This window comes from Bubalus kerabau, chromosome 20, assembly GCF_029407905.1.
Source record: "Bubalus kerabau isolate K-KA32 ecotype Philippines breed swamp buffalo chromosome 20, PCC_UOA_SB_1v2, whole genome shotgun sequence".
Lineage (NCBI taxonomy): Eukaryota > Metazoa > Chordata > Mammalia > Artiodactyla > Bovidae > Bubalus > Bubalus kerabau.
Window position 1 is genome coordinate 1,485,806 of NC_073643.1, and position 72,089 is coordinate 1,557,894.

Genomic DNA, 72,089 nt, shown 5'->3' on the forward strand with positions numbered 1-72,089 from the left:
CACAGGCTGCTCTCGCCTGCACCCTCCACCTGCCTATCTCTCTCTCTATGTATCTTTAAATTGGAGGATAATTGCCTTACAATGGTGTGGTGCTCTCTGCCGTACATCAATATTAATCAGCCATAATGATATATATGTATATATCCCCTTACCCTCTTGAGCCTCCCTCGCCCCGCATTCCACCTCTCTAGGTCATCACAGAGCTCCAGGATGGGCTCCCTGTGCTCTATAGCAGCCTCCCACATGTTACGAGCATACATGGGGCTTCCTTGGTGGTTCAAATGGTGAAGAATCTGCCTGCAATGAAGGAGACTCAGGTTTGATCCCTGGATTGGGAAGATCTCCTGGAGATGGGAATGGCAACCCACTCCAGTATTTTTGCCTGGGAAATCCCATGGACAGAGGAGCCTGGCGGGCTGTAGTCCATGGGGTCTCAAAGAGTCAGACACATCTGAGTGACTCTGAGAGTGAGTAAGTGTGTATACATCAATGCTACCTTCTCAATTTGTCCTAGCCTCTCCTTCCCCCGCCGTGTCCACAAGTCCATTCCCTACATCTGCATCTCCATTTCTTCTCTGTAAATAGGTTCATCAGTACTGTTTTCCTAGATTCTGTATATATGTGTGGTGCATGCATCCTGAGTCACTTTGGTCGTGACTTTGGTCATATAGACCCCATAGACTGTAGCCTGCCATAATGCATATCATACATGCATTAATATACAATATTTGTTTTGCTCTTTCTGACTTACTCACCTGCTCTCTTTACTCCTTCTCTACATCTATCCATGGAGGCCCACCTTCTCCAAGAAGCTTGAGTGTTTCAACCCTCAGGGATTTTTGTCTCAGCTGCATTCCTGAAGCCATTATCATACAGACCCCCAAACTCAGCACTGAACATATGCTCTTCAGGACTAGTTCTCTGATGAGATGTCAGCCCCTGGAGAATCAAGCTGGAATCCCACATCCTACTGAATCTATGCTCCTGCTAGTAGATCCATGCATGTTAGCTGTGACTTTTCTGGGAAAGAGTAGGCAAAACTAGGGTTAAACACAGCCAGTCATTGGAATCCAAGAGGAAAGGGGAAAGGAGTGGGAATTAATTGTCTTCCCGTGTTGGAAGTTTTCGCTGTTGTTTCAAGATCCGTGTACAGTCAGCATATTCATGTTGCTCTAGGATTAGCACAAGGTAAAAGAACAAACAGAAGCCTTCCTTTGTGCTATTTTAGGAACAAGGAAAATAAAATAATACCTTCGAAACGGAGGAACAGCCTAGCTTTCTGTCACACAAGAATGGGCTCATAACACCTCGGCTGCAACCGTTTCAAATGGAATCCTATTACGGTGCAGAGTATATTTATCAGTGTATTTGAGGAACCCTTTCTCCTAAGTCCCCCCGGGGGAGATCCACAGGCCCAGGCAGGCTCCTCTCAAACTCTCCTATTCCACCCTGGCAGGTCCCAGGGACTCCCCCGCCCCACCACCTCTGCTCTTGGTAATTGTCACCACCACCCCAAGCTGTCAAGTGTCTCACCCCTTCCTGAGGGGCTCTGGAACCTGGTCTCTTTATGCCCACCTGTTGGACTGCACCTCACAGGCCTACAAAGCCTGCATTTGCCCAGCTTCAAGACTGACGAAAGCCTGGATTGGGCAACAGAGGGCTTCCCCGGTGGCTCAGCGGTGAAGAATCCACTAGCAATGCAGGAGACACAGGAGATGGGGGTTCGATCCCTGCACCAGGAAGATCCCCTGGAGAAGGGAATGGCAAACCCACTCCAGTGTTCTTGACCAGAGAATCCCATGAACAGAGGGACCTGCCGGGCTACAGCCCATAAAGTTGCAAAGAGTCAGGCCTGACTGAAGTGCCTTAGCATGCACACATGGATCAGGCAACAGAGACTTCAGTGGTTTGACAGATGGGGAGCTTCTGTGTCTGAAGCGAAGTCCTGGAGCGACCTCCCACGCTGTGCAGCACACACCTTCAGGACGTGGCAGCAGTCTTTGCTCCTGGTGGAGGGGGAGATTGCCAGTTACAGGGGAGTTGATGTCAGATGGGCTCATCGATTACCAGGGAAACCAACAGAAGGGCACACACCTCACCGCCCCTTTGATAAGAACAACCACTAGCTGGCGCCCAAGGCAAGTATGTAGGAAGGCCAGAGTAAGTGTAAATGAAGCAGGCACTGGTCGGGCAAGGGACGGACAGAGAGCAAGGGAACAGCCATCTTGAGTGGGCTAGTCAGCCACCACCCTTCCTGGTTGTCCCTGAAAAAAAGCTCGTAGACCCTCATTTTAAGACTTTAATGCCCATTATCACAGGAGGAAAGACAAAATATGGGAAATTACATGCGTGTGTGTGTGCGTCCAGTGGCTAAGCTGTGTCTGACTCTTTGCAACCCCGTGGATTGTAGCCTGCCAGGCTCCTCTGTCCATGGAACTTTCCAGACAATAATACTGGAGTGGGTTGTCATTTCCTCCTCCAGGGGATCTTTCTGACCCAGGGATCAAACCTGTATCTCCTGCATTGGTAGGTAGATTTTTTTTACCACTTGAGTCACCTGGGAAGCCTGAGGAAATATACAGACTACAAATCTAACAGTCTTGAGTTTGGTCCACAGCATCTGATGATCTGGTTGAAATAACTGGAAATTTCCTTTATGTCAACATTGGGTGTTGTAAGCAGACAGGGGAGGGGGTCCCTGGAGAAAGATAATCAAGCTTGACCTCATTTTGGTCCAAGACATTTTGTGATCTAAACTTGGCCACAATGCTTGCCCTTAAACAGGTCTCAGTAATTAATGATCTTAAGGGGAGAAAGGACTACAGGCACGAAGGGAAAGCAGTCAAGAAACAATGGGTCTAGGGACTCCCTTGGTGGTCCAGTGGCTAAGACTCCGAGCTCCCAATGCAAAGGGGCTGGGGTTCCATCCCTGGTCAGGGAACTAGATCCTGCATGCCACAACTAAGAGTTTGCACGCCCCAACTAAAGATCCTGCATGCTGTATGATGTGGCCATTGAAAAAGATTGGTCCACATTAAAAAATATATACCTTAAAAAATGTTTTTAATAGAGAAATAGAGGTGAGCAAGAAATAATCAACACAGCAACAGGCCTGTTTTTGTTCTTCATTTGTCTTTAGCTCTGGGGTAAAACCATCAGTTGTGGGGGAAAGGCTAAGCAGAAAATTCTAGCCAGGGCTTTGGAATTTAAGTCCAAGATTATATGATATATATATATATATATATATATATATATATATATATATATAATATACCATTCAGCCTCCCAAATAGGTGGCATAAAGTCGGGTTGTGCCGCCACATGTGCACAGAACATAGAATTCCTATGGTTCTTTGTTAGTAGGGACTATGAATTTACATTTCAAAGCATCCATGTCTGAACAAATTGGCTTCTAATGTAGTTTGCTGTAAAAAGCCAAACTATTTAGTACAAAGGGTTATACTCATGCACATACATATAGACTACATATGCACACGTATATATTTTTTAAGAATTTTTTTGATGTGGACCATTTTTAAAGTTGTTTATTGAATTTGTTACAATATTGCTTCTGTTTTTCGTTTTGGTTTTTGAGCAGTGAGGCATGTGGGATCTTGGTCCCCCCGTCGGGGGTTGAACCTGCAGCCCCTGCATTGGAAGGCACAGTCTTAACCACAGCACCACCAGGGAAGTCCCTTTTGTTTAACTCTTAAGTAAAAACAAGAAGCCATTTGGCCACAGTCTAAATATTCGGGGAAAGAAGTAAGTAGAATTACTCCTGTTGGAAATGCCACATTAATTTATTATGCATAGCATGATCAAACAAGAGGCCCCAAGACAGAACAAGCAGACTATGCTCTTTCCGAGGTAAAAGAGAAATGCAAAGATGCTAAGTCGTGGTCCTTCCTGAGAATTAATTTTGCCCCCAGGATTCTTAGCAATTAGGTCTTTTCATCTTGGAGGTATCCGAGGCAAAGGAGGACGCACAGCACCAAATCCATGGCACAGAGTTCAACACACAGTATTCTACCTGGGGATGTGGAATCAAAAACCCAGCACTGAGAAGGAGTCATGCACAGACACAAGATTTATGGAGGCCATGCAGGGAAAGAAAATATATGGGTTACATATCATACCACTCTGGATGCAACCATTTTTCACACAGCAGAAACTGAAAGAGAAGATAAAGGAGAAAGACAAAGAAAAGTGGGAAGGGGCTTTCCCTGGTGGTCCAGTGGTCAAAAATCTGCCTTCCAATGCAGGGGACGAGGGTTTGATCCCTGGTGGGGGAACTAAGATGCCACAAGCCACAGGGCAATTAAGTTTGCAAGTCACAACTACTGAGCCCGGGAGCCACATCTAGAGAGAAGCCCGCACCCCACAATGAAAGATCCCACATGCTGCAATTGAGACCCACCAAGGCGATGGAAAGCTGGAATCAAGATTGCCGGGAGAAATATCAATAACCTCAGATATGCAGATGACACCACCCTTATGGCAGAAAGTGAAGAGGAACTAAAAAGCCTCTTGATGAAAGTGAAAGAGGAGAGTGAAAAAGTTGGCTTAAAGCTCAACATTCAGAAAACTAAGATCATCGCATCTGGTCCCATCACTTCATGGGAAATAGATGGGGAAACAGTGAAAACAGTGTCAGACTTTATTTTGGGGGGGCTCCAGAATCACTTCAGAAGGTGACTGCAGCCATGAATTTAAAAGACTCTTATTCCTTGGAAGAAAAGTTATGACGAACCTAGATAGCATATTGAAAAGCAGAGACATTACTTTGCCAACAAAGGTCTGTCTAGTCAAGGCTATGGTTTTTCCAGTGGTCATGTATGGATGTGAGAGTTGGACTGTGAAGAAAGCTGAGCGCCAAAGAATTGGTGCTTTTGAACTGTGCTGTTGGAGAAGACTCCTGAGAGTCCCTTGGACTGCAAGGAGATGCAACCAATCCATTCTAAAGGAGATCAGTCCTGGGTGTTCTTTGGAAGGAATGATGCTAAAGCTGAAACTCCAGTACTTTGGCCACCTCATGTGAAGAGTTGACTCATTGGGAAAGACTCTGATGCTGGGAGGGATTAGGGGCAGGAGGAAGGGGACAACAGAATGAGATGGCTGGATGGCATCACTGACTCAATGGATGTGAGTTTGAGTGAACTCCGGGAGTTGGTGATGCACAGGGAGGCCTGGCGTGCTGCGATTCATGGGGCCGCGAAGAGTCGGACACAACTGAGCGACTGAACTGAAGTGAACTGAACTGAACTGAAAGGCGATGGCACCCCACTCCAGTACTCTTGCCTGGAAAATCCCATGGGTGGAGGAGCCTGGTGGGCTGCAGTCCATGGGGTCGCAAAGAGTCAGACACGTCTGAGCGACTTCACTTTCACTTTTCACTTTCATGCATTGGAGAAGGAAATGGCAACCCACCCCAGTGTTCTTGCCTGGAGAATCCCAGGGACGAGGGGACCTGGTGGGCTGCCGTCTATGGGGTCGCACAGAGTCGGACATGACTGAAGCGACTTAGCAGCAGCAGCAGCAGCATAGCCATAAAATAATTTAAAATATTTAAAAAAAGAAAAGTGGGGCAAGTAAAGGTAAAATCAAGAAAGAGAAGGATGGAGCCTCCTCCTGGCCACCTGGCTGACCCCTCATCAGCAACTCAGCAGCCACTCAGCATCAGCACTCTCTCAGTATCCCTGCTGTCTCCATGGTGATTTAATGTGATTCTGATGGATGTGACTAGTTCATGAACGCTTCCTGGAGCTGGGCACTGTTGGTGCTAACTCCATTTTCCAGATGAGAAAACAGTGCTTCCGAGATTGTTAACAACTTATCCCAAATCACCGAGTTGCTAAAATTGTGGGATCAGGCCATTGAACCTAGGCTGTTTCAGGCCCAAACGTGTGCTCTTGGTGAGCAAAGTAAAAAATAAGATGGTGTTTAATGGAGGAGAACATGAACATGTATTGAGTACTTAATATATACCTGGCATGTGATCCTCACAACAGTCCTGCAAGGGAGGTATCATTCCCATTTCATAGATGAAGAAATTGAGGCTCAGTGCTCACTTTGGCAGCACATATACTTAAATTGGAATGATACAAAGAAGATTAGCATGGCCCCTGTTCAAGGATGACATGCAAATTGGTGAAGCATTTCATGTTTTTATGGCAGAAACCATCACAACATTGTAAAGCGATTTTCCTGCAATTAAAAAATAAAGTTAAAAATGTATGAATGAAACAGGGAAATTTCTTTAGAAGTTGAGGCTCAGAGAGGTTAAGTAACTTATCTAAAGTTGCACTGCAAAGTCCCGGTCTGGGGCACTTCACCTCCTCTGTGTCTATGCTGAGAGTTTTGTACTTTCTCTCTGAAATAAATCCTGTTTGCTTGCTACCATGAAAAAGAAAAAGGCCAGGTCTCTCAGACTGCAAAGCCCATATTCTATTTGTTAAAAAATATATATTGTTGTTTTGCTCCTAAATTTTATTTATTTATCATTATTTATTTGGCTTCTTCAGGTCTTCACTCTGGCATGTGGAATCTAGTTTCCTGACCAGGAATCAAACCCAGGCTCCCTACAGTGGGACTAGTGTCTTAGCCACTGGACCACCAGTGAAGTCCCTCATATTCTTTCTTATTCTTTCTTCCAGATAGAATTCACAGGAATTTCATGGATTGAACTAAGTAATTAAAAATCTCTCCTTTAGATATTTTTAGTCCTGCATATCCAAGCCAAACACCTAGTGTATTTGTCAGAATTTGAAAGAAGTCTATTAAAGACTGCTTGCAAGAAAACCACTGTATAAACTATGTTTTATAAGTTCTTCTGTTTTAATTATTTAGGTTTTCTAAAGTTTGAAGGAAAAAAAAGGAAACAGAAACCAGTTTTTAATGATTTGGAATTAGGATTCATGAATACACTGGATTCTTTCTTGGTACTGGGGGAAAGCAGAGAGTAAATGTGGTGGGAAACTATGAGGGTCCAGAGATTCAGACTTTAGCCTGGAAGAGACATTAAAGAGGTATTTCAGGGACTTCCCTGGTGGTCCAGTGGCTAAGACTCTGTGCTCCCAATGCAGTGGGTGTGGGTTCGATCCCTGGTCAGGGAACTAGATCCCACATGCCACAAGGAAGATTGATCTTATGTGCTGCAACTAAGACCCAGTGCAGTGAAATAAATACTCAATAAATTAAATATTTAAAAGAAACCTCAGTTATTTAAAAAAATGCAATTCTAATTTATTTTAGAAATGGCTTGAGTGTCTGCTGGTCAACAGTAGAGCTAAGGCCAGAACCTGGGGTTTCCCAATTCTTAAACCATTGTTTTTTCTTAGACATGAACCATGAATTCCTTTAGAGAATACTCCTTTCTCCTCCTCTCTTAATCCAGATAGGGGGGGAAAAAGTGAGAAAGCTTAAAGACTATTAAAAAACAATCGATGCACGATACTGGATGCTTGGGGCTGGTGCACTGGGACGACCCAGAGGGATGGAATGGGGAGGGAGGAGGGAGGAGGGTTCAGGATGGGGAACACATGTATACCTGTGGCGGATTCATTTTGATATTTGGCAAAACTAATACAGTTATGTAAAGTTTAAAAATAAAATTAAAAAAAATTTTTATAATTATAAAACTACCTTTTAAAAATAAAGAAACAATTAAAATATCAAAAAAAAAAAAAAAAAAAACAATCAGGACATTAAGAATCAAGTTATCCTGGAAGGAGGTCAAGACGGTAACCACAGAGGCTGGAGTTAAGGGGAGGAGAACCAGGCAAGATAAGGTCTTAATCTAAAGCAATTAGAGTAAGCAGGTAAGCTTTTGTTACTTGTATTTAGCTGAACGCTGTGAACAGAAAGCTTTTTGAAATCCTTGGCTAAATCAAAACCTGGAAAGTGAGGACTTCTAACCTTCAAGAAAAAAAAGCTGAGCGTGAGACAAAAAGGTATTTGTTTTTATACTTAACTTGGTAGGGAAAAGGAAAGAAAAAACAAGATGTCAGTTCAGCTGGGTCCCAATTCCAGCCCTGGGAAGCCCAAAGCCCGCCCCTCTTGGTTTTATTTTTAAGGATAGCATTTTTTCCCTCCCTTGGCCACGTTCAGTGTGTAGGATCTTAGTTCCCTTACCAAGGATCAAACCTTCACCCCCTGGAAGCGTGAAGTCTTAACTACTGGACTGCCAGGGAAGTCCCACCCTCCCCACCTTGGTTTTTGTAAATAGTCCTGAAGGGCTTTCTTGGTTTCTAGACTACTGAGATCTTGCTTCCATGTGTAAATTGAGTCCAATTTCCTAAAGAGATGGAAGTCAGGCTTTACATCCCAGTAATAGGGAACAAATTTGATTGGGAATGGCTGGGTTACCATCTAATACTGACATGTCATTTTCCCCTGCCCGGGCTCAGCTTCCATCCATCCGGCTGGCTTTTCTTTCATGGTCTTATTTCTTTCCTTTCTGCCCTCTGCCCCTACTCTCCTCTCCTTGCAGGAGCAGAAACAAGAAACTCTTCCTCTAATCTCCAGCCTGGCAGGTTTTCCCTCCCCTGGAGTCCAGGTGCCTGTAGCATTTGCTCCTCAGTGGCTTTCCCCCAAGGAGACAGCTCCCTCCTTCCTCTTCCCAAAAAGGAATCATGGGGCCAGCTGTTAAGATTTCAAACAATTATTTTTTTCACGTCTTTACTCAACATGGGAAAATCTCTGAAGTTTAAGGTGGCACTTGGCTGTCCTGTAGTGCTTGTATTTTTTTCAAGGCTTTGTTCTGTCTGGAATTTTATTATAATAACTAATGATGGGATTTCTTTAATGGTCCGGTGGTTAAGATTCTGAGCTTCCAATGCAGGGGGTCACAGGTTCAATCCCTGGTCAGGGAATTAAGATCTCACATGCCACATGGTGTGGCCAAGAAGCAAAACAAACAAACAACCACTACCACAAAAAACTAATGGGAATGAACATACCTTGATGTTTACATAATTTTAATAAATCATCTTCAAAATGATAAAACATTAGTAATCAAATAGAGATTCACTCAGTCATATCCAACTCTTTGGGACCCCACAGACTGTAGCCCGCGAGGCTCTTCTGTCCATAGGATTTTCCCAGGCAAGAATATTGGAATGGGTTGTCATTTCCTCTCCCAGGGGAATCTTCGCGGCCCAGGGATCAAACCCGTATCTCCAGTATTGGCAGGTGGATTCTTTACCACTGAGCCACATGGGAAGGCTAGCTTCTATCAATGATTCACACCAAAAGGTGGTTCAACGAAGCAGCTATGAGGAGGCAGTGCTAGAATTCAAAGGGGAATCAGGTACCCTTGAAACTCAAACCTAATAATAGTAGAAAACATCACCCACTCACAGCAATATACACAGATTTGAAACTGTTTCTTTGAGAATGTTTCTGTTTGGGGGGATAATTCTCTTATTTGAAGGCTCTAAGTAATGACAGGCAAACAGAGAAAATGCCTCAGTGACCTGATAGCCATGCCCTGGAGAGAGAGCTGAGAGAGGGGTCCCCAACCTCCGGGATCTAATACCTGATGATCTGAGGTGGAGCTGATGTAATAATAATAGAAATAAAGTACACAATAAATGTAATGCACTTGAATCATCCTGAAACCATCCCCACTTCACCAATTCATGGGGAAAATCCCCTTTCATAAAACTGGTCCCTGGTGCCAAAAAGTTTGGACATATTCAAAGGAATGTTCTTTGTCCTTCACACCCACACTGTTTGTCTTCTAACTGCCCCATCTCACAAAGCTTTAACCTCCCCTAGCGTCACATGCCTCTTCCCACTTTGAGGGGCAGGGTGCACACCAGTGTTCAGGCCTCAGGTCCTCCCTGGGCGCTGGTGATCTGTCCTTCTCATCCTGGCTCTGTAAGGCGCTCCCCTAAGTTTTTCCTGCTCCCCTGTTTCTCTAGTTCCTCCTGAATCTTCCTAGATAAACCTGTCTAAATGATGCAAGAACTTTCTATCTAATGAATCTGTGGTTTTCTCCACTCTAATCACACCTGGGCCGTGTCTACCACACTCTCTCCACAGCTGCACTTGTCATTTCTGTTTCGTTTTCAGCTTTCTGTTTTACACTGGAGCACAGCCGATTCACAATGTTGTGATGGCTTCAGGTGGACAGCAAAGGGACTCGGACATACGTATTCATGTGTCCATTCTCCCCCAAACCCCTCTCCCATCCAGGCTGCCACATAACATTAAGCAGAGTTCCCTGTGCTGTACAGTAGGTCCTTCATTATCCATTTTATTGTCAGATTTTATTTACTCCTTACTTTCTTTATGTCCCCTAAATGAATTTCCTCAAAACCCAGTTCCTCTCCTCTCAGGCCCCATAGCTAGTATTTCATTTTCACAATCACCTTGCCTCATGTAGGAGTGTGGTGGGCGGGGGGGCAAACTGGCGCAGTGGAGGGAGGGGGCCTTAGCCACCTGCAGTCTGCGGCCTGAACAGCCACAAGGCTCCCCCAGTGGCAGAGTGGTAGACTCTGCCTGCCAAGGCAGGAGATGCAGTAGACTCGGGTTCGATCCCTGGGTCTGAAAGATCACCTGGAGTAGGACATGGCAACCCACTGCAGTATTCATGCCTGGAAAATTCCATGGAAAGGAGGAGCCTGGCAGGCTACAGTCCATGGGGTTGCAAAGAGTCAGACAAGACTGAGCATGCACGCATATCATAGACACCAATGTTGAGTCAAACATCCCAGCTCACTTTTGGAGGGTTTAATTATGCCTTAATGCTCCTTATCATAATTAAGCAGAAATAGTGATTCTAATTAGCATATTTACAGAAACCACACAAGTATGCTTCCCTGGTGGCTCAGATGGTAAAGAACCCACCTGCAATGCAGGAGACCCAGGTTCGACCCCTGGGTCAGAAGATCCCCTGGAGGAGGAAATGGCAACCCACTCCAGTATTCTTGCCTGGAGAATTCCATGGACAGAGAAGCCTGGCAGGCTACAGTCCACAGGGTCGCAAAGAGTCAGACATGACTGAGCAAATAACACACACAAGTAGGTCCATATAATCACACACTTCACCTACTCGTAGCTTAATGGTGTTCCATCCGTGTTTACTTTGCCCAGGTTTCCCTTTCAGCTTGAATGAGCACAACTTTTGAAGTCTTTAATTTATGACTGTTTTAACTTAAGCAAGCCCTGCTAGAGGGTGACAGATGGTAAATGTCAAAAACCCAGAGAGAGGGTTTCTGTTTAGCCTTTGATTTTTGTTTTGTTTTTTAAGCCAGAGAAATGTCCGATTGTGCTCCTAGTTTGTCAGAGAAGGCAATGGCAACCCACTGCAGTGTTCTTGCCTGGAGAATCCCAGGGACAGGGGAGCCTGGTGGGCTGCTGTCTATGGGGTCGCACAGAGTCAGACACGACTGAAGAGACTTAGCAGCAGCAGCAGCAGAAGGAGAAAATTATTTCTGTTCTCAAAACACTATAATAATAACAAAAGTAAAACAAAGAACATGGACTTCCCTGGTGGTCTAGTGATTAAGAATGTGCCTGCCAATGCAGGGGACACTGGGTCAATCCCTGGTCCAGGAAGATTCCGTATGCCCGTGTGCCACAACCGCTGAGCCAGAGCTCTGGAGTCTGTGCTCTGCAACAAGAGAAGCCATCGCAATAAGAATCCTGAGCACGGAAGGTCAAGAGTAGCCCCTGTTCACTGCAACTACAGAATGCCCAAGGGCAGTAACGAAGACCCTTTGTAACCAAAAATGAATAAATAAATAAATCCTTTAAAAGAATCATTATCATCATCACCATGATGGCACTGATAAAGGTGGCAGTGATTATAGCAGCCACCAACCCAGAGGTACTTGTATGTGCCAGGCACTGTCTCAGGAAGTACTCCTACCTTATTATTTTTTGAGGGGGGTTATACAGTGAGGCATGTGGGATCTTAGTTCCCCCTACCAGGGATCAAACCTGCACCGCTTACATTGGAAGCACAGAGTCTTAACCACTGGACCACCAGGAAAGTCCCGTTCCTACATTACTTTATTCAACCTTCATAATAACTTTAAAAGGTAATTGTAACTGCTTCCATTTTACAGAAGAGAAAACTGAAGGTAGGATAAACTGATAAATTTTTCCACCACTACTGTGAAGACATAAGCAGTAAGACCCAGGGTCAGAATTTGAATCCGGGACTCTCCAGCTTCAGGCCACACAGTGAGCTTCTCTATCCTGTGTCGCCACCTCTCCTACCATATCATTATACAGCTATTCCACAACTGCAGTTAGTTTGTTCATAACAATATACGTTCTTAAAAACAGTACCCTGTTCTACCTATCTAAAACACAGAAACAATTTCCATTATGTAGGGGTAAACTATAGATTTTATCAATTATCAAAACTTCAGCCATTCCTAAAGAATTGGGAAATGAAAATCTTTTTTTTTTTTTTTTGGAAAGTCTATTTTTTAATTGCCCAAAATGAAAGTCTTGTTCTTTTGTATATAAAATTCGTAAGGGTTTTTATGCGGTTGTAGCCTAAGGGAAGAGATACTGCTACGTTGAGAAGCCATTAAAGGTTTAATTTTTTTTTTTTCTTTAAGAGATTAGGGAAGCTTTGCTCAGTAAATTGATTTGCTTAAATTGTTTGTGAAAATTTAAAAATTCCCCAAGTTCCTCCAAGCAGAATCAGTTAGTTTCTTATCCTTGTTTCAACTGCTCTTTCTTTGTGCATATTTCTCTTACAGGATAGTACTTCGTATTCAGTGTGGTAACTAGCTGTTTGTGTCCTGGGCCATAGACTAGGCTCCCAGAAAGTGGGGTTAAGACCATTGTACCCTTAGCAGCTAGCACATAACAGTATTTAATACATATTTACTGATTTAGTGGGTGATTGTAAGTAGTAGAGTAAGAAGACATTTTACTTTTATATAATCGATGGCTCATTACAAGATTAGTGTTCAGTGTTTTGTGTGAATCCTGACAACCCACTCCAGTACTCTTGCCTGGAGAATCCCCATGGACAGAGGAGCCTGGTGAGCTACAGGCCATGGGGCTGAAAAGAGTTGGACACGACTGAGCAACTAAGCACAGCACAGTGCGGATCTCACTTAAAATGGACATTCAAGGAATTCCCTGGTGGTCCAGTGGTGAGGACTCCACACTTTCACTGCCGAGAGCAGGAGTTCAATCCCTGGTCAGGGAACTAAGAGCCCAAGTCACACGGAGTGGCCAAAAAAATAAAATAAATAAAATAAGATGGGCATTCATTTCATTTTTCTGAGTTTATATTGAATGAAATCTATTTTTGCTGGAAGAGGTCTTGTTTAACACCACTGGTAATAAAGAATACATGATAATAAAAAAGCATTTTCAGGGGAGAAAATTTAGGCATGAATGCTTTTAACTATATACATAAACATTAATTCTGAAAAGTACAAAATATTTGACCCATTAACAGAATAGATAATAATGAAAACTGATGACTTTTCTGTTAAGTAAACAAAAACTTTGTTCCCTTTACCCAAAGCCATTTGAGACTTTTTTAAATGGCAAATGATGAAAAAATTTTAAATGCTTTTGTTTGCATATATTGAAATAACCAGACATCTTTTCTCTTTTATTCTGTGAATTACATGGACTGATTTTTTTTAATATTATGCCAACCTTACTCTCCCTGGATACATCCCACTTGGTCATCATGTATTATTCCTTTTTTATATCTTACCAGGTTTAATTTGCCAAATTTTTCTTTAATAGAAAAACTGAAATTTACTATAACAAACTACTCCCTAAAGAAATGAAATACTAAGCAACAATGTGGCAATTTTCTTGTATCAGAACTATTCATCGTCTTAAAATATGTGTGTGTTAGTTGCTCAGTCAGGTCCGACTCTTTATGATCCTGCAGACTGTAGCCCACCAACCTCCTCCAACCATGGGGATTCTCCAGGCAAGAATACTGGAGTGGGTGGCCTTTCTCTTCTCCAGGGGATCCTCCCAACCCAGGGATCAAACCTGCATCTCCTGCATTGCAGGTGGATTCCTTACCATCTGAGCCACCAGGGAAGTCCATAAATGGTTTCTGGAAAAAGAGTTATTGTTGAAGACCAAGTATTAAAATCAGTATTACATACAATACTCAAAACCTTTTTTCATTCTACAACCTGGTGGATCACTTTTCTCTCCTCTGTCCCAGAACAGCCCACGCGTCAGCTATTGAAGCCTTTCCCTGGCTATGAGTGACGTTGAAGGAGAGTTAAGGGAAACCTTGTGATGAAAGGAGTCATAGCTATTGTAATTTTTAAAATAACTCTTCCACCACTGCACTTTACATTTTTCTTTTTAAAATAAATTCGCACGAAGAACAGCCATCATTGAAATCAGAAAGACTGCTTTTATCATTGTAATTATAACAATATTAATTATGCACTTTATTACTATATTAAATGTAGAGGGTTTCTACTTCAAGTAAACACAATAAAATGAAACGTAAATCAGCATGTTAAGAGCCAACTATTCATATTTCAAAAGGATTCTCCAATTCAAAAAGGACTCACTGCAGCTTTTCTATAAAAAAAAATCCCTGTGGTTTTAAAAATAATTTTAAAATTGTAATTTACACATAATTTTCAGGAACTCTTCTATTATACAAAACGATGCACAACTCTGCATGTATATAGATCATGCCATAAAGAAAAAGCTCATACAAATTTCCCATAAGTTATCTAATTAACTCTGACTATAAGAATGAACATAAACATTGGTTGCAATGCATAGAAAACCACTAGAAAAAATTTATGCTCATACTGTTTACTGTTTACAATTCTATGTAAGGACTTTACATTGCTAGTTTCTAAAGTGAAAAGAACTTTAATATGCCCATTATGCCATTTCCTAGTTACTAATGTTTTGCAAACTTTTCTTTATTAATGATAGAAACATAAACTTCAATTTGCCTGGGAGAATCACAGAAAATTTGAATTAGTTAAGTAAAATTTGATGACCCATAGGTAATAAATACTGCACATTACCCACAGAATCCCAGTGTCAGAATTGTGTACTGTAGGCATCAGAGACACAGAAATCCAGGAATCTGGAGAGAATGAGGAGCTCCAAGTCATAACCTGGTGGAACTGTGGTTTGTGAGTGTCAGATTACTTTCAACTAACATGGATATCTTGAAAAGAGCTGTTAAGTTCTTAGAACAAGGGAATTTTGAAGTCATGGTATATTTCTTTTGAAACAATGGCCTTCTCCAACTTAGTTCTAGAATTCTTAAGTAGCTGATGTTAGTAATTCTTCTTTTCCCAAATTTACCTTGGGCTTGGTAACATGGAGTTCTTTCACCATTTGAATATAATGCTTCTTCCATACACCCTGCTCATAGGGAGTTGGGGAGACATTGATATACCAGTTAAACCGTAAACATTTTAGCATCCAGAGCTGATCCAGTTCAGTTAAATTCTTCCAATGCCAGCTCACCTGGAGAAACAATGTTAAAAAACTATTCAGCTTACATGTCCACTTTGTCTAGGTTTTGAGCCGTCACCCTGGCACTGAGAGAACTTCTTTATTTTTTTTCTGGAGTGGGTTGCCATGCCCTCCTCCAAGGGATCTTCCTGACCCAGGGATCGAATCCACTTCTCTGCACTGCAGGCAGGTTCTTTACCACTGAGCCACTGGGGAAGTGGATTCATGGATTCGTTCATGAATGAATCAGAGCAAACATAATTTTAACTTGATAAACCAGGCCTGGAATTCACAAGTAGTTTCTTTTTGGTCCTTTTTTCCAAATCACAACCAAGTTACCTCTTACCTGAAGTGCTTCCTAACAAGGCAGGAAGTTTTTTTTTTTTTTAAATTGGAGGATAATTACAACATTATGATGGTTTTGCCATACATTGGCCATAGGTATACATGTGTCGCCTCCAACCTGAACACCACTTCCACCTCCCTCCCCATCCCATCCCTCCAGGTTCTCACAGAGCACTGGCTTTGGGTACCCCTTTTTCTTTTCTTTTCTTTAATGTTAATTCAGACAGAATCCAAGTCAACTAATATTTATCGAGCACCTATTAACCAGCCTCGTCACAACCTGAAGGGTAGTATAATTAATATTCTTCCCTTGCAAATGGGGAAACTAAGCTTCAGATAAGACTTTGGAACTTCCTAAAGATCTCTGGCTATGCCAAAGCCTTTGACTGTGTGGATCACAACAAACTGTGGAAAATTCTGAAAGAGATGGGAATACCAGACCACCTGACCTGCCTCTTGAGAAACCTGTATGCAGGTCAGGAAGCAACAGTTAGAACTGGACATGGAAAAACAGACTGGTTCCAAATAGGAAAAGGAGTACATCAAGGCTGTATATTGTCACCCAGCTTATTAACGTATATGCAGAGTACATCATGAGAAATGCTGGGCTGGAGAAAGCACAAGCTGGAATCAAGATTGCTGGGAGAAATATCAATAACCTCAGATATGCAGGTGACACCACCCTTATGGCAGAAAGTCAAGAAGAACTAAAGAGCCTCTTGATGAAAGAGGAGAGTGAAAAAGTTGGCTTAAAGCTCAACATTCAGAAAACTAAGATCATGGCATCCGGTCCCATCACTTCATGGCAAAATAGATGGAGAAACAGTGGCTGACTATTTTTCTGGGCTCCAAAATCACTGCGGATGATGATTGAAGCCATGAAATTAAAAGGTGCTTACTCCTTCGAAGGAAAGTTATGACCAACTTAGACAGCATATTAAAAAGAAGAGACGTTACTTTGCCAACAAAGGTCCGTCTAGCCAAGGCTATGGTTTTTCCAGTAGTCATGTATGGATGTGAGAGTTGGACTATAAAGAAAGCTGAGCGCCAAAGAATTGATGCTTTTGAACTGTGGTGTTCGAGAAGACTCTTAAAAGTGCCTTGGACAGCAAGGAGATGCAACCAGTCCATCCTAAAGGAGATCAGTCCTGGGTGTTTATTGGAGGGACAGATGTTGAAGCTGAAACTCCATTACTTTGGCCACCTGATGCAAAGAGCTGGCTCATTTGAAAAGACCCTGATGTTGGGAAAGAATGAAGGCAGGAGGAGAAGGGGACAACAGAGGATGAGATGGTTGGATGGCATCACCAACTCAATGGACGCGAGTTTGGGTAAATTCCGGGAGTTGGTGATGGACAGGGAGGCCTGGTGTGCTGCGATTCATGGGGTCACAAAGAGTCAGACACTACTGAGTGACTGAACTGAATTGAACTGAAGGATCTCTGGGAGTCTGCATATGAACGTTGTATGAAGGCTACAGAAACTCCAGTTGGCACATTGCTTATTTTTTTCATGATATGCTTCTGTTTTCCCTCCATGCTTATGATTTAACTCAATATATAAAGGGAACACAATGACTAATACTATATTGATGTGTCCTAAATAGCCTTTAAGATTCAATGAAGCATTAAGTATTTGTCCTGGGGACTTCCCTGGTGGTCTAGTGGCTAAGATTCTATGCTTTCAGTGCAGGGGGCCAGGGTTTGATCCCTAGTTAGGGAACTGGATTCCACGTGCTGCAACTGACACCTGGTGCAGCCAAATTAATACATTTTTTAAAAAGTATTCTGTACATTCCATTTTCATAGCATTATGGTCAATCCTACATATCCAGCAAATGGTGGAGGTGACCCTATTATGTGTAGTAGTTTTTAAAATAATTTATTCCAGGTTTTAAATAAGTCTTAGTAGAAACTAGAATCAAGTCCATAGATAAAGTTCAGACTAGGCATTCCATATCTCTTAACATGAATTGCAGAGATGGTAGCTAGTCTTCACATTCATTCCATTTTTGGAAAACTGGCCTCTTTTTCAAGGTTAACTCAATAATAAATAATGTTTGAGTGCCCCCAAAAGGAGCAGAACACTCTGTAATGGAACTCACTACCCATCCATCTGTTTATCTATCTGTCTGTCTTCCTCCCTCCTTCCATCCATTGTGTACGGAGTTTCAAAGTTACCCAAACTCACATCCATTGAGTTGGTGATGCCATCCAACCATCTCATCCTCTGTTGTCCCCTTCTCCTCTTGCCTTCAATCTTTCCCAACATCAGGGTCTTTTCAGATGAGTCAGCTCTTTGCATCAGGTGGCCCGTGTGTTATGTCCAGGATTATTTTATGGGCTGAAGATAAGACATGTAGGGGAGAGGGAAGCAGAAGTGGGGCACAAATAGGAGAAACAGTAGGTTCAGGATCTAGATGGAGGAAAAGGCTTAGAGGATCTTATACAACACTGCAGGCAGAAACAGAGATCACAACCACTTTGGGCAACCCAGAATGAAACTGCACTGCCCTTAAACCTCATATGGTTAGTTAATTCAATCAAGATGTGGGGTTTGGGAGGGAGGGGATGGGGAGAAAGTTTTTCTCAACTCTCATCCTTTTCCTCTTTTGACTTAGATCGGGTTTAGACCTGGGTAGTTAAGTTGGGGTTCCCACCGCCCCCGCACTGGGGATAGATAAAATTTTGCTTTGTTTTTGATTTTTGCTGCTTTTTGTTTGTTTAAAACTAAACAGGAATGAGGAAAGTTGAGGGTGGGGAAGCTCTTTCAAAACTGTAAGACAACCGCCACCACATTTTTAAACAGCTCAAAGCTCATCTTGGTGCAATGACTTTATTGTTTACTTTAAATCTAGCTAAAGAACAATTGCCTCACAGTCAGTTCTGGGAAATAAAATAAAATGTTGAAATCTACCAAGATTGACATATGGTACACATAGATGATAAGATTATCTATTTCGTATCACATCTCCCTGGAATGATAACATTCTCATTGTGAAAAACATGGAAAATTCTGAGAAACCTGAAGAAAAACAATACCCAGAACCCTGTCAATCAGAGATGACCAAACATTATCAACAAGCTGGTAGAGTTATTTTCCTTTCTGTTTTTCAGGTATATATGAAAGCAAAATTGGGAAACTGCATGCAATTTAAAATCATGCTTTCTTCATTTTACACATAATAAGCATCTCTGTTCTTGCAAAACATGTTTTCTAATGACTGCCTAATAATTCTTTATATGGCAGAATGATACTCTATAACTGGGCATTTAAAACACTATGTTTTTTTAAAAAACAAATTGTTTCAGTTTTAGAATAATATGTGTACATCAATACTAAAATCACAGATACCAAGGGGCACACTGTAAAAAAAGTAAAAAAAAAAAAAAAAAAAAGCCTCTCTCATCCTTGTCATGTAGCCACTCATTTCCCTCTGTGAATGTAACCATTGTTACTGGCTTCTTGTGTGCCATTCCAGAAGAGCAAGAAATATGGATGCATTCTTTTATTCTTCCAAAGTGGTAGGATAATTCTGCACCTTTGTTGTTTTATTGATGATATATTGAGGAGATAGTTGCAGCCAGTCTGCTATTAGCAGACATTTCCATTGTTTCCAACCTTTTGCTACCACAAACAATGATGCAATATTCTTATATAGACATACATTTTGCATGTGTTGAAGTATACCCATCAGACAAATTCCAAGAAGTGGAACTACTGGCCAAAGGTAATCTTGTTTTTTTTTTTTTAATTAAAAAGATTTTTAAAGTTTTTAGCCATGTCTCATGGCTTGCAGGATCTCAGTTCCCTGACCAGGGATCAAACTCACACCCTTGGTAGTGAAAGCCACTGGATCCCCAGGGAATGTCCAGGAATCTTTATTTAAAAATTGGGTACTACCAAATTGCTCTCCTTGGTGTTTGCATCAATTTATCTATGAAGGTGCAACATATGAAGGTGCTTGTTTCCCCACACCCCTAACAATATAAAATGTTATCATTAAAAAAAAAAAGAAAAAAAGAAACTCAATCCATCTGAGTCACAAACGATGGCATGAAAATGAGGCTAAGCATTTTATCTATTTTAGAAACATCTGCTTTTCTTTCTGTGAACTATTTGTTCGCCTCCTTTGCTCATTTTTCTGCTAGGCTTTGCTCTTTTTTTTTTCTTCTTAATGTAGATTTATAGTCGTTCTTTAAAAAATAAGAAAATTACCCCTTTGCTGGCAATATGTTTTCCCCCAGTTTATTTTAATTTTGGGGGGCCACACTGCAGCAGCTTGTGGGTTCATAGTCTCCCGGCCAGGGGCTGAACCTGAGCCCTCATCAGTGAAAGCACTGAGTCCTAACCACTCCCAGGGAGCTCCCTCCTGTTTACTGTCTGTATTTATTTACAGTTTTCTTCTCGATGGAGAAAATTTTAACTTTTATAATCACAACTTAAAATCTTGCTTTCTTTATTTATAAAGCATATATAATATATATACAAAATATATAAAATAAAGAAAGAAAGATTTTAAGTTATACATTTTCTTTTGAGGCTCTGAATATTATAGATTACTCACAAAGTCTTCCTTCCCTAGATTTCCTTTAATTACATTTTTTCCCCCTTTAGTCATGCCTGGTGGCTTACAGGATCTTAGTTCCCCAAACAGGGATTGAACTTCTGCCCTCAGCAGTGAAAGAGCAGAGACTTAACCACTGGACCAGGGAATTCCCTCCTTTGAGTAGGGAATGGTTTTCCATAATTTCATATCAATCTTTTATCCTTCTAGAATTTTTTTCCAGATACTGCCCAATTGTCCCAGCACCAATTATTAAATACGTCATCTATCTTACTGCATTCATTTTCTTAATTTTTTTTTCATTTTCTTAATTTTAAAAACTAAAGTTACCCTGTGAATGCACAGTAACAGGGAATTTCTGGTCTTTCTAGACTATGAAAAGAAATCAACAAAATGACTATCAATTTTATGTCTTAAAAAATATACTTGAATACACCGTGAAATTATTTGTAAGAAAATAATGGTCAGATGCTTTTCCAACCTGTGAGCACATTTGCCCACTCTGAACTCCTTTAGTCTCACATGCTTCTGTATTTATCACATTAGCACCTTATTTCATGCTTTTCTATTTATGAATGGCCTGCACTCTACACTCTTAAGTTTTACTATGGTCCTCTGCTGTGCAATATAAGGCTATTCTGATGATGAACCATTATATACATGTGTATATATTTCCCCAACTGGCTAATACTATTTTATGGACACTTAGCGATGGCTTACTTTTTCTCCCCTTTGAGCACTAAGTGCACAGCCAGACACAAAGAGCTGGGGCCAATCCAAACCGTGCCAACGAAACGCGGTGAGCGTCTTGTCGGTGCTCGGTTTTGTATGCGTGCTTTCCTTTTTCCCTCAAGGTTCAGTGTTTTCTAGGCTGTCTTTACAAAACACTGAACCCTGCTTCTTTATCTGTGCCTGTGCACAGAGACAAAGGCTTTGGGGGTCCAGGAAAGAAAAGATGTATAAAGATAACACCTTTGGGAGCTTGGTCGTAAAATCCAGAGCTTCTGCTGGAATTTTCTCCAGAAGCTTTCAACAGCAGAACTTTTGCTGTGACAGGGAGCAGCGTTCTAACAGGACTGTCAGGATTCTTCTCCTCTGAGTGTCCATCCATTTGTCAAACTGGAGAAAAAAAAAAGCAAAGCAAAAAAAAAAAAAAGTTCCAGGTTTAGTCTGACACCAGAGACGCATTATGAAAGAGATAAAGAACTGCATAGAAAGTGAGTTTAGTAACTTATTCTTAACGAATTGCATGCATTTCTTTCCCTAACAAGTACACCCCATGTTTTGCCACCTACCTGTTCTTTCTCACATGTGTGTGTGTGAGCCCAAGCAAGCCCAGTGTTGACATAGACATGCACTTGACCTCAAAACTTGGAGTTACAGAAAAATTTGGGAGCTGGTCATAGTCGTAAACTGAGAATATATACAGACTTGTAAAATGTAGATCTTTAACTTCTGATGGGGCTATATCCCAATTAATCCATCCTAAGTTGAAAGTATCATAAATTAAAAATGCACATAATACACTTAACGTACCAAACATCCTAGCTTAGCCCAGTCTACCTTAACGTGCTCAGAACGCTTGCATGAACCCTGATGCTCCTTGCTGTTGTTTAGTCGCTCAGTCATGTCCAGCTGTTTTGCGACCCCATAGACTGTAGCTCAGCAGGCTCCTGTGTCCATGGGATTCTCCAGGCAAGAATACTGGAGTGGGTTGCCGTGCCCTCCTCCATGGGATCTTCCTGACCCAGGAATCAAACCTGAGTCTCCTGCATTGACAGAAGTATTCTTTATCACTGAGCCACCAGGGAAGCCCTCACATGAGCCTATAGTTGGACAAAATCATCTACCACAAAGCCTATTTTAGAAGAAAGCGTTGACTAGTTCATGTAATTTATTGACTACTACACCTGGAGAAGGGAATGGCAACCCACTCCAGTATTCTTGCCTGGAGAGTTCCATAGACAGAGGAGCCTGGGGGGCTACAGGCCATGGGGTTGCACAGAGTTGGACATGACTGACACAACTTAGCATATATACAAGCACACTGAATGTGAAACCAGAATGGCTGTCTGGGTACTGATGGTTTTAAGTGTATTTGGCCTGTACTCTTGTGACTGAGTGGCTGACTGGGAGCTGTGGCTCACTGGCTGCCCAGAACCATAAATAAGTATCCTACTGCACATGGCTAGCCACCCCTCCCAAAAAAACCCAAATACAAAATTTTAACTATGGTGTCCACTGAATGTCTATCACTTTTGCATCACTGTAAAGCCAAAAAGTTGCTAAGCCAAAGCATCTTAAGCCACAGACTGTCTGTACAACCTTAAGAGAAGACACCCGGGCAGTCAGTCTTCCCCCATAGTTTACATCAGCTCATTAGTGATTAAAACTCCAGGACCAGAAACAAACCTTTGCATTCACAATTAGAGATAAGGCAATACAAGCAAATATCTCTGAGAAGGGGGAGTATATAGGGTTAAAGTCCTGTGTGTGTGTGTGTGTTCTCAGTCACTCACTCTTGTCTGACTCTTTGCTGAGCCCACTAGGCTCCTCTGTCCATGGAATTTTCCAGGCAAGAATACTGGGATGAGGTGCCATTTCCTATTCCAAGGGCTCTTCCCGACCCAGGGATCGAACTTGTGTCTTTTGGGTCTCCTGCATTGGCAGGTGGATTCTTTACCACTAGCACCACCTGGGAAGCTCCAGTTAAAGTCCTGCTGCTGCTGCTGCTGCTAAGTCGCTTCAGTCGTGTCCGACTCTGTGCGACCCCATAGACGGCTGCCCACCAGGCTCCCCCGTCTCTTGGATTCTCCAGGCAAGAACACTGGAGTGGGTTGTCATTTCCTTCTCCAATGCATGAAGGTGAAAAAAGAAAGTGAAGTCGCTCAGTTGTGTCTGACTCTTAGCGACCCCATGCACTGCAGCTTACCAGGCTCCTCAGCCCATGGGATTTTCCAGGCAAGAGTACTGGAGTGGGGTGCCATTGCCTTCTCCGAGTTAAAGTCCTACTAATATGTAAATGATTGATATGATTGGAAAGGAAAAGTTGATCGGAGGACCTGGAAAAAAAAAGAGTGCCAGAGACAGGAAGTACATGCCAAAGCAATCTGGGGCATACCAAACAAATGCTTGGGTTACTTCACAATTTTCCCCAGTGATGACCCCAAACCAGTCCCAAGATTAGTGACTAATCAAAGATGAGAGTGTGAGAGCTGGCCAAAATCAAAAGAAAGGTTCTTATGGGAACAGCTAGCAGCGGAAGGAGCTGTTATCAGAGTCTAAACCTCTGTTTTTCTTCTTTAGTCCATTAGAGGAGAGAAAACAGGAAAGTTTGGGGCTACTTGTATTTTATACACTATTGCATTTCACCAATAGATATTTGCTAGTTAGTATAAAGTAATCAGAATTTTATAATACTTTAGTTTTAATCATAAAATACATTGACCACCTAAAAAGGCATGAAAGTGCAAGTAAAGGCATTTCCAACTCTTTGCGACCCCATGGACTGTAGCCTATCAGGCTTCTCTGTCCATGGGATTTTCCAGGCAAGAGTGCTGGGGTGGATTGCCATTTCCTTCTCCAGGGGATCTTCCCGACCCAGGAATCGAACCTGGGTTTCCCACATTACAGGCAGACGCTTTTACCATCTGAGCCACCAGGGAGGCCCTTTTAAAAAAAAAAAAAAAAAGGCATATAAAGTAAAAATGTATTTTAAGCCTTATGACAAGTCAACTTCTTTGTAATCATAGGATCTATTTTTTTTTAATTAGTTGGAGTACTTCTCGATTAAAACCATTCACTGTGGGACTTCCTTGGAAGTCCAGTGGTTAAGAATCTGCCAGTGCAGTGGACATGGGTTCCATCCCTGGTCTGGGATGATTCCACCTGCTGCAAGGCAAGTAAGCCTGAGAGCCACAACTACTGAGCCCACATGCCACAGCCCCTGAAGCCCAAGCACCCTAGAGCCTGTGCTCTGCAACCAGAGAAGCCACTGCAGTAGGAAGACTGCGTCCTTCAAGTAGGGAGGAGTGGTCCCATGCTCACGACAACTAGGGAAAGCCCGCACACAGCAACGAAGACGCAGCTCAGCCATAAACAAATAAATAAAAAGAATCTGCCTTCCAATGCAAGGGACTAGGGTTGATAACCTGCTCAGGGAACTAAGAGCCCACATGCCACAACTAGAGAAAGCCTGTGTTGCAACAAAGACCCAGTGCAGCCAAACCAAAGATTTTTAAATAAAACAAAAACTATTCACTGTTACAAGATCTTTTCAGCGCTCATCAATCTCACTTTGGACACTATCATTCAAGGGGGAGGGGGGACTCTCAAATGAAATAAAAAGAAAAAAAAACCATCAGAAACCTTAATTTACAAATAAGTGAATAAAATGTATTCATGTATGAATGTTCCCAGATTTCCTTTCCGCCTGTTTCTGCACAGTCCATATTTCTAACTAACGTAATATGAGACTTCTTTCCTTTGGGGATGGGTTATTAGAATGATAGAGAAGGCAGACCAGAGTGGTGAGGGCTGGGGGAAGGACCAGCCCACGATGCTGCGGTGATCTCTAAAACAAGGAGCCAGTGGGGGGCATATGGAGATAGGAGAGCTGCAGGGTTTTGGCGTGTAGGCAGTTTGTGGCGGTTCAGACTGTAACTGCCCTTCCAGCAGTTATACAGTGTGAGAGAACTGGGGAGTGAAGAAAGGGGATCTGGTAAGTAGTGTTATGAGTTCTGAATTGGATCCCCTGTGATTTTTCTTTGAGAGACAACATGAAAATTGGTATTCATCTTTAAAATTACTTTGGGCAGTGCTACGCGCTACTCTGTAGAAACTGAGCTATGTGGGGACCCAGGATGATGAGGGAAGAAATGTTTATGGGATATAATTATCACTACAGTAAATCAGGAATAACCCCAAATGCCTCACAATAGTGAATCAGCTCAGCAACATGATAAGAGAAAATACGGCATTAAGGGTGAATGGGGGCTTTGGGAGTGAGGCCATTCAGAGTCTCACTAAGAATCTCTTAATTCCTTCCTTTACACATTGATTGAATAATTATATCAAAATTTAGAGTTACTGGGAAGATTAAAGAAATGAAAATATGTATAAAATTCCTGAAAGAGTGTATGACTCTTTGAACTCATGGTAGCTAATGTTATAAACAGTGGTCCCCAAACTTTTTGGCACTAGGGACCAGTTTCATAGAAGAGAATTTTTCCACGGACAGGGGGAACAGGCAGGGAGGGATGGCTTCAGGGTGATTCAAGCACATTGCATTTTATTGTAGTTCAGTCACTCAGTCATGTCTGACTGCAACTCCATGGGCTGCAGCATGCCAGACTTCCCTGTCCTTCGCCATCTGCTGGAGCTGGCTCACACTCACCTCCATTGGGTCAGTGATGTTTTCCTACCCTCTGGTCCTCTGTCGTCCCCTTCTCCTCCTGCCTTTAATCTTTCCCGGCATCAGTCTTTTCTAATGAGTCAGCTCTTCACATCCGGTGGCCCAAGTACGGAGTTTCAGCGTCAGCATCAGTCCTTCCAATGAACGATCAGGACTGACTTCCTTTAGGATTGACTGGTTTGATCTCCTTGCAGTTCAAGGGACTCTCAAGAGTCTTCTCCAACACCACAGTTCAAAAGCATCAATTCTTCATCACTCAGCCTTCTTTATGATTCAACTCTCGCATCCATACATGACTACTGGAAAAACTACAGCATTACATTTATTGTGCACTTTATTTCTAATGTGATGCCACTGCTGATCTGATGAGAGGTACCAATGGGTCTGTGGCCCAGAGGTTGGGGACCCCTGTTAGAAAATATCATAGTGATGTTAAAAATAATAAGCATGAGGGGTAAATCATTAGATATATAATAATTAAATTACAAAGCATAAAGTTACCATGTTTGTACATTAACAAGGACAGGAAGCACATTTGCAAGGATTGAGGTCAGCTCACTTATTGTCACAGATGCCCAGAAGAAGAGAACAGGCTCAGATTGAAGAACAGTGATTTAGAATGAATATAAAAGAACATTAGGATTATAAAGCGCTGAAGAAATCTATAAAAGAAAACATTCAAACCTTTTCCTCTAGAGATTAAAAAGATAATTACATTGGTTTCTCATTTATTTCCCTGATTATAACAGTCAAAGATAATTTATATTTGGCTTTGATAGGTGTTCTTGCCTTGGGGGTTTCTCCTTTCTAATTGTGTTTATTTAGTCTAATAGAAAACAAATTTGCATTCCTTGAACTTCTACCAGTTGAAGGTGGGTAGATGACTGAGAAGAATGCTTAACAGCTGGGGGAAAACCCTTGGAATTTAAAAGGTGCTGGGAATAATCCAAAAAGTAGATAATCCATGGAAGAATTAACTGTACATGAATTTGGTAATCGCCCAGTATCTTTCTCTTTTTTAAAAAAATTTCTAATTTGAAGCATTGTTATTTTACAATCTTTTAGGTATCTAGCATATTGATTTATATATGTATACACACACACACACACACATATTCTGTTTTAGATTCTTTTCCACTGTAGGTTATAATAAGATATTGGATATAGTTCCTTGTGCTATACAGTAGGTTCCTGGGTTTGTTTGTTGTTTTTTTTTCAAATCTATTATATATATATAGTAGTATATATATCTGTCCCACATCTCTTGCTTCAGCTCTTCAAGAAAAAAGAGCCATACCATCACAGCCAGGGATCTAATGTGTGAGGCAGGGGAGCAGCTAAGACCATTTTCTTATCCTAGTACCATGTATGATACCTCATTTTACAGTTAGTTCCTTTTTAATATTAATACCATGTAATTAGTATACGACATTGTGCTACATTATTTTATGCTACACTATCTTATATGCTATGACCATCACGGGTGACTCAGTGGAAAAGAATACGTCTGCCAAGCAGGAGACAGGGGGTCAATCCCTGCGTCAGGAAGATCCCTTGAAGAAGGAAATGGCAACTGGCTCCAGTATTCTTGCTTGGGAAATCACATGGACAGAGGAGCCTGGTGGGTTTACAGTCCACGGGGTCGCAAAAGACTCAGACATGACTTAGTTACTAAACAGCAACAATACTATCTTATATCATATCATAATTATATTTTATAGTTACTTTTAATGCCTTTCCGGATTTCTTGACAATAGGATTGTGAAAATCCCATTTTCAGAGTAGTTGTTACAAGGATTCTTGCTGCACTTTCAAGATGTGAGGACCATTGCTAGGGCATCAGCGCCACTCATCGCACACCAAATGGCAAGGAGAGGAAAGTTCTCAGGCAGTGAGGTCAAGATGAAGGAAGAGGCTGTTATTTTTTTTTTTTTTTTTTTTTTTTTTTTTTTTTTTTTGCTTTTTGGTTATATTATCCTGGGCTTTACTGGTGGCTCAGCTGGTAAAGAATCTGTCTGCAATGCAGGAGACCTGGGTTTGATCCCTGGGTTGGGAAGATCCCCTGGAGAAGGAAATGGCAACCCACGCCAATATTCTTGCTTGGAAAATCCCATGCACAGAGAAACTTGGCGGGCTATAGTTCATGGGGTCGCAAAAGAGTCAGACACGACTGAGCATGCACACATGGCTAAATATAAAATACTTTTTGGATTGTCTATCATTGAATAGGTTTCACATTACATCTTGCCCTTTACTATCCAGATTGTTTTTAAAAGTGACTTTACTTCTAATATGAGATTGAGCTTTAAAGCCAATACTTGACTCGTACAATGAAAATCCCAAGTAATGCTAAGTTTAAAAATCAGTATCCTTGGGCTTCCCTGGTGGCTCAGTGGTAAAGAATCTACCTGCCAACGCAGGTAACATGGGTTTGATCCCTGATCTGGGAAGATCCTACATGCAGTGGAGCAACTAAGCCCGTGTGCCACAACTACTGAGCCTGTGTTGATCCCATGCACCACAACTTAAATGAGAAGGCTCTAGAGCCCAGTCTCTGCAACAAGAGAAGCCCTGGCAATGGGAAGCTTGCACACCACAACTATAGAAAAGCCTGTGCAGTGAGGAAGACTCAGCACAGCCATAAATAAAGGAAAATTAAAAACAAAAAAAAACCTGTATACTTGCTTACTTCTCTTTCTTTTTTTTATTGAAAATGCATTCCTTATGCTATCAATCTGTTATGCTGTTCATAAAACACACAGACAAATAAAGCCTAAACCCAAACTGGAGAGAGAAAACTGAATAAAAATAAACTGGAAATATCCCCTTCAAACTTAATTCCTGTGGCTTTCATGGAGGTGTAAAGATTACCATATAATCTAGTGAATTTATGGAATAAGTTTGTTGTTGGGCAAAAGAGAAAAACCAGTGAGTACCATTTATTCATTTAGAAAATATTTATTAGATGCCTAACAGCATCAAGCAATGCACAACAAGGAGCATGGTAAAACCATGCCTGACCCTATAGTTTGGCTGATTGGAGTAGAGAGATAATTAGTGATCTTTGCAAATATCAGTGACCTTTGAAATATATGCTTCTATTAGTTATGGTAAAAGAAAAGAATTAACAAGATCTTTTTAAAAGTTTGAAGACCTTCAATTTTATCCAGGGTGATCTTAAAAATGTTTAACAACTGGCAATGCTATCAACCAATCAAAATCGGCAGAGGCTGCTCAGCCATACCAATGAATTCTGCCTGAACATTAGCCCTGGTTATATTAATTTAGGGATTCACATTCATAGTAAGTAGAATGAAAATGCAAAGATAGTCATTTTAAATATGTCCCTTTTTATTTTATCTATTTGCTTTTTTTATAAGTCTCTTTTTTAAGTTGTTGGTAACAAAGTTAGTTTAAAAACACAAATACAATATGAGAAAAACTTAGCTAGATTTTAAATTTCGGGTATGTCTCATTTTGCCATTTTTAGTGAATTTATTTTATAAAATTTTATTATTATTTTGAATAGATATTACCTTCACATGATTAAAAACATTCATATGATTAAAAATTCAAAAGACACAAAACGCTCTCCAGGTAAGAGTCTCTTCAACCCTTTAGACAGTTTTCCTGTCTGAAGGAAATCAATATTGCCCCTTTTCTTGTAAAAGTAAAAGTAAAGTGAAGTCGATCAGGCATGTCCAACTCTTTGCGACCCCACGATTGTAACCTGCCGGGCTCCTCTGTCCATGGGGTTTTCCAGGCAAGAATACTGGAATGGGTTGCCATTTCTTTCTCCAGAGGATATGTAAAGTCTTCCAGAAACATTGCGTACATGACTTTTTTTTCCCTTCTTTAGGTTAGTAAATATCTTTAGACTGGAGCTTGTAGACCAGCACAGAAAAGAAGTGGTGACTAAATCAGACAAACAACACCAGTAAGATACAGAGCTTTATGATGGATTGAATGTTTATGTCACCCCTAATTCCGAAACTGAAACCCTAACCCTGTGGTAATGACCCAGGGAGGTAGGTGGGGCCTTTGAGAGGATTAGGTCATGAGGGAGAGCATTCACATATGGGATTGCGAGCATCCATGCTCAGTCGTTCAGTTGTGTCTGACTCTTTGCCACCCCATGGATTGTAGCCCGCCAGGCTTCTCTGTTAATGGGATTTCCCAGGCAAGAATACTGGAGTGGGTTGCCACTTCCTACTCCAGGGGATCTTCCTGACCCAGAGAGCGAACCAGAGTTTCCTGATTGGCAGGCGGATTCTTTACCACTGAGCCACCAGGGAAGCCCTCATGAATGGGTTTAGTGTCCTTTATTAAAGAGACTACAGAGTGACCTTTAGCCCTTTTGTCATGTGAAGACACATGGAGAGTCTCTGAGCCAGAAAGCAGGTTCCCAGCAGACACCGAGTCTGCTAGCACCTTGATCTTGGACTTTCCAGCCTCTAGAACTATGAGAAATGAATTTTCTGCTGTTTATAAGCCCCCACCCCCACCAGTGTTCTGTTATAGCACCTGGAATGGACTAAGACATACGGGAAAATGAATCTCAGTAACTCACAAGGTAGGATATTCTGTCTACTACTGTATTCTGGGGCAAAGATGCTCCGTTAAAAGGAAAGAAGGCTTTGACTGTGTGCTTTAAAGATGGACTATTTCAAGTTCATTATATACATCTAGAGTTAAAGAAATCAAAGCATAATTTTTTAAAAGGGATCCTGATTTGTTTTTTTAAATGAAGGTACAATTCATGCACCACCCCACCCAGCATTTTCATCTATTCACAAGGCTGCAGAGCCAGCACTGCTGTCCAATTTCAGAACGTTTCCATTACCCCAAAATAAAGTCCACACCCATTACAGTCAGTCACTCCTCCCCTGCTCCCTGGCCCCTAGAAACCACTCAGCTATTTTCTGTCTGTATGGATTTCTCTATTTTGAATATTTCATGTAAATGGAATCGTATGCTAGATGGCTTCGGTGTCTGGTTTCTTTCACTCAGCATACTACATTCAAAGTTTATGTTGTAGCATATATCAGTACTTCATTCTTTTTTCTTGCCCGTGCTTTTTAAAATTTAACCATTTTTAAGTGTACAGTTCAGTGACATGATGCACACTCACACTGTTGTGCAACATCCCCACATCCGTCTGCAGAACTGTTTTTAAAACTCAAGCTGAAACTCTACCGGTTAAGTAACATCCCTATTTCTTCGTAACCTGTATTTTGCTTTCTTTCTCTGTGAATTTGCCTATTCTAAGAACTTCATAAAAGTGGAGTCAAACAATATTGGTCCTTTTGTGTCTGGTTTATTTCACGTAGCACAATATCTTCAAAGTTCATTCATGAGTAGCTTGAAAGAGAACTGCCTTTCATTTTCAGGCTGAACACTGTTCCATTGTTTGGCTAGACCCCATTTGGTTTATCCATTTCTCACCAAATGGACGTTTGGGTGTTTACATTTTTGACAATTATGAATAATGCCACTGTGAACATTAGTGTACACATTTTTGTATGACCATGTTTCCAGTTCTCTTGGGTGGAAGAGACTCTCAATGAGAACTGTAGAGGAATTTGATGAGTAATACACATTAGCCAGAGAGGAATAGAGTAAGTCCCCTCATACAAACATTTGAGTTTCGAACTTTCAAAGATGCAAATGTGTGTTCGCATGTCCAATCACATTAGTTCATGCGTCTGGCGTGCACGGTCATGTGTGTCCATCCACTACAGGTGGCTGTGCTTTTGTGTACTTTACAGTACAGCAGAGCAGTTTTTTAATTTCAAGCCCAGGATGTCTGGAAGCAAGCTTACAAACAGCGGGGTGTAGCCAGTTGTGTTAGTTGGGTACCGAGGCTGACTGTGTTGGATTTACAATCAAATTGGACCTATGAATTCGCTTTTGGAACAGAACTCATTCATACAGAGCGGACTTACTGTACTTTGATCATGGACAATGGTCATTGAGACTGTGTTTCCTTTGAGGAAGTGTGAAAGTAACTTACATATGGATATATAGATTTATATACATTCCTTTGTTATGTTCTTTTTCATTATGGTTTATTCCAGGATACTAGATATAGTTCCCTGTGCTATACAGTAGGACCTTGTTGCTTAGCCATTCTAAATGTAATAGCTTGCATCTACCAACCCCAAACTCCCGGTCTGTCCTGCTCCATCCTCTCCTCCCACTTGGCAACCACAAGTCTGATCTCTACGTCTGTGAGTCTGTTTCTGTTTTGAGGGTAGGTTCATTGGTGCCACAGTTTAGATTCCACATATAAGTGATATTCATATGGTGTTTGTCTTTCTCTTTCTGACTTAGAATCAAGTATACTTTAAATAGGTACCCATTTTCCAAGCAGAGCTCTTCTTTCTTCAAATACCTACAATTAAAAAAATAAAGATGGAATGATTTCATATTTTGTGGTTCAAAATACCCATTAAAAAGACATCATTAGGACTTCCCTGATGGTCCAGTGGTTAAATATCTGCCTGCCAATGCAGGGGACATTGGCTCAATCCTTTGTTCCAAAAGATTCCACATGCCTAGGTGCAACTGAGCACAAGTGCTACGAGAACTAAAGCCTGCATGCCCTAGAGCCCCTGCTCCCCAACAAGAGAAGCCACCATAATGAGAAGCCTGCTCACTGCAGCCAGAGTGGCCCCTGCTTGCCAAAACTAAAGAAAGCCCATGCACAGCAATGAAAACCCAGCACAGTCAAAAATAAAATAAATGAATTTTTAAAAAGACATCATTAAAGGATCAATCACTAAATATTGCCAGTCTTTTCCATTTTATCAACTGAGTATAAAGAGACAGATTTTGTACCTGAAAGGGTAACTTTATTTATAACTTGGGCAAACTTTCCTTTTTCTCAGTTTCTCCATGTGAGACAATTCATCTTAGAGAATAAATAATTTTTTTAAAGGCAAGAAATAAGAAAAGAATGGAACTATAAAGTGAAATCATTTTTGGAATATGAAAGGCGATGACAAAACTGACAAAGGAAAAATTGGAAAACGGACAACCTCCCTCCAAATATTTCAGCATGACTAGTATTAGAACTTGTGAAATTTATGAGTGAGTAGCTCTGTTTTTTTTTTATTTCATGAGTTCACATACCAGTGGGTGTACATTACATATATGTTTGCATATGTGCACCTCTGGGCTTATAGCTCAGTGTATAGGTTTGTTGTTATATACCATTGAGGACAGAAACTATGTCTTATTCACCTTGACTTCTCCACTGCAGAGTGCTGTATGTGGCATATTACAGGTGCTCAAGCTTGCTGGAAGGAATGAATATGCTTGTGACAAATGAATATCCTTTGGATGTATCGCTACCATGTGAGTGTATTTACGTATTAGTGGAGAGGTGTTTTCCTGAGCTTCAGTCACATGTGTATCTATCTGAATGGGTGAGGAAGGGACAACTCGAGCAAGAAGGTTTGGCAGAGGAGGGCAAGCTGGAGCCAGGAAGCAAGAGACAGCAGGTAACAGGTGTGACTGTCTCTCTGGCGCCCACCCTGTGCTCTGTGGGCTTTCAAAATCGGGCTCCATGTTTTCCCTTCCTCCTGGCACTTTCTAAATTCTCTTGCACTATTCCTATTTAGAAACTAGCTCAGGGCTATTTCTTCGCTTTTGTGGAGGAGGATGAGGAGCTGGTTTCATGCTTCCAAGAGATCTGTTTTCCTTTCTTTTTTTAGACTCTCAAATTCTGCTTTCAAAGGGCAGGCAAAATGGAGACTGAAATAATTGATTCAACAACAACCTCAAGGCCGTAAAATGCCATCTTTGCTACTAACCAGGGAATATCATATATCACAGGTAGACACTTTTTATACTTTAGAGAAAAAGAACAAGAATACCATTTTCTCCTCCCTCCTAATTAACTGCCCCTTGGGCTACTAGGACCCTCAAATAACAGTGACAGATGATCTCAGAATTTCTAGATAATAGAGATAGTAGAGGGGATTTCCCGGGTGGTCCAGTGGTTAAGACTCTGTGTTTCTGCTGCAGAAAGCAAAGGTTCAATCCCTGGTTGGGCAATTAAGGTCCCACAGGCCAATGAAGTGGTCAAAACAAGCAAACAAAGAAAAGGAAAATAGAAGAGAGCCTATAAAATAAAATTTTAAAACCTATAGAATTTTTCAGAAGACTGAAAAATCAGGATTCAGGGCTTTCGTGGTGGTCCAGGGGTTAAGAATCTGCCTGCCAATGCAGGGCATACAGGTTCCATTCCTGGTCGGGGAGATTCCACATGCCTCGGCACAGCTAAGCCAGTGATCCACAACTATTGATCCTGCACGGCCTAGAGTCCACGTACTGCAGCTAGAGAGTAGCCTCCACTCGCTGCAACTAGAGAAAGCCCTCGTGCACCAATGAAGACTCAGTGCAGCCAAGAAAAAATAAAGAATAACAACAAAAAAAAGAGAAAAATCAGGATTCACACATTTCCTGAGCCCTTCTCTTGTGTCTAACAAAGTCCTATCAAGCATCTAATTCCCCTCCTAAGTCTCGGGCACCAGCAATTTTCTGGCACCCACTGGTCTCACTCTTCTCAACTCCTCCTCCACTTGCAGCCCATGCTCCACCTGGCCTTTCTAGGATTCGCTATTGCCCGCGAGATGATTCTGTTCATTTTCTCTCCCCAGGTAGATTACACCTACTTTCCCTTATATGATCCACAGGTTCCAGGGGAAGCTCTCAACAAAACACCTGCTGACTGAACAACAACAAGAGATTCAGATGTCATAGAATTTTAGGGCTAAAAGGAATCTTAGGATCTTTTGGTTCACTTTTTCTGTTTTAGAGAGGATAAGCAGAGGCCCGAAGGGTTACCTTTATAGATTTTAAAGAAAAATCACTGGTTCCAGACTGTATGTTCAGCTGAATAATATACTTGGTTCCTCACTAAAAAGCCATGTGGTGCAAGTGTGCTTCAGATCAGATCAGATCAAATCATTCACCCAGTTGTGTCCGACTCTTTGCAACCCCATGAATCACAGCACGCCAGGCCTCCCTGTTCATCACCAACTCCCAGAGTTCACTGAGACTCACGTCCATCAAGTCAGTGATGCCATCCAGCCATCGCATCCTCTGTCATCCCCTTCTCCTCTTGCCCCCAATTCCTCCCAGCATCAGAGTCCTTTCCAATGAGTCAATTCTTCGCATGAGGTGGCCAAAGTACTGGAGTTTCAGCTTTAGCATCATTCCCTCCAAAGAAATCCCAGGGCTGATCTCCTTCAGAATGGACTGGTTGGATCTCCTTGTAGTCCAAGGGACTCTCAAGAGCCTTCTCCAACACCACAGTTCAAAAGCATCAATTCTTCAGTGCTCAGCCTTTTTCACAGTCCAACTCTCACATCCATACATTACCACAGGAAAAACCATAGCCTTGACTAGACAAACATTTGTTGGCAAAGTAATGTCTCTGCTTTTGAATATGCTATCTAGGTTGGTCATAACTTTCCTTCCAAGGAGTAAGCGTCTTTTAAATTCATGGTTGCAGTCATCATCTGCAGTGATTTTGGAGCCCAGAAAAATAAAGTCTGATACTGTTTCCACTGTTTACCCATCTATTTCCCAAGAAGTGATGGGACCGGATGCCATGATCTTCATTTTCTGAATGCTCAGCTTTAAGCCAACTTTTTCACTCTCCTTTTCACTTTCATCAAGAGGCTTTTGAGTTCCTCTTCACTTTCTGCCATAAGGGTGGTGTTATCTGCATATCTGAGGTTATTGATATTTCTCCTGGCAATCTTGATTGCAGCTTGTGTTTCTTCCAGTCCAGCGTTTCTCATGATGTACTCTGCACAGAAGTTAAACAAACAGGGTGACAATATACAGCCTTGACGAACTCCTTTTCCTATTCGGAACCAGTCTGTTGTTCCATGTCCAGTTCTAACTGTTGCTTCCTGGCCTTCATACAAATTTCTCAAGAGGCAGATCAGGTGGTCTGGTATTCCCATCTCTTGTGCTTAGTCATGTCCAAGTCTTGGAGACCCCATGGACTGTAGCCTGCCAGGCTCCTCTGTCCATGGGATTTTCCAGGCAAGAATACTGGACTGGGTTGCCATTTCCCACTCTAGGGGAATCTCCCTGACCCAGGGATCAAATCCACATCTCTTGCATGTCCTGCATTGACAAGCAGATTCTTTATCACTAACACCTAGGAAACCCTGCTAGAACCATGGTCTTTCTATTCTGACCCCCAACCTTGATCTTCCCTATTCTGACCTCAAGCCCTACATTCTCAATGAATTGCTGCCCATGATTTGACCTGACAGTGGGAAAAGAAAAACAATTAGGTCCCAGGATGACAACCTCCTTTCAAAAGGAGGTTGGGAGGACCATCATGGTGTCCAATGACAACAGAAGGCATCAGAAAGAAAGGGGCACCGACCTGAAGGGGTGTGGAGAGTCAGCAAGAAGGTGGCAGGGGGACTTCCCTGGTGGTCTAGTGGCTAAGACTCCAAACTCCCTATGTAGGGGCCTGAGTTCCATCTCTGGTCAGGGAACTAGATTCCACTTGCTGCAACTAAAAAGATTCCACACGCCGCATCTAGAGATCCTGCATGCCATCATGAAGACCCAGTGCAGTCAAACAAATAAATAAAATAAATATTTAAATAAATAAATAATAAATAAAGTCAGTCATTGATAATAAAATCAAATAAAGAGGGTAGGAGATAGGGTCTTTAGAGGGCCAATGACCAAGTCTAAGCAGAGTCCAAGCAAATCCAGTTCTTCATCAAAAGGCGATTAGAGTCAGGTAGGAACTGATAGGCATGATGGGCAGAAAGAGAAACACTAGACAAACTCAGATCTGGTTCTGACTCTACCCTTGACAAGAAGTATAATTTGGAACAAATTATTTAACTGTCAGGCCCTCAGGCAGACTCAGAATCTTAGAGTCTCTGGTTGGGAGCAAGTCTTCATTCCAAGGCTTTGCAATCAGATTTTTGATCTTAAAAAGCTGGAAGAGGGTTGGAAGGATAAATTGGGAGTTTGGGATTAACATATACAAACTGTTATATATAAAATAAATAACCAACAAGGACCTACTTATAGTACATACACTACTCAATATTGTGTAATCACCCATAAGGGAAAGAATCTGAAAAAGAATAGATATGTATAATTGAATCCCTTTGCTGTACACTTGAAACTAACACAACATTGTAAATCAGCCATACTTCAATTAAAATAAAAAAAAGAGCCCGGAAACAGTATCACTTCAAGTGGAAAACATTAGAGAGAATCGTCTTTCCTTGAAGAATGTTGCAGTTGGTTTACATCACAGTTTACTCACATCACAGTTTATTCAGAGCCTGCTGTTAAGTCAAAATCCCATGGTTGTTATTTTAGTCTGTTGACACTGTGGTTGCATATTTCAGCATATGACATCATTCCCATGGAGGCATCAGACATTTTGGGGCTCCCAAATTATGACCGATGGATGGTGGTTAGGTGCTTTTGCTCAGAACACCCTTTATAACTACATGTGTACTGTACTACATGTGTGAACCATATTAAAAAAAAAAAAAAAGAAATGTTGATCACTTTCAATTAAAACACTAGATGGAAAAAAAAAACCTACACTAGACAGCAAAGAAATACATACTTATAAAACATTCCTCCTCTCAACGTTTTCACAAGGTCTGAATTATCTTGTAATATGAGGATGCTATAATTTTGGCATCTACATTTGAATTCAATCCCTCTGCTTAAAGCCTCTTGTGAAGTTAAACTCCTATGAGGTTTATTTTAGACTGAAACAGTTTCATATTTTTCGTTTCACTATAGAATAGAAAAAAGGCAAAATTAAAACAAAAACCAGGGACTTCCCTAGTGGTACAATGTTTAAGACTCCACGCGTGCAATGCAGGGTGCCTGGGTTCTATCCCTGGCCAGCAAACTAAAATCCCATATGCTGTGCAGTGTGGCCAAAACAGAAAAAGAGGACCCCAAAATTACGCTGATCACTGGCAAATGCCCTGTTGTAGAAGTGTAGAAAAGCCCTTGAAGTTATCGTATGGACACGGTCTGCCCAGCTGTAAACTTAGGTATCTATTTTTAACCCCTTTCACAGTGTCAGAATGTTAGACCTGGAAGGGGCCTATGAGGTCATCTGATCCAAGCCACTCAATTTCCAAAGGCAGGTAGTAAAGATCAGAGGCATAAGAGACTCGCTGAAGCCAAGCAGGAGATTATTTAGTATAGCTGATCTGGAACCCGTGTTTTTTAATTCTCAGCATTACTGTTCTTTGCTCGCTTTTACTTATATTTGTTTTTTAAATGGTTAAAAATCATTGCACTGTATACGGTAAAAAACAAAAACTCTCTCTTCCAACAGACTTCCCTCCCACTCTTCCATGTTGTCCAACTTTTTAGGGGAAACCACTATTGATAGTTGGGCTTCTCTGGTGGCTCAACCGGTAAAGAACCCACCTGCCGATGCAGGAGACATAAAGAGACGTGGGTTTAATCCCTGGGATGGGAAGATTCCCTGGAGGAGGGCATGGCGACCCACTCTAATATTCTTGCCTGGAAAATTCCACGGACAGAGGAGCCTGGAGGCCTACAGTCTGTGGAGTTGCAAAGAGTCAGACAAGACTGAGCACTTGTGCACACACTATTATCAGTTTGCTGTATACATATGCAAATTCCATGTGTGTGTCTTAAGTACTGATACATTCATTCACATACATATGGGTATATACACGGGCCAAGATTTTTTTAATTTATATTATATTTAATTTTTATTGAATTATAATTGACATAGAATATAATGTTAGTTTCAGGTGTACAACATAGTGATTTGACAGTTTTTTAATTTTAATTATTTTTTTATTGAAGGATTTTGCTTGACAGAATTTTGTTGTTTTCTATCAAACTTCAACATGAATTAGCCATAGGTATGCATATATCCCCTCCCTTTTGAACCTCCCTCCCCTCTCTCTCAGAGAAGGCGATGGCACCCCACTCCAGTACTCTTGCCTGGAGAATCCCATGGACGGAGGAGCCTGGTAGGCTGCAGTCCATGGGGTCGCAAAGAGTCGAACATGACTGAGCGACTTCACTTTCACTTTTCACTTTCATGCATTGGAGAAGGAAATGGCAACCCACTCCAGTGTTCTTGCCTAGAGAATCCCAGGGATGGGGGAGCCTGTTGGGCTGCCGTCTATGGGGTCGCAGAGTCGGACACGACTGAAGTGACTTGGCAGCCCCTCTCTCTCCCCACCCCACCCCTCTAGGTTGATACAGTGCCCCTGTGTGAGTTTCCTGAGCCATGCAGCAAATTCCCATTGCCTATCTATTTTACATATGGCAGGCTAAGATTTTTGAAAATAGTTTTACTCCAAACTAGAACCTAACTAAACCAAACTAAAAATGGTGGGGGGGGGGTGATAAAATGGGAGTTCTGAACAACAAAATAAATATCATTTCTAATAGAAATTGTTATTTCTCTTATCATTGCTCATCTAGAAATAATCATGAAAATTTTAAACATTTTTATTTATTTGACTGCACTGGGTCTTAGTTGTGCCATGTGGGTTCTTTAGCTGCAGCATGCAAACTCTTGCGGCATGTGGGATCCAGTTTCCTGAACGCAGATGGAACCCAGCCCCCTGCATTGGGAGCACAGACTGAGCCACTGGGCCACCAGGGAATTCCCTAGAAATTCTCATAAAATTTGACAAAAGCTCTTCAGGCTTCCCAGGTGGAGCCAGTGTTAAAGAACTCACCTGCTGGGACTTCCCTGGTGGTCCAGGGGCTAAGACTCCATGCTCCCAATGCAGGGGGCCTGGGTTTGATTTCTGGTCAGGGAACTAGATCCCACATGCTTCAACTAAGGGTTCACATGCTTCAACAAAATTGCAACCAAATAAATTAAAAAAAGAAAACTCACTTGCTAATGCAGGTGATATAAAGGACACTGGGTTCGATCCGTGGGTCATGAAGATCCCTTGGAGGAGGTCATGGCAACCTACTCCAGTATTCTTGCCTGGAGAATCCCACAGACAGAGGAGCCTGGCCAGCTATAGTCCATGGGGTCTCCAAGAGTCGCACATGACTCAGTGACTAACACACATGAAGGGGTCCTCAGTGCTATGCATGGTGGGTAGGGTGGAATTTATTCTTTGGAACAGTCTGTTATCTCTTGCTTCATAGGATTAGTTTGGTATTTTAGAAAGATCATTCTGGGACCAGAATAGAGGATGGATTAGAGACAGTGAAACCAGCTGAGGGGTTACTGCAATGTGCCAGGCAAAGGGGGGGTGAGTGTGTGAACTGAGAACGTGGAGCTGGATGTGCACAAGTCAAAGGAGAAAAGGGGTCTGGATGAAGAGACCTCGGAGGAAGACTCACAGAACCTGAAAACCAGTTGGATATGGAGGTGAAGGGGAGCTGGTAGACACTCCTCCTTCTCATCTCCTAAATCTTTTTTTTTTTTAAACTTTACATAATTGTATTAGTTTTGCCAAATATCAAAATGAATCCGCCACAGGTATACATGTGTTCCCCATCCCGAACCCTCCTCCCTCCTCCCTCCCCATTCCATCCCTCTGGGTCATCCCAGTGCACCAGCCCCAAGCATCCAGCATCGTGCATCGAACCTGGGCTGGCAACTCGTTTCATACATGATATTTTACATGTTTCAATGCCATTCTCCCAAATCTTCCCACCCTCTCCCTCTCTCACAGAGTCCATAAGACTGTTCTATACATCAGTGTCTCTTTTGCTGTCTCGTACACAGCGTTATTGTTACCATCTTTCTAAATTCCATATATATGCATTAGTATACTGTATTGGTGTTTTTCTTTCTGGCTTACTTCACTCTGTATAATAGGCTCCAGTTTCATCCACCTCATTAGAACTGATTCAAATGTATTCTTTTTAATGGCTGAGTAATACTCCATTGTGTATATGTACCACAGCTTTCTTATCTAAATCTTTAAAAAATGTTTATTAATTTATTTGGCTGTGCTGGGTCTTAGTTGCAGCACACAGGGTCTTTAGTTGCAGTATGTGGGACTGAATTTCCTGGCCAGTGATAGAACCTGGGCCCCAGCCCTGGGAGCAAAGAGTCTTAGCCACTGGACCACCAGGGAAGTCCCTAAGATCTTTCTTTCCAAGCAGGAACTTTGTATCTCTTGCCACCTCTGGCAATGTAACTGGGGCGCAATTAAAGTTTTCTTTATTTTTGTTCTAAATGTATTTCAGTTTTTTCAATTAAAATGTTTGAAGAAATCCTTCATTTTGTTTTGTTTTTTTTATCTACTATACAATCCTAAGCAATTCCTGTTGATGTTTTGATTACCAAAATTTTAATGCTTTTTTTCCCTTCAAAGTATGATTTCAACTAATACAATAGTTCTTATTACTCACCCGGTCATTCAAAAGCTGATGGTTTAGGGGTGTCCAGGTACTCATCTTTGTCTGCATTTTGGGACCATTTGTGTTCTTTGGAGGTGCAAATGCCATCATGAAATAACTGGATATTCTTCTGTAAGAAAAACTATGTCTTCAGAAGAAATGAATCATACAATCTTCAGAATACTAAAAATACTAATACCATATAATCTTTTTCAGTACACTGGGACAGGGACTAGCGGGAGAGTGACATTTACTGGGAGTATTTTATATGTCAGGCACTTAACAGGTTTGTTCAGTTAAACCCATAACAATATGGTAAGGTGGTGGGTTTTAGCTTATTTTACAGATGAAGAAAATGAGGCTCACTTTGCTTTGCCCAGAGTTATACAGACAGTAGGTGGTGAAACAGAGAATCAGACCCAGGTCTGTTTAACTCTGTTTGATTTTCATTGGACCAAGCGGGAAAAATCAGAATCACTCTTAGCTAAGAACATACCATATTGGTCAGAAAGAAGTATTTATAAAATCACTGTGCAATCTGATCTACTCCATTTTGTCCCTTGTGACCTCCTTCTTCCTCTGTTAACTTTCTGACATCTAGCTAACAAGGGCTCTAGCTTGCTACCATGTTTAAGAAGTAGAATAGTACAATGGACAAGGCCAAGAATTTATATATGGACAGATTTGGGTTTATTGAGAAAAATACACTGGGGAAAATATACAGTACACCCAGTACTGTATATGTGGGCCTTCATTTTTGTGGCCTCACGGCATGTGGGATCTCAGTTCTCCCACCGGAGATGAACTCACATCCCTTGTATTGGAAATGTTGAGTCTTAACCATGACTGCTGTTGTTCAGTCACTAAGTTGCGCCCAGCTCTTTGCAACTCCATGGACTGAAGTACACCAGGCTTCCCTGTCCTTCACTATCTTCAAGTTTGCTCAGACTCATGTCCATTGAGTTCGTGATGCCATCCAACCATCTCATCCTCTTTTGCCTCCCTTCTCCTCCTGCCTTCAATCTTTGCCAGCATCGGGGTCTTTTCCAAGGAGTCGGCTCTTTGCATCAGGTGGCCAAAGTTTTGGAGCTTCAGCTGCAGCATCAGTCCTCCCAATGAATATTCAGGGTTGATTTCCTTTAGGATGGACTCATTTGATCTCCTTCCTGTCCAAGGGAGTCTCAAAGGTCTTCTCCAGTACCACAATTAAAAGGCATCGATTCTTCAACGCTCAACCTTCTTTATGATCCAATTCTAACCATTGGACAGCCAGGGAAGTCCCTATGTATGTCCTCATTGGATTAAAGCACTTTAATTTCCATGAGGGATTACTTTTCCCTCAGTGTTTAGGGTCTGCTGGGTTGGTTAATCGAGGTGGCCTCCCCTTGCCCAGTCATAAGACTAAGCTAGGCCAGGTAACTGATGCTGGCTTATCCTTGCTTTACAGCCAAGGTGATCATTCAAAGTACCATAGATGCTCTGAGTAGACTGTTAAGCTGTTCTTAGGCTCTTCTTGGAGGGGCTTCCTTGGTGGTGCTAGTGGTAAAGAATCTGCCTGCCAATTCTGGAGACAGAAGAGATGCAGGTTTGATCCCTGGGCCAGGAAGATCCCCTGGAAGAGGCCATGGCAGCCCACTCCAGTATTCTTCCCTGGAGAATCCCTGGGACAGAGGACCCTGCTGGACCATAGCCCACAAAGAATCAGACACGACTGAAGCAACTTAGCATGCATGCATGTCCTTTCTTATCCATTTTGTGGGCCACCTGATAGCCTTCAATAAATTTCACCTACATTAGCTAGAAGACCCTTCTTGTAGGGGCATCCCTGGTGGCTCAGATGGTAAGGAATCTGCCTGCAGTGCGGGAGACCTGAATTCGATCCCTGGGTTGGGAAGAGTCCTTGGAGGAGGGCATGGCAACCCACTCCAGCATTCTTGGCTGGAGAATCCCCATGGACGGAGGAGCCTGGCGGGCAACAAAGAGTTGGAAACAACTGAGCGACTAAGCACACAGCACACACACATTAGCTAGAATCTATTTCTGTTGTTTGCAACCAAAACTTTTTACATTACACAGTTTGGATCCTGGCTCTAAAACTTACTAGCTTTGAAACTTTTTGCAAGTAGTCACTCAGTCATGTCCGACTAACTCCATGGACTGCAGCATGCCAGGCTTCCCTGTCCTTTCCCATCTCCCGGAGGTTACTCAAACTCATGTCCATTGAGTCAGTTATGCCATCCAACCATCTTGTCCTCTGGCATCCCCTTCTCCTCCTGCCTTCAATCTCTCCCAGCATCAGGGTCTTTTCTAATGCGTGGGCTCTTCAAATCAAGTGGGCAAAGAATTGGACCTTCAGCTTCAGCATCAGTCCTTCCAATGAATATTCAGAACTGATCTCCTTTAGGATTGACTTGGACAGGTACACACTGCTATACTTAAAACGCATAACCAACAGGGACCCATGATATAGCACAAGGAACTGTGCTCAATGGCAGCCTGGCTGGGGGAGAATGGATACATGTATATGTATGGGTGAGACCCTTCATGGTTCATGTGAAACTACCACAACACTGTTAATTGGTTATACTCCAACACAAAATAAAAAGTTAAAAAAAAAACATAAAATAGCATCACCACAGACTTTCTTAGAACTTCCTGTTATTTCCAGAGTTCTTCAAAGCCTGTCCTTGAAGGGGGCACAACAAAATATTTTAAGGTAAAAAATATTTAAAGCAGATGGATGGCATTTTCAGTATATGGCTTCAGTGTTTCTGTTTGTTTGTGCCTTCTTCCTCTCTGAAGGTATGTTTCAGATCCAAAGCAGTGGTGCTGAGCTGGAGCCTGCACAGGATTTGCCTGCGTGACCCAGGGCTCCAAAAATTATAGCAACAAATATAAGACAATTTAAAACAAGATTTATTTTTATTTATTTATCTGGCTGAGCCAGGTCTTTGTAAGGGCATGTGGGATGTAGTTCACTGACCAGGGATAGAACCCAGGTCCCCTGGACCACCAGGGAATTCACCCAGACAATATTTTGATCCACATGCCACAACTAAGACCTGGAACAGCCAAATAAATAAAAACAATTTTTTTTTAATTAACCGTTAGTTTTGGACTTACAGAGGATTCCCCCAAATGCTAGATCTGAAATTTTGTGACTCTCACTTGACATGTAATATTCCTTCTCAGGTTTAAATTAGAGCTGAAGAGAAAGCCAATAGTTTTAAAACCTCAGGGTTTTAAACCATAGATAATGTCTTCCTGCAGTTGCCTGCTGATACCACTCCACTGGAATAAGGGGAAATAAAGGAGGTTCAGATGAGCCCTCACATTCTTAGCTCCTAACAGCTAAGTTGCAAAGATGTAAGAAATTATTTCATTACAGTATTATTAATTGGCTGCTATAAAAATACACATGAGCAGGCAAATATATAAAGCATGGTCACTGAGTCTAGATCTGCTCAGTTAAAAATCACATATTTCCTTCTTTATTGCTATTTATTCATGGTTGATGTTTCTTCTATTTAAATTGATTGAAGTTGTGTGTACACAACAATTTTTATTTATCTGTTTAGGCTAAGCCACTCGGCTTGCAAAATCTTAGTCCCCAACCAGGGATTGACCCTGGCCCTTGGCAATGAACATACAGAGTCCTAACCTCTGGACTGCCAGGGAATTCCTTAAACCAATTGTTTTCCATCTTTTATTTTATTTTTTTCAGGCCTATAAAACTCTTTGAGGATATGATGAAAACTATGAATCTTCTCCCTAGAAAAATTCATATTAACATTGCTGCTGCTGCTGCTAAGTCACTTCAGTCGTGTCCAACTCTGTGTGATCCTACAGACGGCAGCCACCAGGCTCCCCCGTCCCTGGGATTCTCCAGGCAAGAACACTGGAGTGGGTTGCCATTTCCTTCTCCAATGCATGAAAGTGAAAAGTGAAAGGGAAGTCACTCAGTCGTGTCCGACTCTTAGTGGCCCCATGGACTTAAGCCTACCAAGCTCCACCATCCATGGGATTTTCCAGGCAAAGTACTGGAGTGAGGTGCCATTGCCTTCTCCACATATTAACATTACATTTTGCTTATACCAGGTTAAAAACTTCTGTTGTAAGCTCAGAAACTCTCTTTTCCCAGTTTGAGTAGAAAACAATCTGACTGATTTTAATCACGATTTCTGATTAAGACAAAGTAGTTTTTCCAGGTCCTCCCTAAGGTTTTGCTTTTTTTTTTTTTTCCTTCCTGGTTCTTCAGAGCTAGAAATCATTTGAATTAGGCTTTTTTGTTTCAAATCAATTTGAATAAAGTTTGGTTTTCAGGAGATGGGCCTGGCTGAGCAAAAGAGCCCTCTTGGTAATAGTCTTCCTGAAGCAGGCAAATGGAGGTATCCTGCCCTGGTTTTTGTCATTATCCTTTTACAGTTTTTTCCTCTGTCCACTCTGGAAGATGGGCAGTGTGCATATCTGCATGTCCACACTGGTTCACAGTATAGACCACTCATACGCTTTCATACAACATACCAAAAAATTATAAGACAAAGCAAGTTGCCTTCCCTCCTTCTACATACAAACCTGGCTGTTGTTTTTTCATGACCTCTTTCCCCCTTAATGGCTGTCCTTGCATGTTCCCCTTTAATTTTTCTTTGGATAAAGGGGAAGAAAAAGGGCTTCTGGCCCTTACCCCCAGTGTGTGCTTCTAGTGTCATGCTTAAAGGCAAGGCTAGGTCCTCTGGTCAAGTTCCAGTGGTAACACACCTCCAATCCCATCTTCAAAGCCATTCTTCACACTGTCACCATTGCACAACTTCACTAAAGACTTATTAGGTCTGTATTACAGGTATAAAGACAAGTCTTGCCTATAATGGAGATTACAGTCTACTACAAGAGGGTTTTTTTAACAAAAAAAAATGTATATATTTAAGGTGATGTTTTAGTGTATGTACACATTGTGGAATGCTTACCACAATCAAACTATGTAACATATCCATCACCTCCCATAGTTACTGTGTGTGTGTGCACGTGTGCGTGTGTGTGCATGTGTGTGCTTCTGTGTGTGTGATTACCCTTGAGATCTACTCTTCTAGCAAATTTCAAGTATATAATATATTACTATTAACTATAGTCACCATGATCCCTGGGCAGGAAGATCCCCTGAAGAAGTAAATGGCAACCCACTCCAGTGTTCTTGCCTGGAGAATCCCATGGACAGAGGAACCTGGTGGGCTACAGTCCATGGGGTTGCAAGAGTGGGACACAACTTAGCTACTAAACTACCACCACCATCACCACATAGTCACCATGCTGTACATAAGGTCTCTAGAACTTATTCCTTTTATAACTGAAGGTTTGTACCCTTTGATCAATATCTCCACACTTCCCTCCTCCCCAACTTTGGCTAACCACTACTCTATTCAGGGAAGTATTTTTTTAAAGGTCTGTTCGTCATTTGTCAGCTCAAAAACCTTCAGAGACTCAGTAATGGCTACAGAATCCTTAGCATGCTGATCTAGGTGCACCATGAATTTACCTTTTTGGTTCATCCTCCTTCCTCTCCCTTCATGCACTATCTGTACAGACACACTGAACTTCAGATCAGAGAATGTGGTACAAAACTGGTGCTTCTCTGCTAATGTGGTTTTCTGAATGTGCTCACCTGAATCCTAAACTCAGTAGTACACAGTAGGTGCTCAATAAAACCTTGTCTCAATCAGCAGAATGAATGAACACAATAGTGGAGGTGAGGTGGTTTAAGGATTAAAGCTAGTGGCAAAGAAGGTACAACTCAACATTAGGAACCGAACATTGGGGTTAGACTCAGGATAATCGGGTTTTTATTTGGCGTTTACAGAGCAGAACACGGTTGAGTTTCTCCACTAACACACAGCTCACCCATTGTACGCTGCAGTATCATCAGAGAAGGAAATAGAGACTGCCAGGAAATGATCAGGAAATAGGGTACGGATGTGAGAGTTGGACTGTGAAGAAGGCTGAGCACCGAAGAATGGATGCTTTTGAACTGTGGTGTTGGAGAAGACTCTTGAGAGTCCCTTGGACTGCAAGGAGATCCAACCAGTCCATTCTGAAGGAGATCAGCCCTGGGATTTCTTTGGAAGGAATGATGCTAAAGTTGAAACTCCAGTACTTTGGCCACCTCATGCGAAGAGTTGACTCATTGGAAAAGACTCGGATGCTGGGAGGGATTGGGGGCAAGAGGAGAAGGGGACGACAGAGGATGAGATGGCTGGATGGCATCACTGACTCGATGGACGTGAGTCTCAGTGAACTCCGGGAGTTGGTGATGGACAGGGAGGCCTGGCGTGCTGCGATTCATGGGGTCGCAAAGAGTCGCACACGACTGCGTGACTGATCTGATCTGATCTGATCTAGATTTAAATATGAATTCATCTTATATTCAACTAGGTGGAAACAAAGAGAAACTATAAGACAATGCAAAGACCTAGTGCTTTGATAAGCACAGAAGTAATTATTTGTTGGTTGTTAATTTCATATATATGATGCACCTGGTCATTTAACTGCTAATACACAGCAAAATGTAATTCCCGGGGTCACTGCCAAGGCTCGTGAGAAGCCCAGGAGGACCTGAGAGAAGAGCTCTCAAAAGAGTCTCCATCTTTTTCATGCAGCGATCACTGCTCTCACCTCTTTAGGGCTTTCTCTTCAAGTCTTTCTCCTCAAGCCTCTAGCGCTGGTGTTGCCATAGCTCCTGTTTCTGTGACTCCGTCTAGCCCCCACCCCTTCCAGTAGGCCAATCACTACCTATAAATCTTTTCGCTGGTATCCGGGGTCTCTTAGGCAACAATGTGTGGCTTCTTGATTGGCTGGGAGATCCTGGAGGGCTGGCTCCAAATTTGGGCACGGGGACAAAATGGAAAAGTGGGAGGGCCCAGAGGGTGGGAAAGGCTGCCATCTCTCAATAGAGTGCTAGGACGAATATGCAGCCAATCCTGAAACAAACAGCATTAAATGCCCCCATTCAAGCTGTAAGTATGTTCCAAATCAGGCCAACCTACTGAGCATGCCCAGTTATACCGTTCTGGTCACTCCGGGGTTCTGAAACGTAAACTCCGTTTCTCCGGGTTTTTCGAGTGGCCAACAGGTAAAAGAAGGTTGCAGGAAAAACAATTCTGGAGAGGTTCAGTGAAAGAATAGCACCTGCACACAGGAAGTGAAAGAACGTGGGAAAATTGCCCAACACACAAACTCAGCAATGCTTCCACATGAATTGTAATTTATTGGGTTAAGGAATTCAGGCCGACTAACAGATACACCAGGGAACCAGCAGATGGCATGCCTGAATAAGGATAACTCCAAATTTGGGGAATTTTTCAATCTGGTCTAATTTCATTAATGAAATTTATGAAGCATCTACCATGTAATGAGAGGCAGAGTGAGAATGCAAGAATAAAAAAAAAGAAATCTAATGAGGAGGATTTGAAAGTACAATGTAGAAATAACTACTGGTATAGAACTATAAACTAATGCTGGAGAAAAACAACATTTCAGAAGGGACATCTGGGAAGTGTAAAACAGTTCTTATGGGCAGCAGCTAACCAAATTCAAAAAAGAAGACTTTTCTCATTATCTCACGTTCTCTAAAATACATAAAAATGTACTCTCTTCCAAGGTAAATAAATGTAAACCCTATGTTTATATTGTTTCATTGTTTTGAAATAGGCAGCATTCGTATATCTCCTGTTTAAAAAGAAAATGAAAAGTAAAGCTCATAGAGGTTGCTGCTTTCTTTAGAGTTGACAAAGGCTCAGTAAGTGGCCAAATTGAAACTTATGGTGTCTGAATTCCATCCCAGTGGTTTTAAGTATGGTTGTATGTTTTATGATCAGGTTGTACGTAAAATGAATAAACAAAGACTTTTGCAGGGGTGGAGGCCTGGGGGAGGTAAGTAGATGCAATACTTAATTACCATGTATTACCGGTTAACATGGATGGTTTCAAAATAGGTTCATCCAGAAAGAGACCAGTTTTAACAACTCCCTGGGAGAGTGTTGGGTCTCGGTGAAGTTCCTGAGCTACCAGGGAAGCCCTAAAGACTTTCTATTGGTGGTTATAACATTGAATGAAAGAAAGATGGGATTAAAGAGAGCCCGACACTTTATCCCTGTTAGATCTGAATATTTTTATCCCTGAAAATAAGGTCCCTTTCATTGATCCTTTCAACTAGCATCCTCTGGACCTCTCCTTGTTCAGCCCTTCATCAGTGTGACTGCTGATCCCCCAGTGAACACCACCATTCACATTGTGTTCACGGTGAGCACATTGGCTCAATGTCCTTGAAAATTTAACATTACTTTCATTTAAATTTTTTTTTAAATTCCTTTTAAAAATATTTATTTGGCTGCACTGGATCTTAGTTGCAGCACACAAGATCTTGGATCTTTAGCTGCAGTTTGTGGAATCTAGTTCCCAGTTGTTCTTCAGTCGCTAAGTCGTGTGTGACTCTGAAACCCCATCAACTGCAGCACTCCAGGCTTCCCTGTCTTTCACTAGTTCCCAGACCAGGGATTAAACCTAGGTCCTCTGCATTGGGAGGGTGGAATCTTAGTTACTGGACCACCAGGGAAGCCCCTCAACATTATTTTTAAAGGAAACATTTCAACCATAAAGAAAAGTTTACAGACTTGCCTAAGAAACACCCTTTTCTCCCTGCAGAGATTTTTAAAAATGTTAACATTTTGCTTCATGTGTGTGATTAAGAGTTGAAGTCTGTTTTACATGCTGCCCAGATCTCATTTCCCACCCTGCCTGCCTAGAGGCATCCACTGTCATAAAATTCAGTGTACTGCCTACTTGTCCACTTTTTATGCTTATTATATATACATGTTTGGCCTTGTAAACAGTGTGACTGTTTTAAAGAGCTATCATAATTTACATACTTTGTAGTTCGCTTCTTTCACTCAGTGGTCTATTTCTGAGATGTGATCATGTTGATACATTCAACGATAATTTCTACATCATTCCCACCTCCCACTAGGAGCCAAGATATGTTCTATGCCTGACAGTTTTCACAAGACCATGTGTAAATTGCATAAAAATGTGAGAGCAGCACATCTCTAGAGGATCTGAAGGTACAAGGGATCTAGAAATACCCGAAGCAGGTCTATACTGCTTTTCATAAATGCTCTTAGCTGCTTCACTCACCTTCAGTAGAGGCAGTGTTGGCTCCACAACACACAATGACTTGATAAAGAATCAGCCTATGGATCAATGTTATTTTTTTTAAAAGTATTACTGCATTAGTATTTATTAACGAAATTGAAATGTCATTTCAGATCCCTTTTATGGTGCAATTCGCATAGCTCATCTTCTGACATTAAACGATATTTATGACTGTCTAAGCTCAGTATTTATTATCATTTAGGGAGCATCTTTAAAACAGATTGTTTCACTGGTGGCTCAAACAGTAAAGAATCTGGCTGCAATGCAGGAGACCTGGGTTCCATCCCTGGGTCGGGAAGATCCCCTGGAGAAGGGAATGGCAACCCACTCCAGTATTCTTGCCTGGAGAAGTCCATGGACAGAGGAACCTGGTGGACTACAGTCCATTGGATCACTCACAAAGAGTCGGACACGACTGAGGGACTAACACTTCCACTTTTCTTTGTAAAAATAGTTGCCTATAATTAAAGAGGCCACAGAGATGTGTCCCAAGGGTTTGGACAAACCACAGATTATATAGCTGTTTTTGGTCAGTCTCCTAACATGGGGTGGCAAAGATTCAGACAGAAGATTATACTAAAATACACCATTTTAACCAAGTGTACAGTTGAAGAACCTTAAGTACAGTCATACTATGCTACAAGATCAAAGTATTTCTTTAAGTCCTGTGTGCTACCATAGAACAAAATGATGCCTGTGAAGTCTAGGTTGAAAAGGGAAGGAAAGGAAGAGAAAGGAAGGTAGGTAAAATGATAGAGGCAAAGGTAACAGCTTTGGCTTGGAATGAGTGAATCCAGACTCAGCCCTTAAAACGCTGCCTGGCTTTGGCTAAGTCTTTTTAACCTTTCTGGACCATTCTTTTCCACGTCTGAATAATGAGAGGTTAGGTTTAGATGATTTCTAAGGAATCTTTAAGTTCTGAAATAGCTTAGGTAGAAAAAAATAAAATCACTTACGAAGAAAAAGAGAGAAGAAACATTTCTCAAAGAACAGAAGATGGGGCATGTCACCAATAACCTCAAGCCCCACCTGCTCACTAAAGTGGGTGTTGGTAAAGAGGGTATCTGCTCTGCTGCTTCAGCCTGGAGCTCTGCAATATGAAAGCTGACTACCTCTATCTGCACCCAGTACCACTCTCAGCACCCGCCTCTTAATCAATTCCAATCCCCGGGTTCCCAGGGGGCACGCTGGTTCTCAAACAGGTTTTGGTGGTCTCTCAATAATAGCGTTCCAGGCTTGAGTGATGCGAGTCGCTGCACTGTCTCAGCAGGGAAGGGAGGGAGAGCTTTGCAAAGGGGACTGAGGGCATTTAAGAAAAGCTTCCAGAGCGCGGAACGACTCCGCCGGAGCAGGACAGGGCCGGGCATCAGCCTCGGCGCGAGGTCAAGAGCAACGAAACCTGCAGACGGGTATCCAGAAGCCGGTCTCAAACTAGGAGCGCTAGGCCGAGTGTGCGCAGCGCGCCTGCGCCGTACGTGCGTGCGCATGTGCCGCGGCCATCGCGAAAGCTCTCGGTCGCTCGGAGGCGCACGCTGGTGGTCCTCGCTGGCTCTGTTTACCTGAGGGAACTGCGGCTGCCCCCGGCCGACGCCGCAGCCCCCCGGGAGCCCGGCCCCGATGTGTGAGGTGAGCCCCGGGTCGTGCAGGCCACTTCCTGTCCTGCTCAGCGGGAAAAGGACTTGGGAGTGGGGACTGAGGAGGTGCCGCGGCGGCTGCCCGCTCCTCGGTCTAAGCCTGTGCCGAAGAGCCACGAGCAGCTGTGGCACCTCCTCCTCAAGGATCGTTATTCTCGTCTCCGACAAAACAAAAGCCTTGGGCGCTGTGCTGTGGAGGGGTGTCTCCGGGCTTTCTTGGGGTGGGTGGCGGGCCGGCGGGGGAGCCCGAGTTTGGGGCTGGGCGGACTGTGCGCGCGGACTGGATTAACCCTCTCGGTCCCGAATCTGCATCGAGCAACCGGTTCGAGTGTGGCCCGCGCTCCCTGCACGCTGCCCTCGGCCCAGCCCTGGGGCTCGGTCGGCGCCGCAGGGGCGTGTGGCGCTCCCGTGCCACTGGGGGCTGTGGGTGGAGCACGCGGCTGCTTGCCGGGGGGACGATGCACGGAGGGCTGGGTGCGGGGGTGCGGGCGGCATCGCAGCATCTGGACTGCTTCCTGTTTCTAGTCCTGAAAGTTGTCCCCTCTCCTCCCTCCCGTCAGTTTTGCGAAGTCTGCATATGCCTCCTCGAGGCTTTCCCCTCTGCCCCCTTGGACGCTCCGTGTGTTTGCCCTGGGGTACCTCGGGGAGGTTCATCCATAGCCTCAGAAATAAGGTTCTGTTAAACATTTCAAGACATTTTAACATCTTTCTAGAGGCTTTTTTCAGAATTAGTTGCCTTCCTCAATAAGAGAATAAGGGGTGGTTTTTTCTTTCTTTCTTTCTTAAAAGAACAAAAGCATACATATGCCACTAATTTAGGCAGAGGAGTCAACTCGAAGTTGCAAAATATCTAGGAAGGACAAAAGGTCTGGTTTTGGGCCCAGAATAAATGAAATTTTGAATTTTTGTCCCCTTCTGAATGTAGGCAGACAGAGCAGCAGAGCAGACCAGCAGCTATAGAAATAAATGACTGCTCGATAAGATTGGTCAAACAATATCTTATTTTATAGAAGTAGTTTGGAGAGACCTGTAACGTTTATGTACGGGAATTGGGTTACTTGGCAAAGCCAATACCGCAGGAGCAAGGAAACAAACACTTGACGAGGGGGATGTTAACCTCCCTCTTGAGCCTTCTTTTAGCCTTTAGTGGCATGCTAACAGTCAAAGGGATGGATAAATCCGTAGTTCTGTTATTAAGAACCATTTACTCCTCAAGATAATGATTTCCCTCCATCCTTTTTTTTTTCCCCAATCCGTACTTTTAAGCAAATCAATACCATCTTCTTCCTCCATAAGAAGAAGGAAAAAAAAAAAGTGTTTGTTTGAAGTACCAAACCACAACATAGAGGTAATAAGATAGGAAAGTGATGTAAAAGTTTAAGTGGGCAGGCTTGCAAGGATGTCGCTGAAAATAAAAGATAATTAAGATGCAGTTCTTCTTACAGTGTTGCCTTTTATTTAGTGAAATAAGAGGTTCCTCCTCTACCCCCCTCTTCCCAAATGCTTTGAAACTGTCAGGAAAATAAGGTAATTAGTTTTCAGGAAGCATTTAACAGGAGGCTTCCTGTGTGCTGTTTTGGATCTGTCAGAAATTCTCTGTTCCTTATTAATTCCTAAATACTCAAGTGTCTCCCGGGGGCTGAGGAATCCAGGCATTTCCTTCATTAGATTTTCTATACGGAGATAAGTACCCTCTTCCTTCTTGTGAACCATATGGTAAAAGTGATTGTTTACAACTCTCTCTCTCTTCAATATGGATCACCTATGTTTTGTAAGTCTGGAATTTTCATCTTTATCTTTGCTGAGAAAAACTACCTTGTAAGACAGTCTATATGCCCACACCATGTTAATTAAAACACCTTTGCTCCATCAGAGCTCTGATCCCTGATATTAGAGCATTTCCTGAACACATTTTAATGGAACAGGGAAACGAGGCTGGAATTTCAACCTGATTTTTTTTTTTAAAGTCCAGACTCTGGCCATCTTTTAGGACTTCCCTGGTGGCTCAGATGGTAAAGCGTCTGCCTACAATACGGGAGACCTGGGTTCAATCCTTGGGTTGGGAAGATCTCCTGGAGAAAGAAATGGCAACCCACTCCAGTACTATTGCCTGGAAAATCCCATTGACAGAGAGGCCTGGTAGGCTACAGTCCATGGGGTCACAAAGAGTCAGACACGACTGAGAGACTTCATTTCACTTCACTTCTGGCCATCTTTTAACTTTCCCGTTTTAGTTTTAAAAGATCTTCTGCTTCTGCTGTCTCTAGTATTAAAAGTATATATAAGTTGTAAGATGGACTGGAGTTTGATGCCTGCTATTCATTTTAGTTTTGACCTTTATTTGTTTTTCCTGTATTTTTTTAAGCCCCATCACTCAGCACACTGGAAGATTAGATTATCTTTTGTAATCAGTAGATGACTAGACGGACTTTAAAAACTAGATAAAGTAGCAAAATGATACCTTGAGATTTGTAAGAATCTAGGCCCTATGAATTAAATACGCTGCTGCTAAATCGCTTCAGTCGTTTCCAACTCTGTGCGACCCCATCGACGGCAGCCTACCAGGCTCCTCCGCCCATGGGATTTTCCAGGCAAGAGTACTGGAGTGGGTTGCCATTGCCTTCTCTGATGAATTAAAGATGGAGCAGAGATCAGCCCTGGGATTTCTTTGGAAGGAATGATGCTAAAGCTGAAATTCCAGTACTTTGGCCACCTCATGCGAAGAATTGAATCATTGGAAAAGACTCTGATGCTGGGAGGGATTGGGGGCAGGAGGAGAAGGGGACGACAGAGGATGAGATGGCTGGAAGGCATCACCAACTCGATGGACTTGGGTTTGGGTGAACTGCATGAGTTGGTGATGGACAGGGAGGCCTGGCGTGCTGCGATTCATGGGGTCGCAAAGAGTCAGACACGACTTAGCAACTGAACTGAACTGACACTTTAGCAACCAGAAAACAGTATCCTGAGAATGAATTTATTTTTTAAACAAGATATGGAAAACAAAAGGCCAAAACCCACATGAGTTTTAGGAAAAGGAATCTAGCACTTCGAGCAGTGATATGCTCTCAGTGTGTACTTTGCTCTCTTACAAGATGATGATTTCCTTGAGAGAAGAAGCTTCAGAGGTAGTGATTGCTAATCCTTATAATGCAGTCTTGGAAAACTCTGAAAGAAGACAAAAGAATATCCTCCGGTTCCCATTGTAGCCAGTGTGTTTGAGGCAACCTTTAATTTGTGAATTGGATACGCAAAATGCTATGTATATGTATAGTGTGTCCAGATAAGTAAATCTAAGCTGAGAAAGATGAAAGGAATCACTTTCTGTACAGAAAGTGTGAATTGGAATAGAATTGCTAATATCTTTTGTTGCAGGGCCTTGCTGACAAGCCCCCAGGGCCCTCTTTTGTCATTGTCTCTTCTGGGATTCTGCCGGCTTTCTTTCCTCTTCACAGTTGCCATCTCTTGCTTTTCCCACCTGAGTTCTTTGGGTCTGGCTTTGTAGCCAGCCTCTGAAGACAGTCTTCCAAGATTGCATGCCCTTTATTGCTGCTCTTCAGGACAAATACTCAACTTATTTTAGGGGCTTTTACTTTTTAACATCAAAAGGGAACTGGTAAATTGGGGAATATCAGATTCTTGATGTTACACATTGATAAAAATTAAACAGAACTGGACATGGAACAACAGACTGGTTCCAAATAGGAAAAGGAATACGTCAAGGCTGTATATTGTCACCCTGTTTATTTAATTTATATGCAGAGTACATCATGAGAAACGCTGGGCTGGAGGAAGCACAGGCTGAAATCAAGATTGCCAGGAGAAATATCAATAACCTCAGATATACAGATAACACCACCTTTATGGCAGAAAGTGAAGAATTAAAGAGCCTCTTGATGAACGTGAAAGAGAAGAGTGAAAAAGTTGGCTTAAAACTCAACATGCAGAAAACGAAGATCATGGCATCTGGTCCCATCACTTCATGGGCAATAGATGGGGAAACAGTATCAGACTTTATTTTTGAGGGCTCCAGAATCACTGCAGATGGTGATTTTAGCCATGAAACTAAAAGACGCTTACTCCTTGAAAGAAAATTTATGACCAACCTAGATACTATATTAAAAACCAAAGATATTACTTTACCAACGAAGGTCCGTCTATTCAAGGCTATGGTTTTTCGTGTGGTCATGTATGGATGTGAGAGTTGGACTGTGAAGAAAGCTGAGAGCCAAAGAATTGATGCTTTTGAACTGTGGTGTTGGAGAAGACTCTTGAGAGTCCCTTGGACTGCAAGGAGATCCAAACAGTCCATCCTAAAGGAGGTCAGCCCTGGGTGTTCATTGGAAGGACTGATGTTGAAGCTGAAACTCCAATACTTTGGCTACCTCATGCAAAGAATTGACTCTGGAAAAGACCCTGATTCTGGGAGGGATTGGGGTCAGGAGGAGAAGGGGACGACAGAGGATGAGGTGGCTGGATGGCATCACCAACTCAATGGATATGAGTTTGGGTAAACTCTTGGAGTTGGTGATGGATGGGGAGTCCTGGCTTGCTGCGATTTATGGGGTCGCAAAGAGTCAGACATGACTGAGTGACTGAACTGAACTTTTTATCCTCAAAAGAGAACTGGTAAATTGGGGAATATCAGATTCCTGATGTTACACATTGATAAAAATTAAAATGTAGGGTTAAGTGTATCTAGTCCTTTTTGTTTTCTGATGAAATAGTCATCAGGTCACTTAATTGGAAATTAGTTTTCCACATATATTGCTCTGTAAAGAAGTGAATGTCTTCGCTCAGGGTTAGGGCATGAAAAACTGTTGCCAGACCCCTCACTTTTTACTGGTCCTTGACGCCTGAGACTTTTCCCTCCAGTTAATTCACCAATTCCCTTTATTCAACTGAGATTCTGCAGATTATTATAGTAAAAGATATAATATCAAAAAGAATGCAAACAATCTTTTAACCTTTATGTGATCAGTTGCTGTATTTTGTCAGTATTTCCTGGTTTCCTCAATCTTCTGTGTCCCCTCTGAAACTTACAGCTTCTTCAAGGATGGTTCTCTTAGGAAAAAGGACTGTTGCTATCCATACTCATGTGATCCTGATTAGAAGCATTTATTTCATTATGTTATTGAAAAGCAACTTAGAATATATATCAAAAGTTTTGTTTTTTAACTGTGCATAATATTTGGTTCAGCTGAGAGGTGATCTGATTTTTTTCAGTATTCAAAATCAATTTTTGACCCATTCTAAATTGATCATCTTTTTTTTTTTTTGTTTTTCTTGCTACCTGTAGGAGGGTATTTTTGTGTCCCTTGGCTTGTTATTTAATCAACAGCCAGTAAATCGTTGATTCAAGTAGTAGTATTGTCAGCACACATTCATAGATTTAGCACTTAATGTTCCCATACATAAATAACATGCGACGGACTTTAAAATAACATTGCAGCATTTATAATACTTTACTACTTTTTTGTTTTGTTTTTGTTTTTTGACCACGCTGTGCAGCTTGTGGGACCTTAATTCCCTGAGCAGTGATGAAATTCGAGCTCCCTGACATAGAAGTGTGGAGTCCTAATCACTGGATTGCCAGGGAAGTCCCTATAATACTGTATTTTTAAACAGTTCAGGTAGTTTTATTCTGTCCCGTGTATGTATATTTTTGACAGAAGTGGGAGACTATATGCTGTTTTGTAAACCATTTAAAATTTTATTTTTCAGTTTTTGTAGTGTTACTGTCGTTTGAAGTCAGTATATACAGATCCTGCTCATCATTTTTAGTGAGTGTGTTATGGGTTGGTTGTACCTTAGTTTAACCAATTCCATATTGGCAGACTTTCAGATTGTCTCTGGGTTTTTGTACTAACATTTCAGTTATACATCATGTGTACTTGTGTTTACTTTCTTAGCATAAATTGTAGAATGGGTCTGCTGAATCAAATTATATACATTTTAAGGGCTTTTGATGTCCATAGCTATTTTTTTGAAATACCAACTACTTTGCTTTTCCTCCAGTAGTATTTGAAAATGGAGAATTTCCTGGCGGTCTAGTGGTTAGACACTCCACTACTCTAGCCCGGGTTCAGTCCTTGTTTGGGGAACTAAGATTCTGCAAGCCGTGTGGGACAGCCAAAAAAAAAAAAAAAAAGTACTTCCATGTGTTGGAATGTTGAATATATTCCTTTTTCTGCACCCTCTCCTATACTGTGTTCTGTTATTCTTACTTTGCTCATCTGATTGGCAAAAATGTTAAATATCATGTTTGTATGTTTTTATTAGTAAAGTTGAGTATCTTTTCATATGTTTGTTGGCCATTTGTAAATTTATGTCCTTTTTCGATTTTTCTATTAAGGTAGTATTCTTTATCTACTTTAAAAAAAAATTCATTTTATATATTACTTTTGCTAAGCACATAATTATGTGCAAATATCCTGTACTGTTTTAAGTTATTCTATTTTAGGATAGCATTTCTCAAAATATAACTTATAGATCACTTGTAACAGTACAGAGATAATCATTAGAATGCATGTATATCATTCATTTTCCAGAGGTTTGGATTTCTTAGACCCGTGGGGTTTCTATGAATCTACTGCACATTAAAATTAGGGAACCTCTAATTTGGAAGAAATATGAATTCCTTAATGTTTTTACTGTTCCTATTTTTCTTCTTGTCTCATGGCATTCTACTGTTTTTTCTTATTTATCTTAATAATCGTAAACTACAGTCTTAATGTATTAAGGTTTTATCCTATCCCAGGCTAACAATAATTTTACAAAAATGTTTGGATATATGGAAATTTGAATGTTAAAGTGCATAAAGGAAAGCACTTTTGTAAGTCTGTGAGAAGCATTGTTTATAAATGAGGCAAAAGGAATAACTGAGGGAAAAACAAGTAAAATAGAGTAGACAGAAGTATAAGGGGGTTTCTCATCTAGTTTAAAAAACTCAATATTACCTTGTTTCTGCCTCAAGTTTTGTGTGGTCATCTTCTTTGAACCGTAAATTTAGAACCCATACAGCTTGAATAATAGTCTAAATGAAAAATTTGAAATTCTCATTGTTATACACATATTCAGTAGGGAGCAATGTCCCCTTTAATTTTTTTTAAGTTGCAAGCAGATGAACATGCTGCATAAGGAGCAAACTACAAAAATGGAACTTCTATGGATGTTTGATACTGTAGCCAAATAAAGCTTTCAGGGCTTATTTGACACATGTAATGATATGCATAATTGTTACCGTGCTGCATGATAATTAAGCTTAAATATACATGACTGTGTTTAATATCTCTTTTCCATAGCCAGACATCACATTTCTGGGCCCAGCTTGAAGGAGGAAAGAAAATGGCAGGCCAAGAAGCTTTAACAAATATTTCTGATTTAGAGATTTCCGTATTAGAGAGATGAAACGTTTGGGGCAGAGGTTGCTTGTGACTTCGGTGTCTCTAATTCCTAAGGTTGTAGACTTTACTTTTCTCTTCTTCTACTCAAGACCATATGCTTGGGGGAGAAATTGGCAAGATTCAGCCATGGCTTTACTTTCTCCAAATAGTTTTTTCTGCCCAGTAATGAAAGCCTGGGAGGCAGAGGTCCCTGTCATTGGTAGTGCGCAAAGGACAGTTTCTTTCTCTGCTTTAGCCAAGACGGTTCAAGTTCTCTGTCACAGGCCCTAATATCTATTTGAGTTGTCCTGTTAACCTGGGTCTCTGAGAATTTCTGAACCTGACTTTCTCATGTTTTCCCAGCTGAGGTTGTGTACTTCAAACAGAAATATTTGACATCTGTGAAGCAAAAATAAAGTAAAAGCAGACTTAACATCATTACAAAACCAAATGGAAGTATGATAGTTTTAGAATATGCTTTTTTCCTACCAATCCTGCCTTCCACTCTACCTACCCTTCCAGCCCCAAAAGAGATGCATATTTTTGTCCCTAGAAAAAAAGTGAATGTGAAAGTTGCATCCAACTCTCCGGGACCCCACGGACTGTAGCCTGCCAGGCTCCTCTGTCCATGGCATTCTCCAGGCAAGAATACTGGAGTGGGTTGCCATTTCCTCCTCCAGGGAATCTTCCCAACCCAGGGATCGAACCCATGTCTCTAGCATTGCAGGCGGATTCTTTACCGTCTGAGCCACCAGGGAAGCCCCCAGGAAAGGCAGTGTCAAATCCAACTCTGAAACTTGGTAGAAACTCTTAACTGGAAATCATTCCTATTCCATGCTGTAACTCTCTAGAGTTGACTCTTCTCTGCAGCCTGACTGTGTATAATGAGGCATTTGTTGGTCAAACGTTTTCTCCATCTATGTACTGAATTTTTGTACTATCTAAAAGGATGAAGCATTGTTGGGAAAATGTCCTGATGCTACTTTTAGAATCTTCTGTTTGCCAGTTCAGTATTGGTTGATAGAAGTAAGTCTTTGTATCTGCTGTCATTCAGTAATAAAACGACCTAAAGTTTGATGTTGCTTTACCTTTTATAGAGGGCATTATTTTATAATTCACTCATACATCTTTGACAGGGAGGTGCAGTTTTTAGAAAGGAAAATTCTGAGCTCAGAGAAGTTAAGTGATTCACATAGTTGGAAAGAGGCTTCAATCCATATCTTTTGATTTCTTTAGAGTTTACACCTTTCACAGATACCATCTGCTGAATCATGTAATGATTAAAACGAATATAATAACATTTAAATAACTTGTTATTAAGTGTGGCAGATATTTAAATAAAATTTAGGACAACAGCATGCAAGGTTTTCAAAATGGATCAATTATGTCTTGTGACAAATGAAAAACTACCACTGTAGATGGGAAATTAAACTATATGTTATATAAACAACTGAGGGAGGAAATAGTGCTTTCCTTTAAATGCTGTTTATGGATTCTCTTGTATAGCTATAGCAGGAATGAGAAGGTAGAGAAACTGTCGTATTTTTTCTGAAATATCCATGTATTTTATCTGTAAGGCAGTCAAAGTTTGTGATCATTGTTGTTGTTGTTAGCCACACGCCTGGCACTTGGAATTTTAGTTCTCCACCAGGGAGTGCACTGGAGCTCATCAGTGGATGTGTGCAGTTTTAATCACTGGACCACCAGAAAGTCCCAAAGGCAGTATTTTAAAATTTCTCTTTCTAGTAGCTGATTGTTAGTGTGTAGAAACGCAACTGATTTTTGTATAGTGATTTTGTATCCTGCAACTTCACTGAGCTAATCAAAGTTTTAATATCAAGCTTGTAATATTTTAAGAGGAAATTGCTAATTTCACCCATTTTTTTTTCAATTATTTTTCAGATATTTCAGTCAAAGGAAGAAATAGCTCTTCTCCTAAGATGGAATCTGTTGTTTGGGAATGTGGTTGATCAACTTGACACGTTGGCCACATGGTACCCGATGTAAGAAAATGAAAAGAAGAGGCAAGATGATGTCATTTTCCCATATTGTGAAACCAAAACCAAATGCCTTTTGTGAGACCAAGCTAACAAACCTCTGACGGTGCAGAGTAATTCTGTTTGAAGAACTTAACAGTAGGATAGAAGAAGTACTTTCAAGCTGAGACCTGTAGGTGTACAAAGATCCAAAATACATCTTGAGTAGGCCTGATCATCTGAATCCCATTCAATCGAGAAAGCGTGGCTATGAGTTGGATCATCTTTTAACTGTGGCCCTTGACTATGTTTGTGGGCCATACAGGTAGGCACAGTTTATTTTCTTTGAGCCTATTACCTTGAGGGTGTGCCAGGATTTGCCTTATAACACTGCCTTCATGCCCAATCTTCTGAATCACTATGACCAACAGATGGTAGTTTTAGCAATGGAGGTAAGACTTCATCTATTATTTGGCATATTGTAGAAAATTATTCTTGTATTGCCCTTTTAATCAGTCTAATGAATGTGTTTGATAAACAACAGGAACAACTAACATGTTATTTTTAACTGCATCTTGTACATTAAAAAGTTATGTATTTACGCTCAGACTCGGATAGATTGACGATTTCATGTTTGGGGGATGTTACTTATCTTAGTTTTCAGATATTATTCTTTTATGAAGAACTTTGAAACATTGGAACTGGGGAAGTAATAGCTTTTCAGAAGTTTAAATTGTCCAAGTTATGGTTACATCTTTTCTGTTATTTGATAATAAGACCTTAAAGAGCAGACTATAATAATAATATTCATAATTCACTTAGTAAATATTGAAGGTAACATGATTTTGAAAATGGGTGCTTTGGTTCAGCCTTTAGGCTGGTGGGTTTACAGTATTTACATTGTCTTAAATACTTAAGATGGTATCCTGGTCTTACTATCTTTACATCAATTTAAGAACAGTAACTCCCAAGCAGTGATAGAGGTTTTGTTGTGTGAATTATCTGTTCTTGACCTCTCAATACGTCCTGAAAATCGGTTGCCTTACTTGAATTTTTCTAATGATAATTCTTTAGGCACTTTTATTTATTTATTTATTTTTATTATTATTATTTTTTGTTACTTTACAATATTGTATTGGTTTTGCCGTACATCAACATGCATCCATCACGGGTATACACGTGTTCCCCATCCTGAACCCCCCTCCCACCTCCCTTCCCATACCATCCCTCTGGGTCATCCCAGTGCACCAGCCCCAAGCTTCCTGTATCCCGCATCGAACCCGGACTGGCGATTCGTTTCTTATATGATATTATGCATGTTTTCATGCCATTTTCCCAAATCATCCCCGCCTCCCTCTCCCACAGAGTCCAAAAAACTGTTCTATACATCTGTGTCTCTTTTGCTGTCTCGCATACAGGGTTGTTGTTACCATCTTTAGGCACTTTTTAATTATCTTACTTTAGAAGCTATGACAAATTAATGGATACAGTTAATAATAGGTTTAAATAATTTTGTATGTGTTTCAACAGTGGTTTTAGAATTGTGGACAAAGGTATGTTTACCAGATAGGAATTAGGGGGCAGTAAACTGTGACGACAAGAGGTAAAAGCTTTGGAAGTGTATAAACTGCAGCAGCAGCTACCACTTTCTATCTGTATTACTTTGGTCAAGTTACTTGGGCTTTCTTACCATTGTCACTTTGCTTGTAAAATAGAGTTAACACTTTGGAAGCTACAAAATGAAGCGTTTATACAAAATGAAGCATTTATAAAGTATTTGGCACAGTACTTTTGGAGTAAGTTCTGTGAAAGTGATAGCTTTTACCGTTTTCTCATATTCTAATATTAATGTAGCTACATAGTACCTAGAATTTAAAGTTGTTGTTGTTGTTGTTGTCTTAATTTTAGTCTTTAATCCTTTGTTACAGTGCTTTCAGCAAATCGAATACTACTTGTTTTGGAATCTTCATTTTATTGTAAAATTCAAAGATTTAATACTTCCAAGTAAACTAGCATAAATCTGGGAAATTTTGTAGAAAGATGATTATTGATAGATTTTGAAACGTAGAGGGCAACTTGTATAGTCCAAATACTTGAAAATATTGTAGAGGTTGAATAAAATATTTCTGCTCTTCCACTGACTACACACAGTCTAACTGGTAAGGAGAGATTTGGTATAGACTGTGGGTATTGGTTTAATATAGGAATTTGGTTCCTTGCATGGTAGTCCCTGTTGGGTGTTAAAACTACCCAGTTCTCTCACCAAAAAAATGAAGGAGGACTATCTTTGGTTCTGGTATCATTTTAAGTCAGTATAATCCCTTTGGAAAGCAAATAGAGTTGTAAGAAAGAAGTCATAAAGATTTATATACTGATTTGGGTTTAACTTTTGCCTCTTTCACGTAGTAGCTTTCAGACTTTGAACTTTTTTTTTTAGTTTATTTTTTATTTTTTTTTAAATTTTATTTTATTTTTAAACTGTACATAAGTGTATTAGTTTTGCCAAATATCAAAATGAATCCGCCACAGGTATACATGTGTTCCCCATCCTGAACCCTCCTCCCTCCCCATACCATCCCTCTGGCTTTGAAATTAAGTCACCTAACATCTCTGTGATCTGGAGAAGGAAACCCACTCCAGTCCTCTTGCCTGGAAAAGCCCATGGACGGAGGAGCCTGGTAGGCAACAGTCCATGGGGTCGCAAAGAGTCAGACACGACTGAGTCACTTCACTTCACTTCAGCGTCTTTGTGAAAATCATTTGTGAAAAGGCACTAATAACAAAAATACTTTGAATGGCTATTAGGATTAAGTGAGAGATTTAAGCAGCTAGCACAATGCATGATGCAGAATAGATGGTCCAGAAGTGTTCATTCTATTCCAGATTTCATTTCTAAGTGACCCTAGAGAGAAAGTACTAGAAAGACGATGTATTTGTTTCATATGAATTTGCATCTCTCATTGTGGGCTCCTGGGGCTTTCATAATGGTGGTGGCATGGTGAGCTGTCTCTGTCCTCTCTTCAAACATGCCCATATAGGCTAGACATTTTGCTGGCAGTGAGACTGCATCTTTTTGAATTTCACTCATTCTAGGGAGAGCACCTAGATGTGTAAGAGAAAGCTCTGGTGATATGAAGTGATGTCGGGGATAGTTGGCTTGGTTGTCATATCAGGCCAGTGATGCCACTGACAGAGTCTCCTGACAGTCTGAGAGTGTAAAGTTTCTGTAATAGCAAAGGATATGGAAATTCAGCAATCAACACAGCACACTTGCAAATAGAAGTAAGGATTCTTAGGTCCTTACAAGGACTTGTCTGCTGATGACACCGTCCTGTCTCTGATCCAGGAACTTTGGATCAGCTTGCCAGCTTTTAGTGAGAGCAAATAATTGGAGCAGGTAACCCCAGCACATTCTTGAGTGTTCTTTGTGGGACTGGATGAGTCGAAAGACATTTCCTAGGTAAAGCATCTTTCAGCAGACCCAGGCTTCAAGCCTGCCTTGGGTTCATTCCTGTACTGATGTTTGGTGAAATCAAAATGAGTGCTTCGAATGAAATAATACATGGTATTGAGCTAAGGATGCCAGGAGAGAAATTGCAGAATTTGGGTTATTTCAAATTTGCTTATTATTGTTCACAATCAACAAGTTGGGTGTTCTTTCATTGGGTATAGAGAATTCCTCCTCAGTACTTCGATTGAAATTGGAACATGTTCAAATAAATGGGGTGAATGTCCATTTATTAAATTGGAGAAAAGATCCTTGTTAGTATGTTAGTATGTTTATTTCTCTTTACAAAACGTGCATTTATACACAAACACACACATTAAATTTTTCTGAAGTTCTTAACTTGATGTCTGTCTTTTCCCCGAGTATTGTGGCTTTTGATAGAAACAAGATTGCTCATTCCTGAGTTTGGCACACCATTTTGAACTGTCTCAATTGCCACGTACACGGTACAGTACAGTTGTCTCCAATGTACAATTGACGTTGTACAGGAGACAGGAATCAAGACCATCCCCAAGAAATAGAAATGCAAAAAAGCAAAATGGCTGTCTGAGGAGGCCTTACAAATAGCTGTGAAAAGATGGGAAGGAAAAGCAAAGGAGTAAAGGACAGATATCCTCATTTGAATGCAGAGTTCCAAACAATAGCAAAGAGAGATCAGAAAGCCTTCCTCAGCGATCAGTGCAAAGAGATAGAGGAAAACAATAGAATGGGAAAGACGAGCGATCTCTTCAAGAAAATTAGAGATACCAAGGGAACATTTCATGCAAAGATGGGCTCAATAAAGGACAGAAATAGTAGGGACCTAACAGAAGCAGAGGATACTAAGAGGTGGCAAGAATACACAGAACTGTCCAAAAAAGATCTTCACGACCCAGGTAATCACGATGGTGTGATCACTCACCTAGAGCCAGGCATCCTGGAATGTCAAGTCAAGTGGGCCTTCGGAAGCATCACTACGAACAAAGCTAGTGGAGGTGATGGAATTCCAGTTGAGCTATTTCAAATCCTAAAAGATGACGCTGTGAAAGTGCAGCACTCGATATGCCAGCAAATATGGAACTCTCAGCAGTGGCCACAGGACCAGAAAAGGTCAGTTTTCATTCCAATCCCAAAGAAAGACAAAGGCAAAGAATGCTCAAACTACCGCACAATTGCACTCATCTCACACTCCAGTTCACTTCAGTTCAGTTCAGTCACTCAGTCGCATCCGACTCTGCAACCCCATGAATCGCAGCACGCCAGGCCTCTCTGTCCATCACCAACTCCCGGAGTTCACTCAAACTCATGTTCATCGAGTCGGTGATGCCATCCAGCCATCTCATCCTCTGTCGTCCCCTTCCCCTCCAGCCCCCAATCCCTCCCAGCATCAGAGTCTTTTCCAATGAGTCAACTCTTCGCATGAGGTGGCCAAAATATTGGAGTTTCAGCTTCAGCATCAGTCCCTCCATTGAACACCCGGGACTGATCTCCTTTAGGATGGGCTGGTTGCATCTCCTTGCAGTCCAAGGGACTCTCAAGAGTCTTCTCCAACACCACAGTTCAAAAGCTTCAATTCTTCAGCGCTCAGCTTTCTTCACAGTCCAACTCTCACATCCATACATGACCACTGGGAAAACCATAGCCTTGAATAGACGGACCTTTGTTGGCAAAGTAATATTTCTGCTTTTGAATATGCTATCTAGGTTAGTCATAACTTTCCTTCCACGGAGTAAGCGTTTTTTAATTTCATGGCTGCAGTCACCATCTGCAGTGATTTTGGAGCCCAGAAAAATAAAGTCTGACACTGTTTCCACCATGTCCCCATCTCTCTGCCATGAAGTGATGGGACCGGATGCCATGATCTTTGTTTTCCGAATGTTGAGCTTTAAGCCAACTTTTTCACTCTCCTCTTTTACTTTCATCAAGAGGCTTTTTAGTTCTTCTTCACTTTTCTGCCATAAGGGTGGTGTCATCTGCATATCTGAGGTTATTGCTATTTCTCCCGGCAATCTTGATTGCAGCTTGTACTTCTTCCAGCCCAACGATTCTCATGATGTACTCTGCATAGAAGTTAAATAAGCAGGGTGACAATATACAGCCTTGACGTACTCCTTTTCCTATTTGGAACCAGTCTGTTGTTCCATGTCCAGTTCTAACTGTTGCTTCCTGACCTGCATACAGATTTCTCAAGAGGCAGGTCAGGTGGTCTGGTATTCCCATCTCTTTGAGAATTTTCCACAGTTTATTGTGGTCGACACAGTCAAAGGCGTTGGCATCGTCAATAAAGCAGAAATAGATGTTTTTCTGGAACTGTCTTGCTTTTTCCATGATCCAGCGGATGTTGGCAATTAAGTAATGCTTAAAATTCTCCAAGCCAGGCTTCAGCAATACGTGGAAAGAGAACTTCCACATGTTCAAGCTGGTTTTAGACAAGGCAGAAGAACCAGAGATCAAATGGCCAACATCCGCTGGATCATGGAAAATGCAAGAGAGTTCCAGCAAAACATCTATTTCTGCTTTATTGACTATGCTAAAGCCTTTGGCTGTGTGGATCACAATAAACTGTGGAAAATTCTGAAAGGGATGGGAATACCAGACCACCTCACCTTCCGCTTGAGAAACCTGTATGCAGGTCAGGAAGAACTAGACATGGAACAACAGACTGGTTCCAAATAGGAAAAGGAGTATGTCAAGGCTGTATATTGTTACCCTGCTTATTTAACTTCTATGCAGAGTACATCATGAGAAACGCTGGGCTGGAAGAAGCACAAGCTGCAATCAAGATTGCCGGGAGAAATATCAATAACCTCAGATATGCAGATGACACCACCCTTATGGCAGAACGTGAAGAAGAATTAAAGAGCCTCTTGATGAACGTGAAAGAGGAGAGTGCAAAAGTTGGCTTAAAGGTCAACATGTAGAAAACAAAGATCATGGCATCCGGTCCCATCACTTCATGGCAGAGAGATGGGGACACAGTGGAAACAGTGGCTGACTTTATTTTTGGGGGCTCCAGAATCACTACAGATAGTGATTGCTGCCATGAAATTAAAAGATGCTTACTCCTTGGAAGGAAAGTTATGACCAACCTAGACAGCATATTAAAAAGCAGAGACATTACTTTGCTAACAAAGGTCCGTCTAGTGAAGGCTGTGGTTTTTCCAGTGGTCATGTATAGATGTGAGAGTTGGCCTCTAAAGAAAGCTGAGCGCTGAAGAATTGATGCTTTTGAACTGTGGTGTTGGAGAAGACTCTTGAGAGTCCCTTGGACTGCAAGGAGATGCAACCAGTCCATTCTAACGGAGATCAGTCCTAGGTGTTGATTGGACGGACTGATGTTGAAGTTGAAACTCCAATACTTTGGCCACCTGATGCGAAGAGCTGACTCATTGGAAAAGACCCTGGTGCTGGGACAGATTGAGGGCAGGAGGAGAAGGGATCGGCAAAGGATGAGATGGTTGGATGACATCATTGACTCGATCGACATGGATTTGGGTAGACTCTGGGAGTTGGTGATGGGCAGCGAGGCCTGGCGTGCTGCGGTGCATGGGATCACGAAGAGTTGGACATGACTGAGCTACTGAACTGAACTGATATGCCTCTTAATTTATAGTTTCTCCTTCCGTTTCCCATCTTCCTTTTTTCTCGTAACACACTTGCCCCGCAGATTGTCTCAGACTTCATTTTGCTGTTTGCATCCCTGTGATGCTTTTGACCATGTTCCTCTGTCTGTTTTTGTTTTGAAAGAATAGTTCCAAGGCCCTGTAATATCTGCTTGTTACTCTGTATAATTTTAGCAGCCGTCGATCTTTCCCTAGGTCTAGAATTTTATTAGGGGTTTGTAAAATGGTGATACTCTGTCATTCTTCGTTTCTCAGCTAGAATACTTTATAAACAGAAACTTCCTCATTTTGATTATTGGACTGTTGAGTTACTCTTGTGTTCAGTTTATATAAAAAAGACAGTAAATATGCAGCTGTTCTCCTTTGTTAGTTTTTAGGATAATAAATTGATTCATAAGAATCTTTCAAAAGTGACTAATGAGATCTTTCTCCTTTCAAATATCATCATTCTCCTTTCAAGTATCATTATGAAGTCATGGATTTTTATCATATTTTATGGGTTTCAGTCCATTGCTGTTATTATTTTGTTGTGGCTCAGTCTGTTCTGCTTTTGGCAGTGAGCACCTCTTCAAGATAGCTCCTAAGTGTTTTTGATACTACCCTAGTGGTTTCTGATTGCTTCCTTGCTTTCTGGTATGATCCAACCTCATTTCATAAAATTCTGCCTCAGAACTTGAATTATCAGTTTCTTTTGTGAGCGCTGGTTCCTTTGAGTTGGAAGGAATTGTCACGGACGTTTACAGACTGCTCTCTGGGTGCTATGCTTATTGATCCTAGGTTAGGAATTTATAGGTCTCTTCAAAGATGGAGCTAGGAAATACTTTTTTAAAAAAAGAAAGTTCAGCATGAGTTTATACTGATAACTTGTAATGAAATATTATTGGAGAGTTTTTATTTAAAATTTTAGAATTTTTGTTTCTTCTCATACCGAAACCTTATGATATACAGACATGACATAATTTCAGCATAATATCAGTATCATTACTGAAAGCACTGTAAGGTTTCTTTGTATTTCTTATGTCCTTAGGATGCATTTCACCAAGGATGTGCAGTCAGATTGCTGTGTTTCAGAGTTAAGCACTCCTCTGTTTGGTTTAACTCAATATACAGTGTAGGTTTGTTTTTCATTTTGATTTTGAGGAACGACTTAAAAATTTTTTTTGTTTAAATTTATTTTATAATCATGTTTAAAAACTTGAGATCTATGACAAGGTACATTGAGAGGAGTCTAGTTTCTGGACTGTGTTTGTGCCTAGTCACTCATTTGTGTCTGACTCTTTGAGACCCACTGGACTGGAGCCTGTTAGGCTCCTGTGTCCGTGGGGATTCTGCAGGCAAGAATACTGGAGTGGGTAGTCATGCCCTCCTTCAGGGGATCTTCCCAACCCAGGGATTGAACTCAGGTCTCCCGAATTTCAGGCAAATTATTTACCATCTGAGCCACCAGGGAAGGCCATGAATACTGGAGTGGATAGCCTATCCTTTCTCCAAGGGATCTTCCCGACCCAGGAATTGAACCCGAGTCTGCAGCTGGATTCTTTACCAGCTGAATCCTAACCTTATTCTTTCCTTCCCTTGGGGGTAGTTGGTTTTTTTTAAAGCTTTTTGTTTATCCTTCCATTAAAAGTTATAGTAATTGTAGAAAATGTCTATATAATATCTGTGTATAGCTATATATTCTTCCACGCTCTTTTGGTATAGTGTCATACTGTTTGTTTTCTCTACCTTGTTTTTTTTTTACTTAACAATATATCCTGGCTATTTCATAGTAGCACTTATAGATAATATTCCTCAGAATTTTTTTTTAATTGTGGCAAAATATACATGTTGCACTAGTGGTAAAGCAACTGCCTGCCAATGCAGGAGATGTGGGTTCGAGCCTAGGGTCGGGGAGATCCCCTCGAGGGAGGGCATGGCTTCCCAATCCAGTATTCTTGCCTGGAGAATCCAATGGACAGTGGAGTGTGACAGGCTACAATCCATAGTGTTGCAAAGAGTTGGACATGACTGAAGTGACTTAGCATGCATGTACACAAAATATATATAACATAAAATTTACCATTTGAATCTTTTCTTGTGTGTTTTTTGGCATGCCATACAGTTTGTGGGATCTTAATTCTTCAGCCAGGGATTCAACCCAGTCCCCGGCAGTGAAAGTTCAGAGTCCTAACCGTGAAACCACCAAGGAATTCCCCCATTCCAGTCATTTTTAAGTGTGCAGTTCAGTGGCATTAAGTACAGTCACCTTGGTATGTCATTACCACTATCCTTTACTTTTTCAGCTTCTGAAACTGAAACACTGTACCTATTAAACACTAATTCCCTGTTCTCCCCTCCCCTCAACCTTTGGCAACCACCATTCTACTTTTTTTCTTTCTCTCTGAATTTGACTACTCCAGTACCTCATCTAAGTGAAATCATAAAATATTTGTCCTTTTGTGATTGGCTTATTTCACTTTGTCCAGTGTCCTCAAGATTCATGCACGTCGTAACAAGTGTCAGAATTTCCTTCCTTTTTAAGACTGAATAATATTTCATTGCATATTTATGCCCAACGTTTAGTTTAATCATTCATGCATCAGACACTTGAGTTCCTTCCACTTTTTGGCTATTACGAATATAGCTGCTGTGAATACAGATGTATAAATATTTGTTCCAGACATTGCTTTAAATTTTTTTTTGGTTATTCTCAGAAGTGAAATTTTAGGATAGCATGATAATTCTGTTTAATTTTGTGAGGACCCTCCGAACTGTTTTGTATAGCAGCTGCTCCATTCTACATTTTTGCTAGCGATGCACAAGGGTTCCAGTATCTCTGTATCCTCACCAACACTAGTTATTTTCTGGGTTTTTGTTTTGGAATAATAGCCATTGTATTGGGTACGAACTCGTCCTCATTTTTTAGTTCAGGTCCTACTGCAGGACATTTGCTTTTGAAAGCAGAACTTGCTATTGAGGTCCTTATTCATCTTTGTAGGGCCAGCAGGTAACATAGTACCTAACACATCAGATCAGATCAGATCAGATCAGTCGCTCAGTCGTGTGCGACTTTTTGCGACCCCATGAATCGCAGCACACCAGGCCTCCCTGTCCATCACCAACTCCCGGAGTTCACTCAGACTCATGTCCATCGAATCAGTGATGCCATCCAGCCATCTCATCCTCTGTCATCCCCTTCTCCTCCTGCCCCCAATCCCTCCCAGCATCAGAGTCTTTTCCAATGAGTCAGCTCTTCGCATGAGGTGGCCAAAGTACTGGAGTTTCAGCTTTAGCATCATTCCTTCCAAAGAAATCCCAGGGCTGATCTCTTTTAGGCAGGCAGGATAGGGAGCTCTGAACTATCATGGAAACAAGCCACAAATATGTTCCCTCAGATATCCACACATTATTTCCTCTTAAATGGCAAAATGTGCATTGACTCCTATACTTGCAACAAAGTAAATGATTTTTGGTATTAAAAAAAAACAAAAAACTCTTTCTGTGCTAAAAAAAAAAAAAAAAAAATGAAATCCCAGGGCTGATCTCCTTTAGAATGGACTGGTTGGATCTCCTTGTAGTCCAAGGGACTCTGAAGAATCTTCTCCAACACCACAGTTCAAAAGCATCAATTCTTCAGCA

At 41.4% G+C, this 72,089-nt stretch overlaps 1 protein-coding gene and 1 non-coding gene across 2 annotated transcripts; one reads left to right on the forward strand and one right to left on the reverse strand.

The window, feature by feature from the left end:
- Nucleotides 1-997: 997 nt before the first annotated feature.
- On the reverse strand, nucleotides 998-41,279 carry LOC129635269 (F-box only protein 16-like). The gene is given in 5 exon segments (XM_055558108.1): nucleotides 998-1,020; nucleotides 15,295-15,459; nucleotides 21,272-21,478; nucleotides 32,131-32,166; nucleotides 41,181-41,279. Coding segments are annotated over 5 exon segments (522 nt in total). The 3' UTR covers nucleotides 998-1,005.
- On the forward strand, nucleotides 6,061-6,167 carry LOC129635650 (U6 spliceosomal RNA). Its single transcript, XR_008706408.1, has one exon. It is a non-coding gene; the product is annotated as a U6 spliceosomal RNA (small nuclear RNA).
- Nucleotides 41,280-72,089: the final 30,810 nt, after the last annotated feature.